This window comes from Danio rerio, chromosome 4, assembly GCF_052040795.2.
Source record: "Danio rerio strain M-AB ecotype USA chromosome 4, GRCz13ab, whole genome shotgun sequence".
Taxonomy (NCBI): domain Eukaryota; kingdom Metazoa; phylum Chordata; class Actinopteri; order Cypriniformes; family Danionidae; genus Danio; species Danio rerio.
In genome coordinates, this window is record NC_141024.2 from 2,060,503 (window position 1) to 2,132,591 (window position 72,089).

General features: G+C 34.5%; 6 protein-coding genes across 10 annotated transcripts in view; 2 read left to right on the top strand and 4 right to left on the bottom strand.

The window, feature by feature from the left end:
• tm7sf3 (transmembrane 7 superfamily member 3) overlaps positions 1 to 8,597 on the bottom strand; it is a 26,643-nt gene extending 18,046 nt beyond the window's left edge. The window contains exons 1-2 of the mRNA XM_088649926.1: positions 8,420 to 8,597; positions 1,821 to 1,975 (exon numbers count right to left, since the gene is read on the bottom strand). Of these exons, the coding sequence (XP_088506052.1) occupies positions 1,821 to 1,975; positions 8,420 to 8,492 (228 nt within the window). The 5' untranslated portion in view covers positions 8,493 to 8,597. The remainder of the gene's footprint in view (positions 1 to 1,820; positions 1,976 to 8,419) is intronic.
• Positions 8,598 to 8,674: 77 nt separating this feature from the next.
• On the top strand, positions 8,675 to 10,765 carry med21 (mediator complex subunit 21). The gene is given in 4 exon segments (NM_213423.1): positions 8,675 to 8,761; positions 9,397 to 9,511; positions 9,598 to 9,698; positions 10,271 to 10,765. Coding segments are annotated over 4 exon segments (438 nt in total). The 5' UTR covers positions 8,675 to 8,719; the 3' UTR covers positions 10,451 to 10,765.
• A 1,446-nt stretch (positions 10,766 to 12,211) lies between these two features.
• Positions 12,212 to 22,492, top strand: pmpcb (peptidase, mitochondrial processing subunit beta). 2 transcript variants are annotated; one of them, NM_001012496.2, is given in 13 exon segments: positions 12,212 to 12,317; positions 13,508 to 13,624; positions 15,321 to 15,407; positions 15,486 to 15,615; positions 15,950 to 16,148; positions 16,601 to 16,680; positions 16,783 to 16,889; positions 18,085 to 18,228; positions 19,464 to 19,624; positions 19,861 to 19,946; positions 20,061 to 20,149; positions 21,491 to 21,566; positions 22,343 to 22,492. In NM_001012496.2, coding segments are annotated over 13 exon segments (1,413 nt in total). In that variant the 5' UTR covers positions 12,212 to 12,236; the 3' UTR covers positions 22,399 to 22,492.
• On the bottom strand, positions 22,433 to 37,145 carry dnajc2 (DnaJ (Hsp40) homolog, subfamily C, member 2). The gene is given in 17 exon segments (NM_212811.1): positions 22,433 to 22,597; positions 24,448 to 24,608; positions 24,738 to 24,848; positions 24,926 to 25,026; positions 25,118 to 25,299; positions 27,418 to 27,487; positions 30,051 to 30,139; positions 30,416 to 30,565; positions 31,620 to 31,741; positions 32,401 to 32,492; positions 33,090 to 33,155; positions 33,267 to 33,347; positions 33,419 to 33,560; positions 34,251 to 34,349; positions 34,848 to 34,923; positions 35,248 to 35,438; positions 36,990 to 37,145. Coding segments are annotated over 17 exon segments (1,857 nt in total). The 5' UTR covers positions 37,045 to 37,145; the 3' UTR covers positions 22,433 to 22,528.
• Positions 37,146 to 40,774: 3,629 nt separating this feature from the next.
• Positions 40,775 to 53,594, bottom strand: nudt4b (nudix (nucleoside diphosphate linked moiety X)-type motif 4b). The gene is given in 5 exon segments (NM_001004648.1): positions 40,775 to 42,095; positions 43,552 to 43,639; positions 43,748 to 43,792; positions 44,771 to 44,881; positions 53,276 to 53,594. Coding segments are annotated over 5 exon segments (537 nt in total). The 5' UTR covers positions 53,372 to 53,594; the 3' UTR covers positions 40,775 to 41,898.
• An 8,162-nt stretch (positions 53,595 to 61,756) lies between these two features.
• On the bottom strand, positions 61,757 to 70,512 carry ube2nb (ubiquitin-conjugating enzyme E2Nb). 4 transcript variants are annotated; one of them, XR_015481859.2, is made up of 4 exons: positions 70,406 to 70,496; positions 68,928 to 69,174; positions 63,560 to 66,074; positions 61,757 to 63,484 (listed from the first exon to the last, which is right to left on the bottom strand). XR_015481859.2 is itself a non-coding variant. In NM_200342.1 (4 exon segments), coding segments are annotated over 4 exon segments (465 nt in total). In that variant the 5' UTR covers positions 70,436 to 70,512; the 3' UTR covers positions 61,757 to 62,478.
• Between the last annotated feature and the right edge of the window lie 1,577 nt (positions 70,513 to 72,089).

The following is a 72,089-nucleotide window of genomic DNA, read 5'->3' on the forward strand; positions in this document are numbered from 1 at the left end:
TGGTCTAATTTAAGACTCTTTGCAGACCTTGTGGAAAGACAAATTCATTAATTTTCTTTTATTTATTGTTATTATTTCCATCTCCAAAATATCCAAGTGATGGTTTAGTTTTTGTACTGCTTTCTTATTTTATACTTTTTCTTTTGTATTATTATTTTAAGTGTTTATTATCTTTTATTGTAGCACTTTGGGCTTAAGAAAAAGTACATTACAAATAAAAGCAATATTACTATTTATTTATTTATTTTTTTTTATATATAATATAATTGACAGGAAAGTGGAGATTAACAGAGAGGAGAGTATGTGGAGCAGAGAGAGGGAAAGGATCGGCAAAGGAACTCGAGCCAGGAATCAAACTCGGGTCGCCGCGAGCACGCTGGTGCTATATGTCGACACAATAACCACTAGGATATTAGCGCCGAGATTTCCATCTTATTTAAGCTTGTTTTTTAATTGAGGGTTTAGTTTTTGTACTTATTATTTTTTATTTTCTATTTTATGAGGTAATATATCAAACTCATAAAATAATAATAATATAATAATATTGTAGCACTTTTTTATTGAGGGTTTAGTTTTTGTACTAATTATTTTTTATTATTATTTTATGAGGTAAGATATCAAACTCATAAAATAATAATAATATAATAATATTGTAGCACTTTGGGTTTAAGAAAAGCACATTACCAATAAACCGCATTATTGTTATATGATTGAATTGGTTAATGGCATATAAATGCTCTAACAAAGGATTTTTTATTTAATTGTTGTTATTTCCACCTAATTTGATTGATTTGGTTAATGGTTTATAATGCTCTAACAAAGAGATTTCTTTTTAATCTTTATGGAAAAAGTGAATGGGGAATATTAACGCACACTATAAGAAGCGACTGCGATCTGAACAGTATTTCATGCTGACTTCAACTACGTTCTGAACAAGAGTTTGTGCGTAGGGCACTACAGCTGCATGACTGCTGACATTATGAATAGAATGCATGGAGGTGTGTGTGTGTGTGTGTGTGTGTGCGCGTGTGCATTGAGATCAGAGCTTGTGATTAAAGTCTCACATGATGTCTTGCTCAGTCGACCCGTGGAAATGGGTCAAGCTGGGAGTGTGTGTGTGTGTGTGTGTGTGTTAGGACTGAACAATATTTCGTTTGAGCATCAGTTCTGCAATATGTGTATCTGCAATAGTCATCTCGCAGGATTAGATTATTTATTAAAGATTAAAAAAGATTAAATATTAATTTTTTAATATTATTTACTTTTTATTATTTCTAATTTATTACGTTAATTATTTTTATTACTCTTTAATTATTTTATTCTATTAGTTCTTTTTATTATTATTATAAATATTTATTTAAAAAAATGTTTATTGTAAAAAAATTATTTACAAAATGTTGAGCATGTTATTTTACGATCGATTGTTCAATTTCTGTAACTAAATATTCTTAGACTGCCTAGAAAACCATGAAGCACTGTTTATTTCACTTTTATTTCTGCTCTGTCGTATGTATATATGCTTGTAATTTATTATATTTTATGCAGATGCAGTGCATTGAACAAGACTTAATCATCTCAGTCGATCTAAATAAATGAAATATTTCCAAATACAGCACTATTTAAAAGCATCTGATAAAACTACAACCACAATATATAAATCGCAGCAAAACAAAATAATCGCAATGTCAGATGTTTCCAGAATCGTGTAGCCTCAATGTGTGTGTGCGTATTGCGTATAGCAGTGCATTATAACATGACCACTGTATATGTATATATATATATATGTGTGTGTGTGTGTGTGTTTGTGTGTGATCTCGTACCTGTAAGTATGAGAGTGTCACATTGCGGTGTTGTGTGTGAAACTGCAGTGTTATGAAGGAAACATCCGCAGGAATCCGGGAAACGACAGCCTGAACCGTTCCGTTCACTGGGATGCTCACATTCTGGAAAGTTCCCAGGGAAAACACCACACGGTCTGCAAAACACACACAACAGCAAGACTCTAGCAATAGTTTTTTTTTTTTTTTGGGGGGGGCATGCCAACACAGGGAGAACATGCAAACTCCACACAGTAATGCCAACTAACCCATCCAGGACTTGAACCACCAACCTTCTTGCTGTGAGTTCTAACCACTGAGCCACCACACCACCTCTTAATATTATTAGTTTATTTTAAATAGTAATATTTTAATATGTATTGTTAGAAATAATAAGTGCAAATATTAATCACGATTAATCACACCCAAAATAAAAGATTACTTTGACATAACACAGGTGTGTGCATTATTTAGATTTATTGTGTATACATAACACGCACAAACATCGAAATAAAACAATTGTTACACAGATATTTAATTTTATTTATCACTTGTATCGTCAACATATCTAAATAGAAATAAACATTTCTCAAATATATGGATGCATGCATGTGTAAGGTCCAATGACGGTGTCTGCTGGTGGATGAAGATTCACAGCATGTTCGGTCTTTTCAATGCACAATGTTGATTTACTTTAAACTTAACTCGTATTTGACTTTACTATTAGTATGAGGTGGTTTAGAACAGGGGATCCCAAACTTTTCAGCCCGCGACCCCCAAAATGACAATGCCAGTGACTCGCGACCCCCAATATACTCTGAGGTGGTTATAATAACAGAAACCTTGCATGCAATAGCGCACACACACCAATAGACCCAAGTCTATACTTGGTTTAATTTTTTAAATGTATGTCAGTGCTGTAAATGTGCCAGAAAGTTTAAGCTGGTGTTATAAAATCAATCTGCTGCATCTGACGCTATTGCTGTGTATTTAATATAATGTAATTACCCCAGGGGGCGCAATCCTAAAGAACTAGTAACTACAGTATAAGCTACTATGGTAACTATATAGTATATAGTAACTATAACGACTATTTTTTTTCTCTTCAGTAGGTTATGGATAACATATGTTAATTCTTATGGCTTAATAAAAATAAATAGATTTTTGGTAATCACCAGGCGACCCCCCTCCTTTATTGTCCCGCTTGTTAATAACAAGATGCATTTGCATTAAGTGGAAGAGTTTCTGCCTATAGGAAAGGCACTCGCTTCACAGTGATTCAACAAATACCTGAAGTTATACATCTATTGTTTTGATTATGTCTATTTCTGAGGGAATGAGACCATTATACCAGTCGCACTGAGACATTTCAAACGATATCAAACATGATAGATAAAGTCACTTGGGTTGATTTACAACATTCAGGCTTTGAAATGACCATTCTGTATGAGTACAGTATGTAGAGAGGGTGGTTGAACAAAAGGGTTGCAGGGGTGCTTCAAATGTAAATGAAGGAAAGGAGCTGGTTTTTCCCGCATTCCCGCCTGCTGGGTTGTTGAACCGATTGTCTCGGTGTTTTCAGCTCATGTTTGAATTGTCAAAGACATCAAAGTATTTGTGGTATGTCAAGTCTTACACATGCGTATATTTATATACTGTAACACACAGAGCGCACACACATATATTGTCAAAGCAAACTTTTATTTTGTATGCGATTTACCATGATTAATCTTGCCCCAGCACTAGTAATAATATATTTAAATATAAATATTTCATCCTTTTACTGTTTTTGCAGCACTTTTGAATAATTAAATTAATGCAGACGTGAAGAGTGCATTGCGTCTTGACTACTGTAATGCACTTCTCTCTGGGCTTCCTTCTAAACTCCTCCATACACTTCAGAACCATGCAGCTTGTGTCATCTCTAAGACTCCATCTCACGAGCATGCACACCACTTCTCCATCAGCTTCACTGGCTTCCGGTAAAGTTTTGTATTGATTTTAAAATATTACTTCTCACTTTCAAGGCACTTCTAATCTTGCTCCTCAATATCTCACCGAACTTCTCCATGTTTACACCCCTTCTCGCACTCAGCCAACTCTTTCTCCCTGGTGTCACCTCACACTCGATTAAGCTCAATGGGAGACAGATCTTTTAGCTCTATGGCTCCTCGGCTGTAGAACTGGATCTAAGGAGCAGTGATAGTCTTGAAAGTTAACTCTCGTCTGAAGACATATCTTCTTAAACAGGCTTTCCTTTAACAATTTTTCATCGTGTTATTTTATATTCGCAATGTGTGTTTGTACTTGTTTGGTCAATGCTTGTTTGGTTATGTTTTATCATTTGTTTTAATTTGTTCTAATATGGCTGTTGTTGCTTATTGTAAGGTGACCTTGTTATCTAGAAGGGCGCCTTTTACAAATAAAATGTATTATTATTATTATTATTATTATTATTATTATCTTGATCATTATTATTATTATTATTATTATTATTATTATTAAGAGCAGAAAAATACCCACAAAAAAAATCTAACTCTTGTAAAACTTTTGACCAGTTGTGTATATAAAGACTCAGGTCAGGCATGTTTACAATGACAAACAGCTGAAAGCACATGCTGTGCATATAAAAAACTCTTTTCAGGCATAATTAAAACAACAAACACAATAAAAGACCCACAGTTTGCCCCCAAAACACTAAATAACGTTTACTTTAAACCTTAATTCTTCACCACAATCCTTTAAACCCCTAAGTTTACCCCTCTGCCATCAAGTTAAGCAAATAAAACATAAAAAACACAACTTCTGATTTGTCAGAGACGGGTAATTTGTGAATTTATACTTCTTCGCTCATATAGCCTGCAGCGAGTGAATGCTGCGCATGGGGAAGTGGCTTTGACAGTTGGTGTGATTTGATGTAAAATGTTGGTTGGGTCACGACTGTTCTTCCTGCTGTGAAATCTGACCTATAATCTACACTTCTGATTTCACAATGACTCAAACCTGCTGCACGTCGAAACCACAGCTTGCAGAAGACACTGACTGAACATGCACAGGTAGGAGGGCGTGCTTATGTAACACATTACTGTGATGTTATTGCATTAGTGTTTACCACAGTAGGGGAAACCATCAAATACTTGTGACCCTGGAGCATAAAACCAGTCTTATGTTGCATGGGTGCATTTTTGGCATATGGGTCAAAATTATAGATTTTTTTTAATGCCAAAAATCATTACAATATTATGTAAAATCATTCTTCAATTGACTTTTTAAAAAAATTCCTATAATAATAATAATAATATTTTTAATTTGTATTTGCACTATTCCTGCATGCAACTCAAAGCACTTCACAAACATAAACAAATATTAAGAAACAACATCAATATCAAGCAAAATGTAAAAAAACAAACAAACAAACAGATAAACAAATGCAAAAAAGTACAAGCAAACAGAACAAAATAAACAACAATATTTTTGGCATATGGGTCAAAATTATTGATTTCTTTTATGCCAAAAATCATTACAATATTATGTAAAATCACCCTTCAATGGACATTTTTAAAATTTCCTATAATAATAATAATAATAATGATATATTTAATTTGTATTTGCACTATTCCTGCATGCAACTCAAAGCACTTCACAAACATAAACAAATATTAAGAAACAACATCAATAAAGTAAAATGTAAAAAACAAACAGATAAACAAATGCAAAAAAGTACAAGCAAACAGAACAAAATAAACAACAATATCTCTGGCATATGGGTCAAAATTATTGATTTTTGTTATGCCAAAAATCATTACAATATTATGTAAAAACATTCTCCAATGGACATTTTTTTATTTCCTATGATAATAATTATATATTTCATTTGTATTTGCACTTTTTCTACATGCATGTAACACAAACATAAACAAATATTAAGAAACCACACAATATGAAGTAAAAATGTAAAGAAAAAAACAGATAAACAAATGCAAAAAAGTGCAAGCAAACAGAACAAAATAAACAACAAACATACTCGGATAGATGGATACATGTACACGTTAATACACACTGATCAAGAAAGATCAGGGTCCCATAATGCAATGCAAAAGCATAAATAAATGGGGGAAAATAAAAACATGAATCACAAAATACGGAAAACGGCTAATTTAAGGATTTGTTTTACAGTTCAGGGTCACGTTTATTTAAATTAAAAGTGTTACTAAAAACCTATACAATGTTTGTTTTGAGTCGAGAAAAAAATCTCTGGGTCTGTTCAGGAATGAGGAAATAGTTTCTAAATTGCATGTGATGGATTGTTGCTGCGCTTCATTGTTGTCTGTGCAGCGCAAGCAAGAACGAGGGGAATTAAATGAGAAAAACTGCATGAAAACGCACCACTGTTACAAAATAAAAGAGCATTATTAAGGAGGCACAAAATCATGACTGACAGACACTGAAAATGTGTTAAATCCACAACAGCTTCAGAAAGACGAGCAGGAAATCCAGACAGAGGTGTGAAGCATTACACTTATACTTAGTTTTCAAGTGTCTAAAAAATGACAATAGTAATAAACCTTTCCTGATGCACACAATCTACTACAGGCCACTGTGTCGCATGATTGATAGTTTATGCTTATATATATATATATATATATATATATATATATATATATATATATATATATATATATATATATATATATATATATATATATATATATATGTATTTTATTCAAATTGCACAAATGTTTCAGCTTGTGGTTCAGATCACTTATCAGAAGTAAATCTTATGTAATATTAAAATATATCTCTAGAAAATAAAAAATATATATATTTTAAAATATCAATATAATAATAAGATGAAAATAAAAACAGACTAAATTTTGTTTTCTTGATCATTAAAATGCCCATAAATGCTGAAATATGAGTATCAAATATGAATTAAGGAACAATAATTCTCAGAAATAATGTTTTTTTCCCCCAAATGAAGTAGAGATCAAAAAGTCGCTAAAACAAAAACATTTGAGAAATCATTAACATGATCAGTGTCTTTACATAGATGAATATCTTTAAATATTAATAAAAATAAATAATTAAAAGTAAATTGAGCAAATTTGATATTTGTTATTTTATATATTTTTGAGAATTGTTCTTTCATCATTACAATGCATCGCTTTAAAAAAAAAAAAAAGTATTGCATTTAGACATATTACTCTGCGATATGGTGACAGTAATATTTATATGCATTTTATGCAAGTACTCTGACAGACCTCTGAATGTTTTGGGTATAATAATGTTTATATCAGCACCAAATTGCATGTTTTTGCTCAGTTTATACATCTGATTACCGTAAACATATTATCTTCCCAAGTGTGAAATTAATATTCTTACTATATTAGTCGTAATGAATGCCTTTCTTGTGTATGAAAAATTAAACAAATAAATAAATCAGCCACTTATGTATTTAATTATTGTATGCATGGTCTAAGATTCACTAAAGTGTTAAATTATAATATATATATATATATATATATATATATATATATATATATATATATACACACACACACACACACACACACACACACACACACATATATATATATACATACATACATACACACACACACACACACACACACACACACATATATATACATACACATACACATATATATATATATATATATATATATGCATGCATGCATGTATGTATGTATGTATGTATGTATGTGTGTGTGTGTGTGTGTGTGTGTGTGTGTGTGTGTGTGTGTGTGTGTGTGTGTGTGTGTGTGTGTGTGTGTGTGTGTGTATTTACATTATCAGCAATCATCACATCATAAATATCAATGTAGTCCAGTTTATAAGCAGTCCAAGCAGTCATAAAACCCAAATACACTAGAACAATAATAGTTAGCTATATAGAGGTAAAGTCTGTTTTATATTCACATATTCAGACTTTCTCCTCAATAAGGTAATTTCAGAAAAGTAATGTTTACAAATTCTAAATAGGGAAATCATTGTTGATGTTGTTTTGAAGTCATCCTTGCCTGCTAATGTCTATCGAATATTCAAAGTAACATGGTAAACGATACAGAGACTGCTAAATGAACGAATGTGCGACTATAAAAGCAACGTTACTTCTATGTTAGCTATTATGTGGTAACAATAATAGGGTTATTTCAGATTGATATATTGACCTTAAATCAGTACACGTATCGATCACTAATTGATCAGCATTTCATTCTTAGGATTATTATTTCAGATTGATATGTGGGTAAATCAGCTGATTCACTCAACAAACACGTATTATTTGTGACATGTGTGCGTTTAAAAGGGATTATATAACTAATTAAGCGTGATAAGTGAAATATTTTGGGATGTTTGTGTTTATTTAGCGTAACGTTGAACTTTAGATCAGTTGCAACATCATATCAATCACTAATTGATTAGAAATACATAGCTGACATGATTGATTTCGATTCATATGTCGCTAAATAAGCTGAGTCACACTTTAAACAACTGTTATTTGCCACATATGTGCGTTATATAGGGATTATATATTTTATCAAGCGTAATAAAGAAGATATTAGGGGTTTAACGTTACTCACTCTCATCCTGAGCGCGCAGTGAACCGACCCACGACAAGACGAGCAGAACCAAACATTCTCTCTTCAGTGGCATTTTCCCGGATCAGTCCAGTCCATAAACACGCTTTAGCAGAAGCATTTACATTCGGCAGTCATGTTGAAGCTTCACATCCAGCCTCCGGAAGTGTCAAGCACTCCTGCTTTGCGCGAAAATGCAACAACTTTTCAGTAGACGAGCGCTTTCGCTGTACACTGCGCTGTATCACGTGATGTACCATTGAACGCGCTCGGCGGAAACGGAAACTGTGAAGAGGAGCCAACATGGCCGACAGGCTAACGCAGCTTCAGGATGCTGTGAACTCCGTAAGACTCATTTAACGTTTATTTTATACTTCAGAAACTGCAGAACACAGCAAATGTCTTCCGAACAGATTTACTTAATAGTCTGGTTCATTAAATTGGATTATTTGCTTAAGAAGTCTTGTTGATGTACTGTAGCGTGACGTCTGAAGTGTTAGCATAGCGTGCAATTTGTGAACAAATGAACAGGTGAAGTTTGTTGTCATATTTGTTTGGATACTGTAATAAATGTTTTACTTGTTATAAATAAAACGAAACTGAAAATAATAGATCTATTATAACCAAAGTAAGTAGAGATGAAATGCATTGTTATGTAGTTCTAATATAAAATTTAATAAATACATACAGTACATACATTTCTGTAAGATCTATTGTTACTTGTGTATTGGTGAAGTACACTTAAATATTTCCTTTGTTAGTGTGTTCTTCAAAGTGCAATATTAATTATTTTTAAACTGTTTTAAATTAATGTTGTTTAATCTAACTATTATAGTCATGTATTCTATGCAATTGTATTTATTTATATATTACATTATTCACAATGTTAGCACTGAGTACTAATACTTCTCATCATGTCAAAGAACATGTAAACTGAAAGTAACAGTGGATTGTCCTGCATGTTTGATTTACGGTTTTAGCTGGCGGATCAGTTCTGTAATGCGATTGGAGTTCTGCAGCAGTGCGCACCACCAGCCTCCTTCAGCAACATCCAGACGGCCATCAATAAAGACCAGCCCTCAAACCCCACAGAAGGTGCTCTCATCTGCACTGATTTGAATGTGATCCACTTTGAAAATAATGTGTTTTGTAGTTGACATACTTTGATGTGTTTTTTCTAGAATATGCTCAGCTGTTTGCAGCGCTGATAGCAAGAACAGCAAAAGATGTTGATGTGCTGATCGACTCTCTGCCCAGTGAAGAATCCACTGCAGCCCTGCAGGTACATTTATTATACACTCACACACACTGTATCATTGGCCAACACCACATTATTATTATTGAATTATTATATAATTATTAAGCCTTCTGCTGTTTAAAATATGGTTGTTCTGCACTTCTGGTTTTGAGTTCTGGCACTCAAAGAGAAGAAAATCAACTGTAAATTATATGGATGCATTAAAAATGAATCTCAGCTTAACCTGTGCATCTCATATGCATTTCTGGAGAGCCACTGCTTTGCACATTTTGAGTTATGCCTACATAATGGACCTGATTATAAATATCATCTTGCTAGAAGAAAGCTCCAGAAGCTGCACTGAATGTACAGAGCAGTGGGAGCCCAGAAATGGATTTGAGAAACACTGAAATAAACCATGACAATAATACACAAATGACCAATTAGCTAGATATTAATCATATTACAAACTTGATTACTGTTAATTGCTCATCCCATGCCATATATATTGCACATCTGGCTCTGTGCTACCCATGTTGTCCAAGTACAGAGTGAACAACAATACATTAGCATTATACCTCGTCTCTACTTGTTGTCATTTCTGATGTGTTTCTTAGGCCGCCAGTCTGCGACAGCTGGAAGAGGAGAACCAGGAAGCTGCAGCGCGTCTGGAGGAAGTGGTTTACAGAGGAGACGCCCTGCTGGAGAAGATCCAGACGGCACTAGCAGACATCGCCCAATCACAGCTCCGCACCCGCAGCGGAGCCCCGAGTCAGCAAACACCTCCAGAATCCTGACAGAAAAAAACCACAACATGAACTATAGTGTCGGGACACAGCAGGGATTTTATACGCATCCTACATCGACTGCAGGAGACTCACTGTTTCACATCGGTTTCTGGACTAAAGAAAGCTGATTTCCCATCGCATGTCTTTATTGTGCGACCTCTGTTTTTTACCTTGTGTAATGTTCATCAGCGTGTTACTACCATTAATAGTCAGCTTCTGGGTATGTTTTGTAAATTAAATGTTGTTTTTTTCCCTCACCAGCATTATGCTGATACTCTTGTTTTGAAAGAAGTTATGTTTAACAAATAAAAATATATTGTATGACATGCTTGTTTTTATTTTTAACTTTGACCTGTTCAGGGTTTAACGCTATGGATTTTTTCTACTGGTCTGATCGGGCCAGTGGTTCAGATTTTTACTTGCCCTTCCAAAATTTTCACTGACCCCACCAAAAAAAGAAGAAAAAAAGCTAAGATGATAGATATTTTTAGCCACATATTTTAAATAATGTGTCAAAAATAATGTCTGTGAATCTTGAATTTCAATACTTAGAGATGCTTTAATAAATAATGAGCAAAATTCAAAGTGTTATGCAAACAAAAAGAGCAGTATGGAAAATGCAGGTTTTTTGCAGTTCGAAATCTTTTAATAAAAGGTGGTTGACTTGTTAAACTGGCGGCAAATTGTGTTAAACATCACTTCATTTTTGTTGTTGTGTTGTTCCTACGTAAATATCTGCTTCCAATACATTAGAAACAGACATTCTCTTTAAGCCTTCTAACTTGCTGTTGCCGTGATGTTGCTGTTTCTTTGCTGTACTGGTTGTTGCTAGCGGTCCGTTATTCGCACATGGATGACTCAAGTTTAGCTGGGTTTGGTTATTGACGATTTCACATGATCCAGGATCGTTTTATTCTTCAAAACTGATCTGAAAATTGTTGTCATAGCAACAGTTCCGATAGCTCAAACCTGCTAGGGAGCAGGCTCATTTTATATAAACAACATACTGAAAGTATGAACCGAACTCTGACATCTTCTTACAGTAGTAGTTATATACACTTGGGAAAATAGTAAATATTTTTAAGCTACACATATATATATATATATATATATATATATATATATATATATATATATATATATATATATATATATGTGTGTGTGTGTATATGTGTGTGTGTGTATATATATATATATATATATATATATATATATATATATATATATATGTATGTATGTGTGTGTGAGTGTGTGTATGTATATATATATATATATATATATATATATATATATATATATGTATGTGTGTGTGTGTGTGTGTATATATATATATATATATATATATATATATATATATATATATATATATATATATATAAATGTATATATATATAAATGTATGTGTGTTATATATATTATTTTCTTTAATATATAACATCTAGATAAACAATAGAAATATAAAATAAATAGTAATAAAATATAAACTATTTTAACATCATACAATACTGCAAAAAACCCTAAATGTAAACACTGTGCTGTTCAAACGTGCAGCTTTCTCGGCATATTGTTATTTACGTTTCTGCTAAATTACATTAAATATAAAATTAAAAACTGTTAAATACCCATTATAGCCACAGTTGAACAGTTCTCCACAAGGAGGAGTAAACACTTGAGAATAAAAAATGCAAAAATACCTCAGTTGGTCTGCAGCCACGCTGAAAAACGCATGACGTAGCTGTCTTTTAGTCCAATCGGAGCTCGCTCTTCCTCCTGCGTCCTACAGTCAGTAAACAGCATGGCGGCCTCCATGCAGCGTTTCGGCACAGCCGGGAGACACTTTATAAAGAACTTATTCAACACAAAGGTCATCAACAGGGTAAGACATTACAATCACGTCACTTATATGATTGACAACTGCTAAAATATTAAGAACGATGTCCTGGCAGTTATTAAAACAAGTTAGGATATTGGGGTTAGCATAAGCTGGACCAGATGATGAAAGCGTTACATAACGACAGTAATAATGTGACATTGATTACTTTGCTAGGATATTTGTTAATACTATTATCTCAGAATGATTTCACTATTTATTGCTGATGTCCGGCTCAGTGCTTATGCCGTGTGGTTTACATTTATTGATTTAAAATGACAGAAACATACAGAAAAATACAAAAACAACAACATAAAACACAGTAAACATCATAGTGTGCCAATAAATCACTGATTATTTTACAGATTATCAGAGGAATAAAAAGTGTTTGTTAAAATATTTTTAACGCTTTTCAACATTTTCACAGAAGATATGTAGAAATCAATATCAATACAAAATAAAGTCAACACGTGAGATGACTTAGGATATTTTTGTGTTTGTATGTGAAATGATAACAATAGAACACAGAAGTGTTGATAAATCCGAGATCTTTAATGAATGTTTGATTATGTTAAAACACAAGGTTTACTGTGATATGTACAGTTTTTGAATCTGCTTAATTATTAGCCCTCTTGTATATTTTTCCCAGATTTTGTCAGCACATTTCTAATCATGATAGTTTTAATAAATTATTTCTAATAACTGATTAATTTCATCTTTGCCATGATGACAGTAAATAATAAAAAAAATTATAATAATGACTAGATATTTTTCTAGATACTAGTATTCAGCTTAAAGTGACATTTAAAGGCTTAACTAGGTTAATTAGGTTAAAGTTAGGGTTATTGGGCAAGTCATTGTATAACAGTGGTTTGTTCTGTACACAATGAAAACTATATATCGTGTAAGGGGGCTAATAATATTGACCTTGAAATGGTTTTAAAATTAAGAACAGCTTTTATTCTAGCCGAAATAAAGACTTTTAAGACGACACTCACTACTCTTGATAATTGATTATTTCCTATAATATTTTTTTGGGGAAGAAAAAATATTATAGGAAATACTGTAAAAAATTCCTTGCTCTGGTAAACAATATTTCAGCAATATTTAAAAAATAAAAAAAATATAAATAAAAAATTCACCGGGCGAACAATTCTGACTTCATCTGTGTGTGTGTGTGTATATGTGTGTTTCAGAGTGTGTCTGCTCCAGCTGTCAATCAGGTGGTTTTAAATGTACCAGAAACGAAGCTCACGACCCTTGATAATGGGCTAAGGGTGGCTTCTGAAGACTCTGGACTATCAACATGCACGGTAAACTCACCATCACAGCTCTGTATGTCAATCTCTGGTGTCTTATGAAGTGGATTATTTAAACCTAAAATGAGGGGACATGAGTTTTTTTTTATTGTAGTAAAGCTGGTTTTATATTCACACATTCGTTCATTTTAGGACAGTGACAAGATGTGACACTGTCTCTATATTGTTTACCACACTACTTTGAATATCGGGTTTGAAATCGCGTGCAAGTATGATTTAACAACAACATTAGCACTATCTAGAAGACTGTGAACAATGTTGTACATAGATAGCTATAATGTTATTTCCCTATTCAGAATTTGCAAACAATGCGTTTCTGAAATTATATTATTAAGGAGAAACTCTAAATGTGCAAATATAAAACCAACTTTACCTCTTTTTTTTAAGCGTGCTTTTTCTTGAAAAGCATAAGTGTCTGACTGGGACGCAAGTTTCTCATAGGGGCCACCAGAGTGGGGGTAGCCCATGTCAGAAATAACCATAGCAGAAGTAAGATATGTGAGCCAGCACCCCATCAGTGTTCAGAAATTGAGATTTATGCATCATCTGAAAGCTGAACTAATAAGCTTTCTATTGATGCATGGTTTGTTGGAATAGGACAATATTTGAATATCAATATCTGGAATCTGAGGGTTAAAAAAATTAAGAAAAACCACCTTAAAATGGTCAAAATTTGCTTCTTAGCAATGCATCTATTACTAATCAAATATTTAGAGTTTTAGGAAATGTACAAAATACCCTCATGGATATCTAATGATTATGGCATCATTCAGGTAAATTCAACATCGCAGCACTGTATTTTAATCTTTACTGTCTAATTTAAACCTAAAATTAAAGGGACTATTTTTTTAGGGGTGATTTTCTGAAAAGTGTCCGACCGGGACATGAGTGTCTCCGAGGGGCCGAGTTTGTGGAAGGAGCTTATGTCAGAAATAACCACATTTTAACATAAAGGAAAAATGTATAATTTTGAGCTATACACGTATAGCATTATAAAACATCTTACCATTTTTCAAATTAGCATTTATTGTAATGTTTTCAGTTTAATTAGAGTAGTTTTGGTCACACTTTACAATCACTTTACAATAAGGTTCATTAGTTATTGTCAATTAATGAATTTACTAACATGAACAAACAATGAACAATACATTTACTACAGTATTTGTTCATGCTAGTTAACGTTAGTTAATGAAAACACAGTAGTTCATTGTTAGTTCATGTTAACTAATGTTAACAAGCATGGACTTGGATGTTAATAATGCATTAGTAAATGTTCAATTATGATTAATAAATGCTGTACATGTGTTGTTCATGATTAGTTCATGTTAGTAAATGCATTAACGAATGAACCTTATTGTAAAGTGCTACCATATTTTTATGTGATTAATCTATTGGACATTTCTAAAACGTAAAGAATGTAAATGTCTTTCATTAAAGATTACAAAGCACAAATAAAACCAAAATATTTCACCCCGTTATATACAGAACTCACCTTGCAGTGATTAATAAACTGCATTACTTTAATAAATAATAGATATAAATTGCAAGCTCAGACCAATAAAAGTAAATAATAATAAGATTAAATAATATAAAGTAAAAGCGAATGCATAAAACAAAACATTCATTGAGTTTAATGCCTAGCGAGTCAATGCTGACTTATCAGAGTATTAATTGTGATCACATGATCCAGGTTGGTCTGTGGATTGATGCTGGGAGCCGCTATGAAAATGAGCATAATAATGGCACAGCGCACTTCCTGGAGCACATGGCATTTAAGGTATGAGAACAAATTATTTGTCTTAATACGAAAAGGTTTGGTTCAGACGTGAAACGGGGTTTGTAAATGCACGTTCAGGGCACCAGAAAGAGGTCTCAGCTGGACCTGGAGCTGGAGATCGAGAATATGGGAGCTCATCTGAACGCGTACACCTCCAGAGAGCAGACGGTGTATTACGCTAAAGCTTTCTCCAAAGATCTGCCTCGAGGTAAACAAACAATTATACTCATCATAGCATAACTTGCCAAAACATGTAGAGCAAGTAAAGTAAAAGCATCACTACTCAAGAGTATGAGTAAAGCAGCTCTTCTGAAAGCACTCATGATGCATTATGCTGTGGAAATGAGTCCACTATAGACCCTGCAGATTAAAATCAAGCTTACATCAGTCCTGCTTTCCTTTATGTGCGTTTCTAAGTGTAAGTTCAATCATTTGCTGTCCATTGACTATTATAATTAAATCAAACTACATTAAGGTGTTAGTTCATCCAAATTGTGAGTATTTAGATGTGGTTGATTTTGCATTATGTGTGTGCTATAAAGCGGTGGAGATCCTGGCGGACATCATCCAGAACAGCACTCTGGGAGAAGCCGAGATCGAGCGGGAGAGAGGAGTGATTCTCAGAGAGATGCAGGAAGTGGAAACCAACCTGCAGGAAGTGGTGTTCGATTACCTGCACGCATCAGCCTATCAGGAGACACCTCTTGGGAGAACCATCCTGGGCCCTACGGAGAACATCAAGTATGAACATCAAATACTTTAATTTCTAAGCGGATGAATATGACATGACATAATTTCAGTGTTCACTATTTTATTTATTGCACTATTGGTTTAAGGCGGCAGTTCTGATGTTCATTACTTTATATTTGACTTACATTTAGATATAAATACAAATATCTGGCTACCAGTTAAATATACAATTGCTTTCAAAATGCAATTGGTATTTGTATTTAAGTGTCTATTTAGTGCATCTTATATTATATCCGCCCATACGTTGTCAATATTTACATCTGCTTTGAAAACAAACCTTTTCTCTGTGGCTTTCAATGTTCTTTGACCTTTCACATCAATATCTTTTCCTGTGTTTACATGGTTTGCTTCTTCTGCCTGTGTGTTTTATTGTAAAGCACTTCAGTCAGCACCAGTCGTTTTTACTTGATGTGCTATGATCTGATGTTGTTGTTGTTTTGCAGAACTATAAATCGTGGGGATCTGGTTGAATACATTACAACACACTACAAAGGGCCCAGAATCGTATTAGCAGCAGCCGGAGGTGCAGCTACAGAAAAGCCTGTTCTGGTCCACACGACTGAATAAATCACTTGCTTTACTTGTGGATGAGATTTCAGCATTGTTTTTCTGTCCTGTCTTTCAGGAGTGTCACATAATCAGCTCATCGATTTGGCCAAATATCACTTTGGAAAGCTGCCGGCCAGATACAGCGGAGAAGCTTTACTGCCCTGCCATTTCACCGGGAGCGAGGTAAATATACTAATAAATAAAGACATATACACACACTGCTTCAAATAGGATTTACATCAAATCAAAAGATTATATATATATATATATATATATATATATATATATATATATATATATATATATATATATATATATATATATATATATATATATATATTTGTGCATATACATTAGATTAGATCTGGAGCCAATCTAGCAAAGTAACTTATGATAACGGTCTAAAAATTTGTACTCCCAAATGTAAATGTTAGGGAAAAATATTAAATAAAAATTAAAAAAAGAGAAAAAAATCAAGTTAAACAAAAAATGTCTGTCTGTCTGGCTTCAATTTAAATGCATTATCTTTCTATTTCTAAGGATGTTTGACTAAAATATTATTTTAATAAATATATTTGTTCATTAAATCTGTTTTGTTTAAATGCACCAAAATACATCGCCTATATTCTCTGAGAGATGGATAAAAATATGAATTTGACTCATTTATGCTGAGCAGTGCACTGTATGTATTTATTTATTTATATAGTCTTATCTTTTTGCCTTAGTAACTTTAAGCAGATTAGATCTGACAACACAGTTTACGATTAAAACAAATAGATCAATCAACCAGGTGTAATTTAGTGTGTACACATTTACCATTAGTGAAATTTACCAGACATTTCTGAGTAAAAAATTGTTTCTACACATTTTTTTAGTAGAGCTGGAAACTTACTTTGTTAGAATATAATATGATGAGAAATATGCATATATGCACATTGACGTTAGTGCTGATAAACCATTAATCAAATACAAAATAAAAGTCAGCTTACATAATTTTGTGTACTGTGTATATTTATCTTTTATCCATGATTACATGTATAGAATATATACACACACAATTTTTTTTATATAAAATTATTTATAAATATTAAAACATGTACATTTTTCATTTGTAATTTATATTTATTTTAATAAAAATATAATAAAAAGATATATAAATGTATGCATCTGCATTTATATACATATTAAGTTTACACAATACATGCACAATATGTAAATACAACTTTTATTTTGAAGGATGTAGTCATGATCATTAAACAGCACTAATGGACAAAAATCAAGCATTACAGTAATGCACTTCTAATCAACTTTTTTTTTATACAGTAAAACTATGAAGCAAGTTATGATTATTAAAAGTCTTACCGCGTGTTTTCTCCAGATTCGTGTGCGGGATGATAAGATGCCTCTGGCTCATATCGCAGTGGCGGTGGAGGCGGTCGGCTGGTCTCATCCAGACACCATTCCTCTGATGGTGGCAAACACACTGATCGGGAACTGGGACCGCTCGCTCGGCGGAGGAATGGTGAGATCTTCACTCAATGCTGAATAAAGACTCAATGTGCTGAAAATTATTCTGAAAAACTAAATTACGCCATTAAGGGTTTTTTAATTATTCAACCTACTGTGAAATTATTATTAAACCATTTCTCAAGTGTTGTTTAACAGAGAGAAAACACATTTTTGAACATAATAGTCGTCTCATGCCTATTATCAGGCATGTTAAAGAGTAAGGCCAGACTCACACTAGATACAGTTGCCTCAAACCGGGCCAAAGCACACTTGTCCCCCCTCCCATCTCCCCCGACGGCCCGCACTCACTCCACAATCGGGCCTCGGCACACTTACGTCATCGATGCTGCGCTGTTCAGTGAGAAGCACTGTCAATCAGCAGCACAGTGGAGATTTCTCTTGTCATATCGTTTCAGTCGTTTGATATGCAGCGGCATGCAGTCAGATATTTCGCCAAACAGTCCTTAGGGATGCTGTGACGCAGTCAGATAAACAGATCCGCCACTTTTGGCGCTCATAAACAATCATAAAGGCCTTGTGCTGCAGGAATGAGGAGGTCTGCTGAAGGTGCAGCTGTCGTGCAGTGAGGGGTTTGCGTCTTTAATAAACTATGGCAGTTTGCGTTCACTGAACAGTAAGAATGATTAATAAATCATATCAAACAGTCCCTTAAAATCACGTCTAGCTTTCAGTTTCGGGCCCAAGTGAACCACGCTCAGGCCCACCTCTTCCAACCGGGCCAGGGCCGGCCAGGTGAACCGTGTTTGAGCCCGATTCAGCGCACTCACACTTCCTGATCCGGGAAACGGGCCTGGGCACGGTACGGATGGCATAGTGTGAGTAGGCCCTAAGTAATTTGTGGTTAAGTGCTTACTGGAGATGCGAACTGTTTAAACCAGGGGTCACCAAACTTGTTCCTGGAGGGCCGGTGTCCTGCAGATTTTAGCTCCAACCCTAATCAAACACACCTGAACAAGCTAATCAAGGTCTTACTAGGTATACCTGAAACATCCAGGCAGGTGTGTTGAGGCAAGTTGGAGCTAAACCCTGCAGGGACACCGAACCTCCAGGACCGAGATTGGTGACTCCTGGTTTAAACAGTTCAGTTTGATTTGGTGAACTGACCAAACACTTTGAAGATCTGGTTAAAAACAATGATTCATTCGTGTATCGTCCATCACTGATTCACAAAGCTTCATAACGCAGTGTTCGCTCAGCTAACCAAAGCAAGTTTTTTTTTTCTTGCAGAACTTGTCCAGTAAACTGGCCCAGATGTCCTGCCAGGGGAACCTGTGCCACAGTTTCCAGTCCTTCAACACCTGCTACACAGACACAGGCCTGTGGGGGCTTTACATGGTGTGTGAGCCGGGAACCGTCCACGACATGATCCGATTCACTCAGCTGGAATGGTGAGAAGAGAACCTCAGAGTTCTGCGAGTTCAGGAATATTTTACAAGCTCTTAAATATCTAGTCAAATATTATTTACTGTCATCATGGCAAAGACAAAAGAAATTAGAAATGATTTAATAAAGCTACGGTTTAAAAATGTTGAAGAAAAAACTCTTCGTTGTTTGTAAAATAATAAAAAATTTGACGCAAACGAGGGCCGATCATTTCCGGTAATGAACACACGTTTGCCTTCAGGAAGTCTCTGTGCACGAGTGTGACTGAAAGTGAAGTGAACAGAGCCAAGAACCTGCTGAAGACCAACATGCTGCTTCACCTGGACGGTCAGTGCCTGATCAGTGTGTCTGTGTGCACCTGTCTGTGTAGAGATGTGTGAAGTGTGCGTGCTCACATATGATGTGTGTGTGTGACGCTGTGTGATGCATGTGTGTGTGCAGGATCCACACCCATCTGTGAGGACATCGGGCGTCAGATGCTGTGCTACAGTCGCAGGATTCCTCTGCACGAGCTCGAGGCCAGAATAGACGTGCGTAAACATTTGATTCTCTCTTTAGAAAAAGAAATGCACGATTGCACGTACGGACAGATGTTTCACAAATAAATCATGATTCATCAAAACAATCATACTAACATCTACAAAAAAAATAATCTATAACAACAAATACACAATAATCATCCATGCACGATTAAAAAAACCTTATATATAATGAGATTAAGCTAAGAGGTGCCTTTTAAATGGTTTTCTATTGGCATCAAGAGTTGTGGATTATAAAAAAAAAGCTCTTATCTAAAGTCAACAAAAATGCAGTGTTTCACCTCGCCTTTTCAGAACTGAAAGCAGCCGACATCAAAAATAAACTCTATTACTGTTTGTTTGGGTGCCATAATTGTCTCTTCCTAATTCATAATTTGACTTCTTATAATTATCTCTGTCGATTTCTGCCCTTATATGGAGCTAATGTGCAGACTGGACTATTGCAACTCTCTACTAGCCGGGCTTCCAGCTAACTCTATCAAACCTCTTCAGAACGCAGCAGCACGAGTGGTCTTTAATGAACCTAAAAGAGCACATGTCACTCCGCTGCTCATCCGTTTGCACTGGCTGCCAGTTGCCGCTCGCATCAGATTCAAAGCTCTGATGTTTGCTTACAAAGCGACTTCTGGCTTTGCTCCTTCTTATCTGCTCTCACTTCTGCAGATTTATGTGCCCTCCAGAAACTTGCGTTCTGTGAATGAACGTCGCCTCGTGGTTCCATCCCAAAGAGGGAAGAAATCACTTTCCCGAACTCTCGCATTCAATCTGCCCAGTTGGTGGAATGAACTCCCTAACTGCATCAGAACGGCAGAGTCACTCGCTGTCTTCAAGAAACCACTAAAAACTCAACTATTTAGTCTCCACTTCCCTTCCTAATCTGCAATTGCCTCTCTAACTCCTCCACTAACTACAAAAAAAATTACTAATGTTTTGCTTCTTACACTTTACACACCTGAAACTTGCCTACAGCACTTATTCATTGTTGCTCTTAGTTGTGTAAATTGCTTCCTTGTCCTCATTTGTAAGTCGCTTTGGATAAAAGTATCTGCTAAATGAATAAATGTAAATGTAATGTGGGCGTGTATTATGCAAATGAGTAATATAGTGCACAAGGACGCTTTCTGAAAACAATTCATGTTCACTATATTAACTCAAGCACATGTGCACGATTTGTGAATTAGGCAGAAAGTTTTCGTTAGAAGTTCAAATGGCGTATCAATATTAAAAATAGACTTATTATCAGTCAAAAATTAGTATTAGTTACTGATTACAAGTGAATGAGAGCCAGTGTGTGTCCAAATCCAGCTTAAATCTGCCCATTTCTTTCCTCAGGCCATTAACGCCACAACTATAAAGGACGTGTGTCTGAAATACATCTATAATAAAGCTCCTGCTATTGCAGCTGTGGGTGAGTGGACGTCTTCACTCTGTGCTCTTCAGTGTTGGGTTAACAAGACTTTTAAATATAATATATTACTTGTTTCTTGTTACTCAGACAGAGTAAATAGTTCAGATGTAAAAGGATGATATAGTAATTTGGGTAACACTTTGAAATAATGGTCCATTAGTTCACGCATTTACTAACTTGAACAATCTTGAACAGCATGCATTAATTATAGTTTAACATTTACTAATGCATTATTAACAGCGCTAGATAATGCACAACGAGTTAACATGAACTAACAATCAACAACTTAAATATTAACCTGCATGATTAAATTCTCTATTATCCGTTGTTTGTTGATGTTAGTAAATAAATAAACTAATGGACTCTTATTTTAGTGTTACATTGTTATTGGTGTACAAATAAATTGAATTTAACTCTGTTCTGTTCATGCTCCTTTAAAAACAATCGAGAATGTTAAAAAAAGGTCATATCATCACACGTTTTTAAATGGAAAAAGTGACTAAATGTGTTACTTTTTAAATAAAAGTAATGTGAAAGTATATTTTATAATATTTCTGCCAGTTTTTAAAGATTGAGATTGGTGTATGGTTGTAATATCAGTTACTTTTTTAAGGACAGTAATGTGAAAGTGTGTGTTATGTTACGTTTGCCTTCTTAAAAATATTAAGATAGGCTTAAGATTGTAATATATGACTTATCTGTTAACCCAACACTATTAGTAATGAAGTGTTTGATATTCTCCCTAATTAAACACACCAATTATTGACCGTCTGCAGGACCCATCGAGCGGCTGCTGGATTATAACAGCATCCGCAATGGCATGTGCTGGTAAACACTCAACACAGGCCACAGAGCTCCAGATCTGCTTTTTTCCATGTTTATTTTATTATAAAATAAAGAACAACACAAATAAAGTTAAAAGACCAGGTTGTGTGTGTGTGTGTGTGTGTGTGTGTGTTTTGTCATTTTTTGTTTTTAGCAGCGACCTGTTCCTGTGCCGCTTTCTTAGCCTTTATCATCTCCACCAGCTCCTGCAGGAACAGAGGAAAAAATATACATTTCTGATATTTTTATGTGTTGTTTATTATTTAATAGTGTTTTTAATTTAAATATGAATAACAATGAATTAAAGAAAACAATAATAATCTATCTGTAACACTCTTAGTATAGTACATGCAGGCTGACCAGGAAGAGGAAATGCATTTATATCAAATCATTTCATGTTTAGATCAATATGAAATATAAGTATTAATAAATATAAATAATTTAAACAAAATGCTACATAATACAAATAAAGTTATGGAATAACTGTGTGGCACAATATTGTAATATACATTTCATTTATAAATAATGATTATCAGTATTTACTATTTACTTGTCAGTATTTTAACGCTAACTTATTTGACAATTCCTATTGTCATTTTTCTGTCGTATGCTCTTGGTATCAGCTCGAATTATTGCGTGTTAGATATATTTATTACTACTACTAACTGGAATAATTTAATAATATATTTGCACCATTTTAATTCTACTTTTGTTACTGCATGTAAACACAATCATGCAGAAAATGGAGAATTTTGGAGGATTTAAAGTATGATCTTAGTGTGCAAGTGTCTAACCTAAATATCTACATTGTGTGCAAAAATCAACATTTCAGTGTGCAAAATCAACATTTCAGTGTGAAAAATATCTACCCTTGATAAATAGTGCAAAATCCACATTTTAGTGTGCAAAAGAAACTAACCTGAATATCGAATTTAGATGCAGAAATCTACATTTTAGTGTGCAAATGTCTACCCTAAATATCTACATTTTAGTGCGCAAGACATCAACATTTCAGTGTGAAAATCTAAATTTCAGTGTGAAAAAAATCTACCCTTGATATACAGAGTGCAAAATCTATATTTTAGTGTGCAAATAAACTAACCTGAGTATCTAATTTAGTGTGCAAATGTCTACTATAAATATCTACATTTTAGTGCGCAGCAAATATACATTACAGTGTGCAAAAAATATTTGGATCGCGCTGTACTGTGCTGCAGTGTCATGTACTGTAGAATTCATTACTATTAAATTCAATGATTAATATTTTTGTGGTTTTTACACCCTTAAAACTGGTTATCGTCCCATGCCTAGTATCAGGTATGTTAAAAAGTAAGTAATTTGTAAGTGCATACTAGAGATGCAAATAATTCAGTTTGATTTGGTGAACTGACCAAACACTAAGAAGATCCAGTTAAAAAGAGCGGTTCATTACCATGAATCTTCCATCACTGATTCACAAAGCTTCATAATGCAGTGTTTTACTCAACTAACCTCCATGCTGAGTTTTTTTCCAAGAACTTGTCCAGTAAAAAATACCCTGAATATAAAATATAATATAAAATAATATAAAAAGAATATAAAAAGAAAAAAATACACTGTAGTGTGCAAAAATCTACCCTGGATATCTGCATTTTAGTGTGAAAAAAAATATTTTGGTATGCTAAAATTTTTTTTTAACCTAAATATCTAATTTAGTGTGCAAAAATCTACATTTTAGCATGCAAATGTCTACTCTGAAAATCTGCATTTTAGCATGCAAATGTCTACTCTGAAAATCTGCATTTTAGTCAGCAAAAAGTATGCATCTTAGTACGCAAACAAAACTACCACTTAGTGTGCAAAAATCTACCCTGAATATTAAATTTAGTGCAAAAATGTACATTTTAGTACGTATAAGTCTTCCCTGTATATCTACATTTTGATGCAAAAAAAATCACTTCCTCCTTTTTATCGTGCAGACATCTATATTGAATATCTAATTTAGTGTGCAAACTTCTGCCCTGAATATTTGCAATGCAGTGTGCTGTAAATGATGCTGAAGGCTGGATCTGCTCACTTTATATCTCTTCATGCAGTCTTTCTTGGAGCGTCCGGGCACCGCCTCAGAGATCCTCTCCCAGCGCTCGGCCGTGCTCACCGGGTAGGTTTTCAGAGCCTGTTCCAGAAGCTTCTGCTCCTCTGTGGTCCAGGCGGCAGCGTTCGAGTCTGCACCTACAGCTGCACAAATGTGTGTGTGTTCACAATGACGGACGTGTGTGTGCTGGATGCATAATATATCTAAATAAATAGCCACTAAATATAGTGAATGTATACTATATATACACGATTAATAAAGTAACGTCTCACCATCGAATCGCTCTGACGGCATGGCGTTGTCTACAGTGGGAGGAACGGCTGAATGCTCCTTCTTAAACTTCTCAAAGGCCTTTCGGTTAATCTCATCTTTCTGGTGCGGATCTAAAATGAAAATAAAGCAAATGAAGAACACTCACACAAACACATACGCACACTAACACACACAGCTGATGACGTACCCAGTTTCTGCAGTGTTTTGGCTTTATTGATGACGTCTTTGGCGGTTCTCCTGACGCCGCTGCTGGAGTGCTGGTTCATGTAGTTAGCGATCACCTCCCACCTGTCAATCACAGAGAAGGTCACACAGGTGTTAGAGAAGGTCACACAGGGGTCATGATCAACATAGCGCAGTCACACACACGCGCACTCACCTGGCGTTTGTTCCAGCAGGAAACAGGTTGACGGCTTTGATGAGCAGCTGCAGGTCTTCTTCGCTCCAGCCTCTGTTGTTTTGTCCTCCTGCTGCACTGCTGTGTTCAGAGCCACGCGCTGCCTGCTGAGCCTGCAGCTCTGCATCCTTCTCCTTCTGCAGCTGCATGTTCACCTCCTGCACCTGCATCATGGACAAACACGCAGATAAATGCATGTACAAACACAAACATGCATAGATACACAAACACAAACATTTGCACAACAAACATAGATGCTCAAACACACACATGCACAAAAACACATACATTCATGCACAAACACACACATGCACAAAAACACATACATTCATGCACAAACACACACATGCACAAAAACACATACATTCATGCACAAACACACACACATGCACAAAAACACATACATTCATGCACAAACACACACATGCACAAAAACACATACATTCATGCACAAACACACACATGCACAAAAACACATACATTCATGCACAAACACACACACATGCACAAAAACACATACATTCATGCACAAACACACACACATGCACAAAAACACATACATTCATGCACAAACACACACACATGCACAAAAACACAAACATTCATGCACAAACACACACATGCACAAAAACACAAACATTCATGCACAAATACACACATGCACAAAAACACAAACATTCATGCACAAACACACATGCACAAAAACACATACATTTATGCACAAATACACACATGCACAAAAACACAAACATTCATGCACAAATACACACATGCACAAAAACACAAACATTCATGCACAAATACACACATGCACAAAAACACAAACATTCATGCACAAATACACACATGCACAAAAACACATACATTCATGCACAAACACACACATGCACAAAAACACAAACATTCATGCACAAATACACACATGCACAAAAACACATACATTCATGCACAAACACACACATGCACAAAAACACAAACATTCATGCACAAATACACACATGCACAAAAACACATACATTCATGCACAAACACACACATGCACAAAAACACAAACATTCATGCACAAATACACACATGCACAAAAACACATACATTCATGCACAAACACACACATGCACAAAAACACATACATTTATGCACAAATACACACATGCACAAAAACACATACATTCATGCACAAACACTCACATGCACAAAAACACATACATTCATGCACAAATACACACATGCACAAAAACACATACATTTATGCACAAATACACACATGCACAAAAACACATACATTCATGCACAAACACACACATGCACAAAAACACAAACATTCATGCACAAACACACACATGCACAAAAACACAAACATTCATGCACAAATACACACATGCACAAAAACACATACATTCATGCACAAATACACACATGCACAAAAACACATACATTCATGCACAAATACACACATGCACAAAAACACATACATTCATGCACAAATACACACATGCACAAAAACACATACATTCATGCACAAATACACACATGCACAAAAACACATACATTCATGCACAAATACACACATGCACAAAAACACATACATTCATGCACAAATACACACATGCACAAAAACACATAAATTCATGCACAAATACACACATGCACAAAAACACATTCATTCATGCACAAACACACACATGCACAAAAACACATACATGGACAAAAACGCATACATTCATGCACAAACACACACATGCACAAAAACATACACACAATTCATGCACAAATACACACATGCACAAAAACACACACACACATGCACAAATACACACATGCACAAATGCACACATGCACAAATACACACATACACAAAAACATACACACAATTCATGCACAAATACACACATGCACAAAAACACGTACAAACATGCACAAATACACACATACACAAATACACATACACACATGCACAAATACACACATGCACAAATACACACATGCACAAATCATGCACAAACACACACATGCACTAAAACACGCATATAAAAACAAATATTGATAAATTCAGTTGAATAAATGGCATTTTAAAAACTAAACACAAAAAACTGTTACTTTAAATGGTAATAATAATATTAAAAATTTTTGGTATTTTTGATAAGATAAATGCAGCTTCAGTAAGAGAAAGACGATCAAAAACAGAAATTACTGACCCCAAATATCTGAATAAATGCACAGATGAACTGCACACAGCAAATACAGGCTGCGTTCTGACTGGTTAGGTGTTTGCAGTGTCTCACCTGTTTCTCCAGAGCTGCTTTACTCTGCTCTTTATTGCCAGCAGACAAAGCTTCATTGAGCGTCTGCAAACTACAAACAAAAACAAAACAAAGAGTCAATATTCCCAATCTTTTCAGAAATGTCTTTACCAGCACAAGCAACGCTTTGATGTTTGTGTTTAGCGCTGTGCCAGCTTCTATGGCTATTTTTATTGCGAGCAAAAGTATACTGGCAAGGCAAACTTTATTTACAGAGCACAATTTTACACAACCGTAGTTGATCCAAAGAGCTTTACAAAAAAATAAACTAGACAATAAAACTAAAAATAACTGGCATTAAAAATACAATGAAATATATTTAAAATACTAAAATATAAATAATAAAAAATAACATGCATGCATCAGTCAAAGGCAAGAGAGTAAAAATGTGTCTTTAAGTTAGATTTAAAAGCATCCAAAGAAGGAGAGATTCTGATGTTCAGAGGGAGCCTTGGGGCCGCAACACTGAAAGCTCGATCACCCTTTGACTTGCAGCGAGACCGAGGGACAGACAAAAGAAACTGATCATGGGATCTTAAGAGTCTAAAAGCTGTATATGGCCTAATAAGCTCGCTGACATAGGCCGGGGCAGAATTGTGCAAAGCTTTATAAGTGAAAAGAAGAATTTTAAAATACTGCGACAGGTTTTACTATTTGTTTATGCTAAAAACTCTAAAAGTGTATTTGGACAGTCCTAAAAACTGTATTAGGTGTAGAAAATTGAATAAAAGCAATTCAGCAACACTTTATTTTTAGTCACAATCCACACCATTTTCAACTATCTTATTACCAGCCTATTATTAAGATATGAACTGTTTATTAACACTTAAAGTATGATCTTATTCAACATCCAACTACTACCTTAAAGGGCCATGAAACCCCCTCGTTTCAGCAGGGTGTTTTCACACCTCTACTTTGGAAAAAGTCAGAAAAGTGGGCGTGTCCAGCTCTATTTAGGGGGGAGTGTCGGAGGAAGAAAAGTGGGATGGTGTGGGAGTGTCTATTTGTGCACGCACGAGTTTCAGAGTCAAAATACTCACACACACAGACAGGAGAAAGTGATGATGTTTAACCTACATGGACATCTGCAGTCGAATTATTTGCCAAATTATTAAATGTTGGACTTTAACTGCAGTTTGGCTCTTTCATTCAGGGAATTCATTCATGCCCCTCGCGACAAACGCGATATTTGATTCGAGGAGCTGCTCTAAGTGTGTATTTTTCATGCAATGTTTGATACCGCACTGCGAATGAGAGAAAAAAAAACTCTGCATTTCCCGGAAACTTAGATGCACACGGCAGGTAGCGTCAGAAAGCCGCGTGTGTTATTCTGGTCACTAAATGCGGTGCTAACATTTCTGCACTCAGTGCAATAGTTAACTTAATTCGATACGAACAAACTGAATAAACAAAGAGCACTGGTCGCTCACTTACCAAATCTGTAGAGACAGGACAATCACCAGCAACTAGAGCCGCGTCTTTATGAAGAGGAGACTACAAGCGAATCCAGATTTCAGCATTTGCAGATGAGAACAGCTATCAGGTAAACAATAATCATCCTTAGACACGCAAGTTATTGTTGTCGAGCGTCGCGTACACTGTTAATCCACACGTGACTCCAGCTGCGCTCTCACAGAGAGAAAATGAAAACAAAACTTCACTGCAGCAAACTATAAAAGCAACACTTCACGCTTGTTTTGCCAACACAACGTGGCGTCTCTGTCGTCTAAACACTGTGACAGTAATGAATATTAATGAAGTTGCACAATAGAGCGCGCTGATTGGTTTGAACCAAGCTTTACTCATGCATTAATGCAGCACACTGTAAGACGTAATAAGACACACTCTGGCACAGACGCCCAGTCTGCACGCTGGAATACACACTATTATGTCATGACCGTGACGCAGCTTCAAAAATTTGTTTCAAACAGGAAGTACGAATTTGCTTGAAATAACGCAAAAACAACCAATTTACACTTTTTAGTGAAATGTAGGCGTCCTAATAGTGTTTTTAGCAGTGTGGGACACATATACGACTGTCAACAGCTCAAAACATGTGTTTTGGTGTTTCGTGACCCTTTAATAACTATTAATAAGCAGCTAATTAGTAGCTTATTGAGCTGAGAGTCGTAGTTCCCTGCAAGAATTGCCTTTTTGAGGATTTCTACCTATATTTGACGACCCTCAGAAACGTTTCTACTCGGAATATATGAGCATAATATACAACAAAACAAAGGACCAAGCCCCTGCTTTCAAACAAAACAAAACATTCTATCCTCATCTGTTCATGTTTTATACCCACTTGAAAGGGTATAAAATGTTTCAGCAAAAATCCTACATATTTGAAATGCATTGGAGAACATCTAAAAAATAGTTCAATATTAAATGTATATAGTATATTATGCACACACACACACACACACACACACACATCAATGGCTGGTAAGCATTTTCTCTTAATGGACGAGTTATTTCTTCAATGGCAGGGAAAGAGTTAATGGTTTGTTAATAGTGTGAATTGTACATTAAAATAAAGTGTGACCATGAATTCCTCGCAGAATTAAAGTTAGCATCACATGTTTGATGTTTGGGTGTTTTTGAGGCAGTGTATTGACCTGATGAGCTCCAAGCGGTCGCAGAGCTTCTCCACCTCCTCCATCATCCTCACGCTGTCCGCCTCATTGTCTGTGAAGTAGTTTTGGCTCTGTGGGAATAAGAGAGGAGCAATTCCAGCGTTACAGATCTGACATTTGCAGTAAAACTTAATGCATAAATTCACAAAGAATGTTTATGTTACAGGTATATTCAATAATAATCTTAATTTGTTTGCATTGTGAGAAAATGCAACACGTATGCTGTCAAACACCTTTTCTTCATTTGCTGGTGTTTATTGTAATTGCATGTGCTGTCTTAAATTGCAGGTCTGCCAGTTGTTCTGGTGAAAAATGTGTGTACAAGGTGGACACTAAACGCTTCTTGCCTTGCAGGTCATGCGGAGTTTCTGCCGCTCTTTCTTAATGGCTTTTTTCTGCGCCTCTTTCTCCTTCTTAGCCTGTTGAGCTGCCTGCCGCGCCGCCTCCTCCTGCTGCTCCTTCAGCAGCCGCGCCGCCTCCTCCTGCTGCTGACGTGCCTGCACACACACACACACACACACACACACACAGACAAATATGATCACATCACACACTGCAAAAAATGCTTTTCTTACTTAGATTTTTTGTCTTGTTTCTAGCCTATATATCTCACAATTCTTAAATCAAGAAGAATTTTCTAGACAAGCAAAACATATTGTCTTGTTTTCAGCAATAATATGCCAATATTAAGTGAGTTTTTTCTTAAAACAAGCAAAATAAACTGCCAATGGGGTCAGCAAAATAATCTCGTTTTTCCTTTTGACATAAGATTATTTTGCTGACCCCATTGGCAGTTTATTTTGCTTGTTTTAAGAAAAAACTCACTTAATTTTGGTATATTATTGCTGAAAACAAGACAATATGTTTTTCTTGTCTAGAAAATTCTTCTTGATTTAAGAATTGTGATATATTTAGACTAGAAACAAGACAAAAAAAATCTAAGTAAGAAAAGTATTTTTTGCAGTGCATATACATATATTTAGCATTGTTTTTAACTGTGCACCATAGAGAGAGTCTGCGTGTGTCGATTGGAGAGTCCAATAACATTGCGTGCATGCAAAAAAACGAATTTATTTATATTTAAACAAATTAATAATGTCTTTTATATATATATATATATATATATATATATATATATAAATATAAATATATATATATATATATATATATATATATAAGTCATAAAAGTTCAAAAGTCTTTTAATAGCCACTTTTTACAATGAGTAGTGAAAACAGGACATTAATTTTTATTTTTGTTTTTGTGAGTGTGCGCGCATGTGAATTGTCTTGTCTGTTTGTAAAGTGTGTGTGTGTGTGAAATATATATATATATATATATATATATATATATATATGTATATATATATATATATATATATATATATATATATATATATATATATATATATATATATGTGTGTGTGCAATTTCAAAAACAGAGAGAAATACACATAATTCTGAGATTATTACCCTTGACATCGATTATTAGTTTGAAGAAATATTACAAAAACGATAATAACAAAAAAACAGCAAGTGTTTGTCAGCACTGACCCGCTCTTTCTCCTCCTGCTCTCGTTTCTTGGCCTCCACTTTGGCCTTCTTCTCAGACTCTTTCCTGGCTTTCTCCTCCTCTTTAAACTTCTTTATCCGCGGGTCAGCATTGTAGGCCGTGTCTGCAAACACACACGCACAGGCGATCACAGTAAGAGCTAGGGTTGCACAATATCGGAAAAATCTGACACTGCAATGTTTTTCAGAAATATATACATCATGCAATATGAATGCAATTTCGCCAGATGGGTTAAATATCTCTATTTGGTAAGAATTCAGGTACAGAAATTAAATAACCAAATGTAAAATAGTCTTTAATGCATAAATAATTACATAAAATATTTTTCAAGCTACAAATGATGCTGTTTCTTGTGCCTGAATGCTTTAGATCAGGGCTGCTCAAGCCGGTTCCTGGAGATCTCCCTTGATAATTACAGGCAGGTGTGTTTGATATGAGTTGCAACTGAAATCTAGAGGAAGGTCGATCTCCAGGAGATCTTTAAAGTGTGGACATGCTCATAGAGTCACAGGACTTAAAGCACATGCAAATGACACAGTTATGCTCCATTATGTCAGATTCTTCTCTCATTATGTCAGTAAAAAAATCATCAATGACTCCACAAATCTCATGTTATGAACTGTGGCTCCATAAATGTAAAACTCCACATTGCAGATCCTGAGTTGTGACTGCTGCAGATGCACACATTGTCATATCAGTGCTGACTCTATATAATGTCTAGCCCTAAAAGAGCGGATTTTGATCCTATAATCTTCTGCTCACCAACAAGGGTCCGTATCCGGTTCATCTCCTCCTTCTTCCTCTGTGCTCGAGATGCTCGGTTCTGCTTCTCAATCCAGCGCCGCTCATCTCGACTGAAGGACAGATTTGAGTTTGTTTACTTATTGCCAGATCAGCATAGATAAAAGCATTACAAAGAGTTAATATTACTCAGTTTAATAAATAATAGTATGTAAATATCATAAATAAAACTCTAAAAAAGTAAAAAATGTCATCTATATATAGTCTCACTGCAGTATAATTTTTTTTAAGCTGTTTGTTTAGGGCAGTGGTTCTCAAACTGTGGTACGTGTACCACTAGTGGTACGCAGGCTTCCCTTAGTGGTACGCGGAGGAATGAAATATGTCATGTACATGCTACACACATTTAAATATTTATCAAAAATGATGGATATAATATGCTACATATGACATATAGCCTATATTTCTGAGGTAATCTGCCAGGTTATTTGAACTGTGCAGAGTTGTAGCTGCTTTATTAAGCCCACTGCGCTACTGTATTTCAATACTGCTCATTTTAGTGGTACTTGAAGAGACAATTGTTTTTCTGAGGTGGTACTTGATAAAAAAGGGTTTGAGAACCACTGGTTTAGGGTATTAAGGTGTGAACTATAATAACAATGTACAGTAAATATTCAACCAATAACACATGAAAGCAGAAACTTCCTCACCATTCAGCCTTCTCCTTTTCCTCTTCGTCTAAATAGGAAAATTCTCTCCAGGAGTCAAAGTTGTACCTTTAGAAAGGCAAAGAAAATAAGTATATGATTAGTTTTTTGGGGGAGTGCATGAACTTCACATCATTTTGGCTCAAAAAAATCAATGCATACTATTAATATTCAACTCACCAAAATGAATAGAAATTATCCACATCTTCAAACGACGACTCCATAGTTCCCAGACTGGGGAAGTGCTTTTTAACAGACCACCTGAAGGGAAGAAACGCATCAGTAAATGTGCCATATCAATGCTATTAATCCCTCATCTCTGATTATTTTACCTGGCGTTCCTCTCAAACACCGGTGCAAACACCTCGAAGAAGTTTTCTTTGCCTTCTGCTTTTGTAGGAACTGCATTGTCAAACGTTGGATCGACGCTGTCAAACGCTCTCCGCTTCACTGGATCTGACAGGATCTCTATTGCTGCAATCATATATATTCATATATTTTTATTATTGAATGCCATATTACATATATAACAAAGGCTATTTTCACAGCAAAACCATTTCATTAATAAATATACAATTAAAAACACAAGCAAATGACAACATAAATTAGATAAGACATATGATAAAATAAATCCTGGTGACACTTTTGCTGTTGTTGTTTGTTTGTTTAAACTTTGTTAATCCCAAAGGGAAATTCACATGTCACATCAGAGCTCACCATACAATATAACAAAATAAAAAATGTATATATATGAAAAGCAATTACAATAATACATATCTATATATATCTATATATATATATATATATATATATATATATATATATATATATATATATATATATATATATATATATATATATATAAATAACATCCATAATGCAACCCCTTGCAATACAAAATTCTACAATATTATACATGCATATTCTAATATAATATATTGTAATATAATTACAATATATATTCTACATAATTCATCCAATATGACATGGGTTATACAATCTGATCACAGTTGGTAAAAATGACTTCCTGATTAATTGCAGCAATAGTGTGTCTGTAGAAATTGCAGATTAGTTTTAAATTATATATTAGCATTAAATATTCCTCAATGATAATGGAGAAAGCATATAAAAAGTCATGCATTTCATTTGTTATAGAGCTCAAACCTTTAGTTATGCATGTGAAATAATCATTATCGCCTTCCACAATCTGCTCTCCTGCTGCTTTCCGCTTGTCTGGGTGATGCTTAAGGACCATCGCTTTGTCTGTGCACAAAAACAGGAAATATTTGCTTTATTTATGCACAAAAACAAGAAAAAGTTGCTTTATCTGTGCACAAAAAAAACCCAAAAAAGATTTGCTTGATGCACAAAAAATATTTGCATTATTTACAAACAAAAAGAAGAAATATTTGCTTTGCACACCAAAACAAGAAATATTTACATCATTTGTGCATAAAAACAAGAAAATAAATAGTCTTAATAGACAGGAGAGAGCGATAATTATGTAAAAATATAAATCAGAATATATAACAACATTTATTTGTTATTTTCAGCATCATTACTTCAGTCTTCAGTGTCATTATATTAATAAGATCAAGAAATATAACTATCAATGGTAAATACAGTACATAATTTTGCACATCATTAAAACATAAATCATCATATTATATTAACAAATACATCACGCCACTGTTTTAAATGAATAAATATATAACAAAATATCAAAGATTTGATTTGAGGAAATATAAAAGTCAAACTTACGAGCAGCTTTGATCTGTTTCTGCGTTGCTTTATACCTGACGTGTGCCAGACCTAAAACAGCATAGTGATCTTGGTTCTGTAATGCAAGAGGAGTGTGTCAGTGATTTCAGCTCACACAGTCTCTGACACACACACTTTATCACAAATACACTTAATTAAAAATGTATTATCACATAGATATCACCTTTTTGAAAAAAAAACAAACACTATTTATATAATTATATTTATATTGCAATAACTGCATGATAACTTTGTGTGTGTGTGTGTGTGTGTGTATATATATATATATATATATATATATATATATATATATATATATATATATACTGTCCACAATATCCATTTGACTGAACAAAAATTAAAGTGAAAACATTATACAAATAAACTAGACAACAAACACCTTCCAGTCTTTGGGGTCCAGTGTCTTCAGCATGGGATACTCCTCCAGCTGAAGCTCTTCATCCTCCTCTTCCTCTGACAGCTCCTCCTCTTCCTCCAGCTCTTGAAACGAAGCCGACACATTTCTGTTCCTGCGCTTCAGAAAAGCCTCGAACCAGCGGCCGACCGGCTCCACCTGAACCTGCACTGAGGCTGACACACACACACACACAACAAACACACATTTACAACACTGTAAAAACGGAAAATATATTCGTGTTTTGTTAATTTCCCCCCTTCATTTTGCATTATAAGATCCAAAGGAACAACACAAAATTTAAAACAATAGCTTCTTCAATCTGAAATTGTATTATATTTAATACATTTATTATGATGTAATTACAAGTAATAATTCAATTTATAATTATAATATTAATATTATTCATTAATATTAATATATATATTTATACAAGATTAAACACCTAAACCCTAACGTGTACTTTATTACTATTATACATTTATATCAGTTTTATTAGTATTATAATTTTGTAGCATTATATAATTCATTTATAAAGGGTGAGTGTTTAAATGTCAATTGTTATCAAGTATAATAAAAAAAAAAATTACAATTCAGAGAAATTATGGCATTTCATTTTTACATACATGTATTTACACTGAACAATAACTGAGCATTTGATTCATATGTTGATGATTTTTATATAGAATAATATTTTATAATTATTATAATTAATTATATAATTATAATTAGAAAGTAAAAAATTATAAAGTAATACAAAGTTGAGCCGAAACATTTTACAGTATATGTTCTTTGTTATTATTTACTTAAAGTAAATATCATCAGGGATTTGTATGATATCATTATTAATATTTACACTTTAACATTAATTAATAACAATAATATTTCTACATTTGTAAACTTCTCACAGAGCAAGATTATCATTACATTAACTGCTATTATTTATATACAAATCCCTGATGTTTACAGATAGTGTCTAGCACTTCAAATTATCAACATGAACTGTATAATGGCGTTAATAACTAATTAGGTACTTGACTGGCCTGCCTGCAGTCCTGACCTGTCTCCAATAAAGAATGTGTGGTGCAATTTGTAGTGCAAAATATGACAACAAACAGTACTGTTGCCCACCTTAAGACCTGTTTACAGGAAGAATGGCACAAAATTACACCTGAAACACTTCATCACTTGGTGTCTTCAGTCCCTAAACGTCTTTTAATTGTTGTGCGACATGACAAAGTGGTAAATGCTTTACTGTTACAACTTTTTATGTGTGTTGTAAGAGCCAAAATTGAAATATGTGTTTATATGGAAAAACAAAACAATAGAAATCATGAGGAACACATTAAATAATGTGCTGTAGTATAGCCTGCTATGAAATACAAGTCAAAGTAAATCACTAATTACACAAATCCACTATTAAATCATACATGCCAGCTGTATTCAAAGCAAGATATGCTTTTAATATGATTACTGTGGCATATTTAGACAGTCTGAACCCAATGCTAAGTAACACTACTGATCTTTATATAAATAAAATTAAAGTTAGCTGATTATCCTCATATCAGAATTAGCACTAACGCATAATAGTCTAATCACAGCTAATGAATCAGAAAAAGCACATTATTAATAATAATAATCTGTGAGTGTGTGTCAGCGGGATGCTGCAGATCTCACACACACACACACACACACTCTCAATATCTTATTATATCTGTCACACTTACCGGCGACGGTGTTATAAACCACCGTAAGCTGCCCCTCTAACGCCTCCGTCAACATTTTCGCTAATTCAGACACACGGACGACTTAAAGTGCTCGCATTCGCGTTAAATATCCGCTTATTTTGGGATGAATTAAAGCTGCTGTTCTGCTCAATTCTGCCTGATCCACATGGGCCCACACAGCTGTATGCTGGAGCACTCGGTGTCACACTCGGAACATTCCGAAGAGTTGGGCGCTGCGACATTTGGTTCCGCTACCCGATAGTTTTATTTATTTATTTACTTATTATAATGTATTTATTTATATATGTTTATTTTTAATGCGTTTATTTTGTATAGATTTATTTTAAATGTATGTACTTTTTTATTCATATTTTTATAGCAAATTGTACACACTATCTCAGAGTTGTTATGCAAATTCACCATGGTAATCACAGTTCGTCACCAGAATATTAATGTTATTACTTTTAAAAAGATAAACTATTTTTATTTATTACGGTTTCAATGTAAGAATAAACATGGAATAAGCTTATTTAGTAGCAACAGGTCCCGGCTAACACAGCAGTACTGTAAAAACCTGCAAAATACAGCATTCTGCTGAGAATGGACAGTAAAACATATGGAAAGAATTAATAAAACCACTCGATTATTCTGTTTCTCTCAACGTACAGCATTTATTAAGCTATAGGTTTGTTTAAAATATTATATTGGTGTTATTTTATCTCTATTTCAGATGTTACTGGTACATTTATTTTCTGAAGGACACTTGTGTGAATAACAAATGCTTATTTATAGTGATTGAAAATCAAAGTTATTTCACCACACATGGGTATCCTAAGTTAAAACATGAGTATTGTGTTGTCTACAAACAAATATAGACATCTGAAAACATGCTTTTACTTTTGAGAAGAGTTTAGTGATGAGGAGTGGCTGGCTGCCTGCTCAAATATCTTTCCCACAAGTACTTCAATTTCAGTTCATGAGCAACATTATAAATGTATTCACAGGATTTATCTAACCCCAGTTCGCCTCCATAGAATATTTCCCAGTTGTTTCCAGCTATGTTTCAAATGTAAGTTAGACATTGGCACGGTAATGTATGTATTTTGGGATTGCGACAAAATCTAAATGTACTGGAGATTCACAAAATTATTAAAAAATAATTGGAAAGACTTTTGCTTTGTCTCCAAAGGTATACCTTCTGAATTGAACCTTGACACTGTGTTTTGATCATGAGAAAGAATGTGCATTGAACTTTAGTATACTTGACCAAAAATGTATATTATTATTATGGTCAATTGCTCAGATACCTTCAGTCAATATGTGACTGGGTCAGGCAATCAGACTTCTACCACTGGAAAAATTAACCTATGGCACATTTGAGGGTGATTCAGATTTTTCTTGAGGGTGCTCAGTGACTGTGTCTTTCTAAATTTGTTTTATAATCTCTTTTTATTTTTGGCTTTGCTTTGAAGCATTTGTTAGAATCTAACAAAAACTGCTGCTGTTGTTACAAGAGACCAGTACCACTGTTGTTCTGCTGAAAAATAAATAAATAAATAAATAATAATAAAAAATTTAAAACAAAGGTAGTATTTTAGGCCTAGGCCTGGTTATTCATCAACAAGCAAAGCAACTGCATTCTGACAGCGAACTGCATCTGTACGACAGGGTATGTGAACTTACATGTTTACATTTCATTCTGCGCATTCAGTGTCCGCAGTTTAATTCACCATATTTAACTGTTTTTGCTGAAATCATTGCTGCAATCAAAAAACAACGTGTATTATTCAGCATAGCGTGAACTTACCTGATATAAAAGTGAGAAATGAGAGTCGAGCATTTTTAATGAGATCCTCACTCCATTCAGCTCTTCTGATGGCTTTTAGCCAAAGATGTCTGCGGTTGCCATTCAAAGCAGTGTGGGGTACAGTAAAATTTAAGTTTTCTATTTTTGGACTTTCGATTTTGGCATCCTACCACACAACATGACATGTTTGCTATTGCAACCGGTATGCGCGGTTGAACCTGTGTGACGTAGGTTGCTAATTCCCCTGTACAAAAACACAGACAATATAGCACTTTAAACTATTAGAAATGTCACTTTTTAAGATTTAAAAGTTGTCAAGATCCTATAATGCAACTCAAATGCATAAATAAATGGGGGAAAAATAAAAAATAAAATCACAAAATACGGAAAACTGCCAATTTACAGATTTGTTTACAGTGTAAAGTATAAACTAAAGTGTAAAACTAGTTACAGGAATTTATCTTCATTATTCAAAGTCCCTGTTTACATCAAACAAACAAATCAATTCGCATGTCATCCTTGTGATACAATCTTTATTGACAAATAAAAATATCCATTATGAACATCTGTACACATTACAGTAAACATACAGAAACTGTGGACCCGTTGGCATCTTTAAACAGGTAAGAGACTCACAAACCTGTAAATCCACCAAAACACTCCTCAGGTCTTGCGCAGTTACGCTTTACGGCTCACAAAGCATCAGAATTCATTGTGAAAACCCAAAATATTAGACTGTACAATTTTGTGTGGGGAATAACTCCACCATAACACTTTTTTTGTTGTTGTGTTTTGTTTTACTAAAGGACATGGTCCAAAAGTTTTAGGAAATGTACAGTTAGTTGTTTATAGTTAGTGTTTCCTTTGACACTTCACATCTCACGTGTACTCTAAAGAAAAGTGTCATTTGTACAACGGCTCGCTTTAAATGAAAGACTGGCACTGACCTGTTCGTTAGCCCATATCACACACACATATACACACACATACACACACACACGCTTTCAGAGCAGCATCTAGAAACAAATGTTCATCAGTGGTTCAAACAATAAAAAACAAACAATGACAGTACAATGTGTTGTTACGTTTTAAAGAAGGAAAAAGGCACCCAAACCTCTGATCCGACAGATATTCAAGGCTTTGCTGGTGCCAGAAATTCAGCTGGGTGAATCTCACATTTACAGGTCATATAGAACCACAAATATTATATGTATAAATATATATATGAAGAGTTCAGATGCACAAGCCTTTAAGGGACGTCTGACATTTTCTTCCAAAAGGATTATTCTTCTCAGCCTCCTCCTCATGTTTATGTTGAGTTATTTCACTTTAAAGGCAATGAAAAGATCATATTTATTGCCATAAGAGTTAAATTACTAAACCAACAGGAAGGAGCATGAAAATAATAATAATAATAATTTTAGAAGAATATTTCAGATGACACTTTAGAGGTTTTTGCATCTGAACTCTTCATATTTACACATACATACGTGTTAATATTATGCATACATATAAGTAATAATAATTATATTGTAAAATTACATTCAAATGAGTTCATTATAAGCAATTATGATGTTTTATATTTTATAAAATATGAATATTTTAATTTCAGATTTATACCAAATAGTAATTTTGCAATGCTATTATTTTAATAATTATATATATATATATATTGTACATAAACAGATACATTTACACACACACACACACACACACACACACACACACACACACACACACACACACACACACACACACATATATATATATATATATATATAAATAAATGTAAATTTATCTGTTTATATATATATATATATATATATATATATATATATATATATATAAATGTATATATACATATATATGTATATATGTATATATGTATATATATATATATATATATATATATATATATATATATATATATATATATATATATATATTTTATAAAACATAAACATTAAATAATTGCCTATTTTTTGTTCAGTGTAGTGAGAAATGTCCTGTGCGTGTCGACTGGTCCAGTGGGATTCACCCATTAACATCTCATGCTTCTCTCAGACTAAATTCACAGTTCTGTTCTCTTCAAAAATCCTAATAGAAATAGTTAAGAGCAGAAAAGATTAATACACTTGCATTGAGGTTAAAAACCAAGAAACATCATCTGTTATCTTCAGTCTTTTAGTACATATATATATATATTTACAAACCTTTTATTATTATTATTTTTTAATCAAAGCATAAAATGAGAGACCGTGTTCAGATTACGACCCTCCGGCTCACAAATAATTCCCACAAATCTCATCAAGCCGAATCTCTGATGCTTTCAGAAATCCAGTTATCTGGTCCGGAGCAGCAGCGAAGGGAGTTTTAAAGGGTTTGTTAGGAGATTTAGGAGTCTTAAAGGGACGTCCGGGCTCGTGACAGCGCTAGCTGAGTCACTTCATAGAGGCAAAACGCTGAGTTAAATCAAACGAACCAGACATTCCCTACATCACAATCCCAAAATGCCCAGTTCTGCAGGTGAAATTGGGAAACAGCTCTTCCACATGACTAGCTTGTGATTGATGCTGGTCAATAATTATTATTCATATACACAATAACTAAAAACTGCTGTGCGTAAATGAATCACATCCAAAATAAAAGTTAGTTTTGACATGATTTAAGTGTGTGTATGGTGTATATTTATTATGCTTATATATATAAATAAACACACACACGCATGCATATATTTGAGACTATGCTTATTTCTATTTAGATATAAAATATATGATGCAAATTTTATATATCTATGTACCAAATTAGTTTTGCATAGTTTTGTGTGTGTTTATCACAAATGCATGTTAAATATATATAACACACACTCATATATTATATCCAAACAAGCTTTTATTTTGGATGCAACTAATGGTGATTACTAATCTTTGCCCAGCACTACTAAAAACCAATCAGTGGACATTTAAAAAAATCGTTAAGGCATTCTTCACTCAAAATCCCACACAGATTTTGATGTGTCCCTCTACAGAACATCCCAAAGGTGTTATATATGCAGGGAAATGGTGTGTGATGTAGACAGTGATGAGTGTGTGTGCGCATGTCCTATCTGCGAGTAGCTGAGGCTGGTGTGCTGAAGAGTGGTGTGAGGTTGCTGGGGTTTGTCTGCGGCAGGAGCAGGTTCCCGTTGGTGGAGGATGAGCGATTGATCCGGAGGCGTCTCAGATATTCAGCATGAACCGGTTTGTGGCCCTGCAGGACTCTGATGGCCTCGTCCACGGAAAACCACTCTCGCTTACGGCCTACAAGGCAAACACAGTAGCAAAAGCGGCATTAGTGTTGTTAAATAAATGCACTGCAGGGTGTGCAGTGGAAAAAACTGAACCAGACTAAAGCAAAATATGTATTGTGTTCACTGTAAGAAATGCTGGGTTCACACAATTCCTTCTTGATGTCCGAACACAAATCGATGAAGTTAATTGTTTTGACAAATTTATGTGGACTGAATGAAAACAGTTAAATTGTCCTAAAAAAAAGGACATGATTAAAATAAAATGGATAAAGAAATGTATGAAGTAAAAATAAAATAAAACACATCAAGTGCAAATAATGGATACATAAAAAATAAGGTTGAAACCAAAGTAAACTAACGCACGCACGCACAAATAAAATAAATAAATAAATGCAAATAATAGATACATAAAGATATGGTTAAAATATAATATTAACAAAAATAAATAATAATGGCAAACAATGATAAAAAAAACACACAAAAACTAATAAATAAATAAATAAATAAATGCAAATAATGGATGTATAAAAATAATAATTGCAAATAACAGTTATATAAAAAATAAATATGCTCAAAAAAATAAACAATTAAAAACACACACAAAACAAACCAACAAAATAAATAAATAAATGCAAATAATGGATTCAGCAATATATACCTAAATAAAAATAAATAAATAAATAAATAAATAAATATAATAATTGCAAATAATGAATAAATTAAAAAATGCTTAAAACAAACCTAAACAAAAAACTAAACACACGCACAAAAAAATAAACAAACACAAATAATGGATACGTTTAAAAACAAACCTAACAAAAAAACTAAAATAATAAAAATAAATAAATATATAAATAAATTAATTAATTAATTAATGCAAATAATAGATACATAAACATAAGGTTCAAATAAAAATAAAATAAATATAATAATTGGAAATAATAAAGGACACATTAAAAAAGATATGCTTAAAAACAAACAATAATAAAAAACACACACAAAAAAGCAAAAAACAAAAATCACAAATATTAAAACAAATAAATAAATGAATGCATATAATGGATACATAAATATATGGTTAAAATAAAAATAAAATAAATATAACATAATAATTGTAAATAATCAAAACATTAAAAAAGATATGCTTAAAAACAAACATAATAAAACACAAATAAACTAGCTAAGTAACTAAATAAATACAAATAAATACAAATAAATAAATAAATAAATAAATGCAAGTATTGGATACATAAAAAATGGTTAAAATAAAAATAAAATAAATATAATAATTGCATATAATGGATACATAAAAACATGCAAACAGAAGTCTTGGACATAGACTTTTATACCAACAGCATATGGACCAGTGTCAGTAATAAACACAGTCAGGAAATAGCAGGAAATTCAGTAGAGCCGAGAGCTGAACAAACAGCTGGCAGATCCAGCTCAAAAATCTGCAAACTCACCAATATTGACTGAATCCTCCCAGGCATCCAGCGTCTCTGTGACTGTCAGCACATACACGTATGTCCGGTGTTTCCGGTCCTGGTTCTGCTGTTGTTGAAAAATAAACCATTTCAGTGTGAGGGTCTATGATCACGTAACATCCATCCATTCATTCATCTGAACCGTCCAATGAGGAGAGAGAGAGAGGAGCTTTACCTCAAACACACCCAGTAAACGTCCTAATTTACCCTTCACTCCAGCCTGAGGGAGAGAATGAGACAGACACTGGTCAAATATACACATATCATTACAGAAATTAGCTATACGGTCAAGAACATCACACTCTATATTGTAAAAATGATCAGTTAATTAAAAGTGCTTTACGTTTATTTACGGTTGTGAATTGCATTATGGGATGTTGATCTCTGCTCTGTCCCTTTTCGATGTTGAAAATTCAACTCTACAGTTTAACAAAGGGACTTTTAGTGACATTTGAGTAGTTTGAAATAATATAATGTATAAAAAATAACAATATGTAAAGAAATAAGTCTGTATAATAACAGAAAACCTGCTCCAGTTAATTAGAAGGTGTTTGTAGTGTAATTTACAACCCCAACCCAGACAAAAATATCACTTTAAACTATTAGAAATGTTAAAAAAAGTCACTTTTTTTCTATTGCTTTATAGCATATTCATGCTTGAATAAATAAATGCCTAAATTAAATTGTAAAAGAGTTATTAAGTACTATAGTAAGTAAACACTTCACAATAAATATCATTAGTAAACTTAGTGCATTAAAATCAACAATATAAAAACAGATTTATCAGTCACAAAGGTCATTTAAATAAAACACTATTATTAATAAAATCATTACCACTTCTGATCAGATTCTAACTATGATTTTAAAACATTATTAGGCATTAAATAAGAAAGCATTTCATTATTTCAGCATGTAGTTGGCCAGATATACTATAAGCTAATGAACCAATTAAGTCTCCAATCATTTCTGAACACCACTGCAAATACAATCTGAATATTTTTTAAAAATGTTAAAACAATAAATATTTATTCATTGTATTATCAAAATGCCCATGATGATATCAATATTATTATTATGATATATTGAATGATTGAATATGGGCATGTCTATCACACTGTTTATCAAATGAGGACACCACTGACTGACGTGTTGCTTTGACTCTTGGAAATGATGTGAAATGATAATAATAATGTTGCACCTCCTCATAGACCTCCCGCACTGCGGCTCCACACGGCTCCTCCTCCGGCTCCATTCCACCACCAGGAACAATCCACTGATCCGGGTTTCTGCTGCTGCTGACCAACAAAACCTGCCGAAACAAAGTGTGAAACAGATTGAGACCTTTTTTTTTAGACCAGTTTATGATTAAGAAGAATCTCACAGAACAAAGAAAATGTATAGAAATGTGGATTTAAAAAAAATGTAACTGGAGTATTTCCTTTTTTTATTTTGAATGTGCTTTAAAAAGAAATCCAGGTTTACACTAGCCAATATTTAGTGATTTCATATAAATATATGTAATAAATATCAAAATATTACATTAAATTAAAACTTAAATTGAATTAAGGCAGAGGGAGGATCTGAAAGCAGGTAAATAAATGTCACTTTTTTATATGTTGTAATGTTCTGAGATTTATTTTTACACTATATGTGATGGATATAGTTTTATTTGAAATAAAAATACATTAAATAATGTGATTTTACACTAGTTGTATACTTCAGTTGATTTATTAGCTGCTTTGTTGTTTTTTATTATTAATATTTAGGTTATGATCTTATATTTATTCAAAGAAATAAGGGACAGAAATTCAATACAATACAATACAATACAATACAACACAACATAACTACACTTTAAAAAAATAAATTCTGTCCGGGTTATCATTACCCACAGTGGAGTCAAACACAGAAAAACCCAGTCATTGGGTTAAAAAAAGTGCAATTTCAATTTAATTAAACAAAATTAACCCAATGTTTGGTTTGTCCACAATGGACCCAACATTAGGCTAACACAACCCAGCATTTCTTTTTTAAATGTGCATAGATAATTACTTTGTCTTTTAACATAATTTTTAAAAGATATTACTCTTTATAATTATTCAAATTTTAGGATGAATTCATTTATCTTTATTTATACATTTATGTTTAAATAAACTTCATTTGGGCTAGCTTTTAATGTATTTTTAAAAAATATATTTCTTTGTTTTTATTATAATTGCTTTGTCTTTTATGCCTCTATCCATCTTTTACTTTTTAAATGTATGTAAAACACTTTTATAAAATTAAAATATATATTATTACTATTATTACTATTATTATTATTATTACTATTACTATTATTATTATAAAAATTAATCTGGTTTTATTTCAATTACCAAACGTCTTTTTGCAAGTTTTAATTGTAGTACAGTATTCCTGTACAAGCCTATTGTGAATGACTTTTAACAGATGGACGCAGCAGAACTGCATCTTGCTCTCTGATTGGCTAATCCCCCAGCTGCTGACTGGCTCTCAGGTGTCTCCTGCACTAAGAGGATTGTGGGATTGATGCGATGTCAGTGTGACATCACGTGCGTCTGTCAAGTTCATGATACTTGCTGTCACCTGGCATGTCCTGGGCCAGACGGAGGTTATTTTTACAATGTGCCACATAGCTGACGGTGAGGAACAGGTCACCTCTTCCAAGAGTGAGTGTGTGTTTCGCAAATCACAAAGGAAAGCTTATATGTGGCATCAGAACACACTCTCAGTTACACCGCTGTTTCCTTTAAACACGTTTGTCCAGTTCTGCTCTCCCACAGACAACCAGGATACTATAGTTTAGCACTTTAAACTCGTTTTTGTATATTATACATTATATATTTAGTGCTGGGAAAAGATTAATCGTGATTAATCACATCCAAATTAAGTCTGTATTGACAGATTGTAATATATGTGTGAGTGTGCCGTGTATATTTATTATAAATACACGAATGCAAGCAAATATTTGAGAAGTGTTTATTTAGATATGAAATATGTGAATGACGGAAAATATATACATTTAAATATCTATATAACAATTGTTTTGTATAGTTTTTTTATGCATGTGTGTATTACATATGCGCAATTAATTTATGTAACACACACATACACACACACACACACACACACACACACACACACACACACACACACACACACACACACACACACACACACACACACACACACACACACACACACACACACACACACACACACACACACACACACACACACACACGTCAAAACAAACTCTTATTTTGGATGTGATTAATATTTGCCCAGCATTTATTTTATTCACCCTATACTATTTTAAAGTTTCAGTAAATTTCAGTTTAGTTTCAGTTTGTTTATTAGTTTTTATTTTGCAAACACATTTCTATTTAGTTTTTATACATCTAGTTTGAACTGTTGTGCAAACCTCTTAGTCATAAATTTAAATAACTGTTAGAATAAACATTGAATCCAAAATGCAAATGAATAAATAAAACTATAAATAATAATGAAGATTTAAGACAAACTTCTTGATATTAAAGATCATGTACAGTACTAACTAAACATAGCTTTTTGTGGCAAATTAAGAAAACATATCAGGGTTCAGGGGTTTTTTTTCTACTGGCCCGATCGGACCAGTGGTTCAGATTTTTACTTGCCCTGCCAATATTGTCACTGGCCCCACCAAAAAAAATGAATAGCTATTTCTTAGCCACAAATAATAAAAAAATGTCAAAATGTTTGTAAATCTAGAATTTAAATATTTAAAAAAATGTTAAAGTGTTTTGCAAATAAAAGTAGCAAAATGTGCAGGTATTTTATAGCAAAACAAAGGATGACTGACCTGCCAAACTAACGGCAAACTGTACAAAACATCACTTCATTTTTTGTAGTCGTGGTGTACCCTTGTAAATGTCTGCTTCCAAGAGGTTAGAGACAAATGTTTTCCTTTAGCATCATCACTTGATGTTGCTGTCTCTTAGCTGAACTGGTTGTTACGGGAAAAAAATAACATGCTCACAACATCCAATCAGATAAGAGGAACCGAGAAGGTAGCATTTGAAAAACACAAACGGTTTCTCTATTCTGACTGTATTTGCAAGCAATTGACAAATAGTCACAGGTAAATTAAACTTTAGTGACAGGGCATCAGTGGCCCGGCCAGTAACGATCCTGTCTACTGTCCCGAGCATCTCACACGCTGGCCCCGGGCCGTCGGGCAGTCCTTATTGTTGAGCCCTGGATATGTTTTGTGTTTATATAGAAAATATATTTTTGTATATAATCATGCGCCTGACTGTAAAGCTCTGTCTGGTACTTTTTCCACCACAGAATCTATCTGGATTTTCCACCACAGAATGAGAGCTTATTACTTCTGAAAACGGTGATTATTTTTGACAATTGCTTCTTTAATTAATTGACTTTTTTATTTCAGTTAGTTTTTTAGTAACTGTTTTGTTTAGTTTTTCATCTATTGTTAATTGTTAATTTTATTTCAATAAACAAAAAACAATTGACCAATAATTAGTCTTAGTTTTACTTGTCATTTACTAAAATAACCTTAACAGTCACACATGAGCATATGGTGAGCTGAAGGTGGAAAAAAAGAGCTTATTCTCTACCACTAAAACAACAAAACATCTATGAACAAAACAAAACAGCGGTGTATTCTTGTACACTACTGTACAGTTTAGCAAAAGCGGACGACAATGAAAGCTCTTGTACAAACAGGCTTGAGAAACATTTGACCACAACCAGTAATTTACAGCTCCATAATTCCACCCTGATGAATCCCATCATAACAAGTCCATACAGCATCACTTCTGACCTCAAAACAACAAGAGAATAAGGACAATGCAGTCTGTCAAGTTTACTGCAAAATTAACGCTGAAAAGGTCATCAGGAATCAAAAATGGAGGGGTTTTGTATTATATTCCAATACTGATTCCAACAAAAATACATTTTATAAGGTGTTAAATAAATAAATAAATAAATGAATGTATTAATTGCAAAACAAAAACAGCATAAAGTTGCAAATATATTCACATGATATACTTTACGATGTACTAAATTAAGAAGTACCTCATGACTTAAGACAAAATATATTTTCAGATTCTCATTAATGCAAGGTTTTTATTTAATCTTAAATAATTACTAACAGTAATTTTAATTACTTCTCCCACTTCTTACCTTTACAAATCAGTTTAGTTGCAGCAAAACAAATACATCGCGCAAAAACAATTGACAAACTAAACAGTATATCATGCATTGTGCTTATTCGATTAAATGTATATTTAAAAGTATAATAAATTACAATATTATTTTCTTACTATACATTTTACGCTCAATTAATATTAAGCGATCAAATGTTGCTCTTTAGAAATGCAGCATCACATTCATTATTGTATTAAAATATTGTGATTTTATGCTGACATGAAAAGGTTCTCAATGACACATCAAGGATGTCAATAATCAAAACAAAGTGGGCGCAAAACATGAATCATCAAGTGTTTAAATGACATGACGAAATCACAGCTGCTTACTGCCAACTGGGTGCAGAATGATCAGATAAAGCAGAGATTCATCCTGATTTAAAGTTTAATGCATTCATATTTCCTTTTTGATGTAATAATCACTGCAGCAAAATATATACAGTATTTTCACATAAAAAAGGTTTAAAGCTGGTTTGCTCTATATTTTTCTGTAGCATGTCAGTTTGAAATATCAATTTACATGTTCAAATATTATTGTCAATAATTATACGGTGAGATTACTGTCTGAAAACAGCCAGTGCTCTACACAGAGATCTGATGTGATCATCATCCTGTCTGGAATGGCACAAAGACATGAAAAAACTAAATCCAGAAGAACTTTGGCAACATCTCAAAGATCCTTCAAAAAGTCTACCTGCAAAGCTATAGTACTGTTCAAAGCTTTAGGCACTAGTAAAAATGCTGTAAAATGAGGATACTTTCAAAAATAAGGCATAAATACATTTTAATTTCTATTAACTAAATCAAATCAACATTTGCTATGACCACTCTTTGCATTTAAAACACTTTAAGATGATTTTAAACACCACAGATGCCCAGAGCAGGTGAAAACAAACTTTTCCTGCAACTTTCACCCAGCAGAGCACCATGAACTTATAATAAGGACAGTCAGCCTGGAGCAACACGGGGTCAAGCGTCACATTTAAGGACACAATGGTGCGAATCTGATTTTGTCTGTGGATTTGAATCTAAGCAGTTCCTGATATCAGTCGATACTAAACACGCATTAAAAAAATTGCTCAGTATCATCACTTAATAAACAGTCAGACGACTGGCGTAGTAAAAAAAGATCACTTTAAACTATTAAAAGTGTGCATTTAAGTTTTCAAACTTTTCAATATCCTTCAAGATCCCGTAATGCAACTTAAAAGCAAAATTATTTGAAAAACGAATTACAAAAAAAAGGTAAAACTGTTTATTTGCAGATTTGTTTTTACAGTATTTATGAATAACAAACAAACAAAAAGATTTAAGACTTATCAGCTTTAAAAAAAGGGAAAACCTAACAATGCATGAAGAATTACAAATGACACAATCAAATTAAGCAATAGAAAACTTCATGGGATGAATTAAAGAAAAACTGGATTATTGTAATGAGTGATGATAAAGTGATGAGTTCAGCAAAAGAAAAACACATGTTTAATTAACAGCCTGTGAGCTCACAGCAAATATTTAACTTTAATCAGTTGTTATTATTAAATATCAGTTTCTCTGTGCAGCAAATCAATGCTGATTTAGGCCCCAGAATTCACTTGTTGCACACTGTAATTTGATTGAAATAGTTCTTGAGCGTGAATGCGTGTCATGAGACTGTTTTAGCAGTGTAGCATGTCCACCTATTCTAAAGCTGCTGTATGTTTACATTAACTGCTTCTAGGAAAACGGGTCTGTATTTATAATACACACATGATGCTAAATGGAGAAACACAGAGGCATTTGTCCCATTTTAGACACCTATGTGGACCCATTTAACAGACTGTATGAAATAAATCCAGTATTCATTGAAATTATTGAAGTTAATTTAGTATACTATAAATGTTTAATTTGTAATTCTCTATATATTGACCACTGTAATCACCCACTAGGGTTTTGTGGTTAACAGTCTAATAGACATCCGAATATAGACGGCTTGACTAAAACGAGACTAAATTTGGGCTGAAAAACAGACCTCTAAGAATTGCCCAAAATTACACTAGCAATCAAATAAACAGTTTAGACTGAGTTCACATGTGTAGTCAAACATTCCTGCACTTAGAAAAATTACTTTTGCAGCTTGTTTAAGTTGAAACAACACAATTCAGACGCTTTCTTCAGGACTACTTTGATGTTTTATGCTCAATCCACTAAAATTTGGACAAATTATTAAGTTAACATGATCCATTTGTGTTGGGGCAATAATAATTGTGTGGAACTCTGCAGTTTTTAGTGTGATGACTGGTCTAGTTTTGGGCAACTATTGGATTTTGACAGCACAAATTTAGCCTTGTTTTGGTCAATCCGTCTATGTTTAGATGTCTAGATGTCTATTGTGTGTAGAAAACAAAACAAAGACAGCTTGGCTTAAACAAAGCTAAATTTGGGCAGTTAGTGAAAGTCTAGACGTCTAAGAATTGCCCAAAACTAGACCAGTCAATCTCTGGTTAAAGTCATTTTTACCAATCGGAGTAAATGCACAAGCAAAACATACATGTGTTAAATTTTCTGTTCACCATTAAAAGTTCGTAGGACGCCAAAAACATGAAAATGCTCTTTTGAACAAATGCATTGAGAGAAATCTAGCAGAATATCTCTAGGATGATGTTTGGGTTTTACTAACACTCTCTCTGTCTCAGTGAGTGTGTATTAGGTGCTCTGAATGGGAGGGATTTTGACTCATGTGTTCGCTTATCCTCACCCTCTTTCACTCCAACACAAAGAGCAGCCATTTCAAATGAGTTCCCCTCATTTACACAGACATGCACTGACTGTGGATCAGTCTGGAGTTGGCATGCAGGGCCGTTTATGGAGCTCGTCTGAGATCAGTGAGCGTGATTGAACAGCCACTCTTATGGGTAAATCCACAACGGAGATAAGCAGCAACCCCAGATTTACACCAGCAATACCACACTGCAGCTCAAACAACTGAGATTCCTCTGTTCAGTTACTTGGAAACAGTGAAACATCATTAAAAAAAAGTGCAAACTTCTGGTAGCAGCACTTCTGTACTTAAATAAAAGTTGATATTGAATGTAATTAAACTTTGAATAACTGCTTTCTCTTCAAAATGTCATTGTTTTGTGCACTCATGGTGCATTTTATTAGGGGATTAATTATTTAAAATATGCACTTGAGACTTTACTAGTCACACAAAAGATCATTTAAACGTTTTATAGTTATAAGAAAAGCTATTTCAACTAGTAATTAATTGACTGTATTCATACTTTACTTCATGAACTATGTTAAACACCAAAACCTCAATTAATACACTTTAGAGTGACTTCAGTCATAAAATGCAATGCGTTACTTTAATTTATCAGTAAAAACAGTTAATAAAGGTGATCATTCCAATCATGAAAACAGCAAAAGATAGATCTATAGCCGATAAGGCAAACAATCGTAAGGTTTGAGTTGATATAGAAACATTATGCTATACATTCTGCAAAGTAATGGTTCAGAGGGTGCCCCAGGGAATTTAAATTTTAATGTCTATTCGGGACGGTCTTTTCTCAGAAGTACACTAACCTGGTGCGGCTGTATACATGCAGAAATGGGGAGTTTCGGAGAGCTGCAGTCTGACGTGCTTTTATTGCATAACTGCACTAAAGAGGCCCAGTGACCGACAGTCTAAAGTGCCTATAATTCATCATGGGGAACAGGACAAATCACACAGACAGTCAGGACCAAGTGGACTTGTGTGCAATGACATGAGAGACAGACAGATAGACAAAAAGATAATAGATAGATAGATAGATAGATAGATAGATAGATAGATAGATAGATAGATAGATAGATAGATAGATAGATAGATAGATAGATAGATAGTCAAATAAAAGGATTCCTTCAGTTTTCTAATGTTTTTTTATGCAGTTGAAACAGGTTAACTCGACTAATGAGGATCAATGGGATTTTGGCCTGCACAGCGTTGTGTGACAGAGATTAGATGAGAATTAAATGAACAGATGTGCTCCAGATTACACTGTGCAGTGATCTGAACACTCTCACACACACACACACACACACACACACACAAACACAATGCAAAAAAAAAAAACTTCAGTTTGTCATCATCAGGTGTTTTTGAAAAAGTGATCTCAGATCATTTCCAGGAAGCCAGATGTAAACACTTCTGGATAGCCTCTATAGTGTAGTATAGTATTAATTTGTCTGCAGGCTTGCACATTTACAAAAGTAGGAACACTAATGTCAACATTTATGAATATATTAATTAATGCGTTATTTATTTACATACGTAAGCATATCATAATCAATGATGACATCATATGAGAGCATAACAGAACCTGATTGACAGTTATGCAAACAGGTATCCACGTATAAACGTCAGTTATCCTGATACGTGTAAAAGTGTATGTGCGTTTTAATACACTGATTTATGATCTGAGCGGTTTAGACTATCGTTAACGTTAATTTCTCCGTACCTCATCCTCCCGGTCGTTTTTGAAGCACAGACACGCCGCTCGCCGCTTGAATCCCTCCCGGTCGTACGTCCGCGTCTGGTTCGGTTTAAACTTCATGCTGAAATCCGTAGATATATATCGGACCGGTCAGCAATGCTCCGTTAACGGCCCTATCTCCGTGAGTCACCACCGACGGTCAGATGTGGACCAGCACCGCGCTGGACCGAGCCTACGGGTATGCGTTGGGTTTTTAATCCAATTTAAATCATTCCTTCGCGTTTAATCCAGCGAATTCGACTCTTTAACGCTTTCTCTCGATTCCGCTATCCATAGCCCGGTCAAAATCTGCCGTTTTCCCCCGGTATATATACGTGCGTGGTGGGCCGGGTGCGAAATTACTAAGGATAGTATGTTGACGGCTTGCTACTTAATATTCATATATTAAACCGTCGGTATTGGATGGTTACCTAGCAACGTCAGCTTATATTAATCAACAGCGATTGCTATTGGAAGAGATCGCCGTAGCGTCACCATAAACTAATTAATATTCATGAATACAACCCTTGCCGTAGTAAGATTTGTATTTCACGGTAGCAGCTCTTGAAACCACCGTTAGGCGGATCCGTGAACTGCTCTCCAGACTCCGTTAAAAAGCCTCCGTTACCGCATTACTGCGTGGCCTCCTGTCACATAAACCGCAGAGAGAGGGTTTATCAGCTCTTTTTATTGCTGTTCCTGATATTGATTGGAAAAAATATGTCTAGCCTCATTCCAACGGACATAAATACATCCATCGTACATGAAGTGAATACTTTCTTAGTAAGATGCAGAATATATATATATATATATATATATATATATATATATATATGAGCAATATCACACTCGTAGCAGTGCGATTTGGCTGTATATCGGCACTGGTGGGAGGTGTGCGGCTTAATGCCCCACCAGTGCCGATTTACAGCCATATCGCACTGCTACGAGTGTGATATTGCGTTTATACAACAGTTTGACAGCATAATTGTGTATATAAAAACAAAATCAAACATGATTTGAGACTCATGATTTTGAGAGTCTCAAAAACCCTTTTGTATGAGGAACTACTTTCTTCCGCGTTGGATTCAAATCATAAGCTGACAGTTAAACAGCTGAGCGTGCATCTTTTACACTTTAGATCTGTAGTGTCTGCTTTTTGCTGACTGTTTGAGGGCGGAGTAATACACAAAGGGTAAAGAGGCTGTACGGGTGCTGATATTACTTAAATATATCACGGCTATCAGCCAATCAGATTCGAGAACCACACAGAACTGTAGACAGAACTGAATATATATAAACTGTTCCTTTTGTAATCAACACCCAGAGTCTGCAATTCATTTAATCTGGCAATGCAATTAATCTATTAAGCATTTGAAGGACTTTTCTCTTTTTGTAATTGAGAACATGCATTAATAAAGACTTTTCCTTACTGTTTTAACTGCAAAAAAGAGAGCCTTTACGTGAAAAGAAAATATATTTTCTTAATTTAACAATACAATTTTATAAACATACATGTAAATTTACAAACTTTAAAAAAAATATTTTGCTTACTTAAACGCACTATTACGTTAAAACTATTTATTTAAAACTCTATTACAAAACAGACTTTAACAACAACTAACAATGTGTAAATGATATAATCTTTTTCTTTAACGTGTGATAATGTACATATACTCTTTCTGTCTATATTTTTTATTATTATTTTGGGTTATTTATTTATTGTACTTTTTCAATTTTTGTTCTTTACTGTGATTGTATATTTTAGTATTATTCATAATAATAAATAAAAGAAAATAATAAAAATCTAAATAACAATAGTAATTATAAATCTGCTCTTTTACTATTGCATTGCGGATAACTGTTTAAATAAGAGGTCATTACAGCATCGAGTATATATTTCATGTAGTAGTTATCTGTCCTGTTTTTGTGTTTTTCTGTTATAGCGATTAGCAAGCAGCTGGACTTTGGCTTACAGGTACCGATCTGATTGAATTATGAATGATGACACTGTTTAACTTTGACAAGAAAAGAATCTGACAGCATGTTTGTGTTATCAGTGAGATAAATGAGATACGAGGCAGCAGATTGAGAGCGAAAATAAGCACTTATAATGACTTGTTTTACATTTACAGATAATATTTGTAGAGCTGGGTCACTTGCCTAGGCTAATTGTAATGAAAAAACACAAAAAAAACTTTAAAATGTCTTGTCAGGACACTAAAAGTCCAAATTTTGACAATTTATTATAACTTTTTCTCATAATTATGACTTGGAATCCTTTAATTTCCTTTAGTTTCAACTTTTATTTTAATGTCAATTCATAGATACAGCCTAATATTATGATTATGATAACAATATTATGACAATTCTGACTATAATTTTAACCTTATATATCTCAATTTTGACTCAAAGTAATTACCTTGAATATAATATTAATAATTAATGTTGTTATTTTTATTATTAATATTATTATTATTAGTAAAAATTTCCCCAGAGATGGGTTGCAGCTTGAAGGGCATCCGCTGTGTAAAACATGTGCTGAATAAGTTGGTGGTTCATTCCGCTGTGGCGACCCTGGATTAATAAAGGAACTAAGCCGAAAAGAAAATGAATGAATTAACAATAATAATATTAATAAGGGGCGATGCAGTGGCGCAGTAGGTAGTTCTGTCACCTCACAGCAAGAAGGTCTCTGGTTCGAACCTCAGCTGGTTCAGTTGGCGTTTCTATGTGGAGTTTGCATGTTCTCCCTGCATTAACATGGGTTTCCTCCGGGTGCACCGGTTTCCCCTCACAGTCCAAACACATGCGGTGCAGGTGAATTAGGTAAGCTAAATTGTCCGTAGTGTATGAGTGTGATTGAGGATGTTTCCCAGAGATGGGTTGCAGCTGGAAGATCATCTGCTCCGTAAAAGATATGCTGGATAAGTTGGCGGTTATTCCGCTGAGGCGACCCCAGATTAATAAAGGGACTAAGCAAAAAAGAAAATGAATGAATGAATAATATTAATAATAATTGTCTAGTCATGATTATAAGATAAAACCAAGGCAGAAAAGTCAAATATATGACAGTACATCATCATTTTAACATCCTAATTTTCATTTTCTATCATTATGTCATAATCTGACAACTGATTATTATTATTATTTTTACATACTTAAGAGATTTGTTTCTCCCAATTATGATGTTTTATTAGTCTAACATATTTTATATCTCTAAGCCATTAGAGATAATGATGTTTACATGGTGACAGGCTGAAAATATAAGATAAACAATGACTTAATGACAATTGTAATGAGAAATAAAGTCATAGTTATCCTATGTCATGACAAAGTAAAAACGTATGACATTAAATAGGCATTATAAACAATAATAATAATTAAAAAAAAGTTCAGTTAAAGCTATTTTTTATTATTTTTGTGATGTATGATGTGCATTTCTATGGCACATTTATTGTAGTCCCTTGATAAATAGTGCTAGTTGACATGAATAACATTTACAGTACTAAGTGAACACATTGTTCTTGCCCAGGAAGATTTAATAACTAACCAAAGACCGAAAGCCTGCAGCCGTCATGCCTTTAATGAGTGAATTACTGATTTACCGACATCTGCTTGGTGAGGAGTCCATTAAAATCTGTTCCTCTGGCTTAGTAAAGGATGACGTAGAGCAGTACTTCACACTAAACACGCATTAGGCTCATTAATCAGACAGCAGCATAATGGAAATAAAGGTTTGCCTGGACGTTCAGCTCTACAGATTCAGAAACAGAAGAGAGACGCGTGAATCTGTTCACGGCCTTAATGAGATTACATGGATCTGATCAGAGCAACAGCTGCTACACACTCACTGAACTTGACTTTTTAATTCACAATTACTGAAGATGAAGCTTCACAAGAACCACTGTCCATCGTTTACTCTATTAATAATCAGAAATATCTGTATATTAATGATTACTGTGCCTGCTGCAGATTTTTGACTCCATTTAATCTGATTATTAGCTTATGTAAATGTTTGTAAATATATATATATATATATATATATATATATATATATATATATATATATATATATATATATATATATAAATAATATTATATATAAAAATATATTTATATTAAAAAAAAAAAAAAATATATATATATATATATATATATATATATATATATATATTATATTATAGTTTGATTATTATTATATTATTTATATTTTGATTATTATTACATTATAATTATATTATTATATTTTTTATTTTATTCAATATTATTATAAGTAACAATATTTTACAATGCAATCTGTAAACTATTTTCTGTGTTTTATGGAATTACTATCTGAATTTTCAAGTTTTAGATTTACTAATTCAAGTTGGATTTTCATAATAAAAATTAAATATGAGTTAGGAATTAAAAATAAATACAAATAAAATAAAACTTTTTATACTAAACATTTTAAAAGTTGAAATAAAAAATTATACTTTTTAAATATATATATATATATATATATATATATATATATATATATATATATATATATATATATATATATATATATATAAACACACACACACATATATATATATATATATATACATATATATATATATATATATACACATATATATATACATACATATATATATATATATATATATATACATATATATACATATACATATATATACATATATATACATATATATACACACACATATATATATATATATACATATACCTATATATATATATATATATATATATATATATATATATATATATATATATATATATATATATATATATATATATATACATATATATATATATATATACATATATACAAACACACACACACACAACCTTGAACTTGTCGGGGAAACCGGAGCACCCGGAGGAAAATCACGCCAACACGGGGAGAACAACTCCACACAGAAATGCCAACTGAACTGACCCAGAAGAGGTTCAAACCAGCGACCTCCTTGCTGCGAGGCGATCGTCCTACCCACTGCACCACCGTGATGCCCCTATAATTTGTATTATATATATTTATTTATACATATATATTAATAGAAACATATTTTAAACACTAGTCATGCGCTAAAAATATTCACAGAATATAAAAATATTTACAAATATGATTTATCTGCACAGAAATAGCAAAATAATACAAAACTATCTGCAGGTTTTGTCTGGCCCTAAGGATTATGGTTCAGAAATGCTCACCTGTTAATGTGCTACACTTTTCAATGTAAATATTCTGCAATCGATGGTTCAGTTTTAACATCAAAGGAATCTGTTCATTCCACAAACGCTTCTTTAGAATTTTAGAATGCCTTTCTCTTTTAAAAACTGTCACATGGAATGTTCAAACGCAGTTCTTCTGTGGAACTTTTATTTTGATGAGTGTAACAGACTATAATAGTAAATAGTAATCAGTTCCATTTGCGACCGTATACAAACACAGTTAACACACCAACATCATGACAAGTTGCACTGCCAAAGTCTTCAGAAATGCCGTAATAGTAGCCATTCAGACTCTGCAGACACAACAAACGGCTCATTAGATATGAGAAAGCAGCAACAAGACACTGTTTTGATTGCACTGGATGTCCCAGTCCTATAAACGTCCTGCAGACAGACACAAACACAGCGGATGGAGAAATGTGTCCTCGCTGCAGAAAAGTTCAACTGCAGCCACTGCAGCGCTGCTACAGAGACAGTTACATAATCCAGAAGCAAGTCATGTGGAACAGGAGAGAGATAAGAGATGAGAGACACGCCGTCCTGCAGTTCTCAGAGAGCTCCATTCACAAATCCAGCAGTGAAGTTCTGGCAGAGGTCACTGCGGCTCAAATGAATACAAAAAATGAGAAAATCTGGGATTTAATGTTCGAGTTTAGCATGTCAAAAAGCCATTACTGGAAATGGTAAAAGCCCCTCACTTTACTCTACTGAAGAGCAGACATTAAATGTATGTAGTCAAAAGTAATTTATTTTAAATTTGATTTAATAAAGATTATTTTCGCAAACATTTCAAATTATCTTTTGTGCACGAGTCAATTTTTTGCACAATGTAAATAATCGCAATATTAGCATGTCAAAAACAGAGCTCTCTTTGGATACTGTGTTGAAGAGCAGACTTTTAAATGTAGCGTAACGTTAAAAATGATTTATTTTAAACTTATTTTACATTTGCAAACATAATAAAATATTTTTATTTCACAATTCTGAATTTTTTGTGTAATTCTTTTTTTTATAATTGTTTTTCGGGGTTTTTACCTTCATTTGATAGGAAAGTAGAGAGAATTGAGAGGAAAGCATGGGGAGCAGAGATGGGAAGGATCGGCATAGGACCACGAGGCAGAATCGAACTCGGGTCACCACTGTGAGCACCGGAGTACATGTCTCCACCCTAACCACTACAACACTGGCGCCAACCTTTTTTTCTTTGTAATTCTGAGTTATATCCAATATTTCCAATTAAGAAATAAATACTGCTATGAATATTGTAAATAAATGTAATATTAGCATGACAAAAGCCATTACTGTAAATGGCTAAAACACAGAGCTCTCTTTAGATACTGTATTGAAGAGCAGATATTAAATTAATTAATTTTATGTGGTTACCAAAAAGCTTCCATCACACATCATTCACAACTGAATAAAATAATCATGATGTGAAAATTCTGAGCTTTTTTCCTTTTTATATCTGATATAAAAAAGTTTATATCTCATGTTCACAATCAACTTTTACCTTTTTTACAAATGTAAATGATTGCGTCATTAGCATGTCCAAAGACAAATGGCTAAAATACTGACCTCTCTACTGAGGAGCAGAGGTTTAATGTAAAGATTCAAAGCATTTATTTACAGTTGGAAAATGTCAGAAAACATATCTGCATGGGAATAAAAGAAATAACAATCTTGCTAATAAATAAATAACAATAAATAAAAAAATATTGCTGCCTTAAATTGTTTTATTGAATCAAAAGAACTTTTCTAGTAATCTCAAATTAATAAGTCAAACTAAAAATATTAAGTTAAACATTGTACAACTTAAACTTAGTTTAAACCAGACTAACTTATTAAAATAAGTTAAATTCGGTGCAACATAAATATTATTTGTTGTCTTTGTCATTAATTTTAAAAGGCACAATTATCTTGAACAATTACTTTCTGCATGTAAAGGATTGCAAGATAAACTCAACATTTGGAAAAAAAAAAAAAAAAGCCAAAATTGCAACATATGCCTGCCGGATAAAAACCTTTATCTGATCAATATTTCTGTTCTGTTGGCATTTCTGTGTGAAGTTTGCATGTTCTCCCCGTGTTGGCGTGGATTTCCTCAAGGTGCTCCGGGTTCCCCCACAGCCCAAACTAGGGATGTGACGATTAACCGGTTTCATTATTAATCACGATTTAATCCGTCACGGTTAATTAATCGTGAATGCTTCTCAACACCGTGTTTTTGCACGGAACAAAACTGCAGCAACTTAAAGTAGAGACTAATAACCACTGGACTGACTATGACTGAGGCTATTAAGGCAAGCTTCTTCAAGTTTGTTATTTCCAATGGAGGGACGCGCACGCAACGCAACACGTTTGCGCTTTTTAGGCACACCTAGTTGAGATGACGGGGCTTTTGTGAGCGCGGGAACTGCATACGGCTGAAGTTTGAGGAAGAAGCAATGGAGTTTGGGGTTTGCAAACCCACTTACAAATAATGGCACCAATGAGAGCGATCATGCGGCTAGTGTTGATCCACCAGCCGGGATTAATAAAGTGTTTTCGGAGAGTGCTGAAAGACTTAAGCCTGTTTCACATGGCAAGCGTGAGCAGAGCGTGTTTTTTTTGGCATTCATGTTAACAGATTAGAGCTTTCATACTGCACGCAGAACCAGCGTGTCAGCGCAAGGCATGAGCGTGACTGAAGACAATAACGATGCATTGATAATGACCAAAAACACATTAAATGACAGTAAAAAGTTGCAATTTCACCCAAAAAATGCATTAATAGTATTCACTGATTTTTATATAGTCAATCAAATGAACTTTTAAAATGAACTATGAAAACAAATTTAGAATAATTTTTGTTTTAAACAACCGGGGTTTTGAAATCAATGAATGCAAATAATCATGATAACCGTGAAACCGAGATTATTTCTTAGACTATAATCGTACAACCAAATTTCAGAATCGTTGCATCCCTAGTCCAAACACATGTGCAATAGGGGAATTGATGAACTAAATCAGCTGTAGTGTAAGAAAGTGTGTGAATGTGAGTGTGTATGGGTGTTGCAACTGGAAGGGCATCTGCTGTGTAAAAACATAAGCTGGAATAGTTGTGGAGACACTTGATGAATAAAGGGACTAAGCCGAAGGAAAATTAATTAATTAAATTAAAACGATCTTCCTTAACAATCAAACCTCTTCAAATAAACCCTCAGAAATAACCAGAACAAACCAAAATAACATAACAAAAAATATTTTTACTAAAACTGAACATTTACAGATTCAATTTTCCCAGACGATTCGTACAGATTCCACGCCAGCCGAAACACAAACCACACACACACACACTCACACAAGTTTTGTTTGCAATACAATGACGTCAGAGCAGGTTCTGTCAGATAGGACATAATTTAGACATGCTTTTAATCAACTGAAGAGTTTCACAGGAAAGAAAAAGTAAAAAAAAAAGGTAATAATAATAATAATAATAATAATAATTCACATCATTTTGTCCCTGACCAAGAAGCAGCATAAATGCAACCCGCGTTTAACCTGCCCTCCCTCTACGCCCAATAACATAAAAAACAAACAAACAAACCATTACACCTGGAGCCTACAACCTGTTTCCAGTGAAATTCACTGCGTTAATGACTGTAATAGGGACTGTACTACACATTCTGACAGGGTCCAGTGTAGTGACCACGCAAGGGATGCTGGGAAATCCCCCAGGCCATCACCACACGTCATTATCCTGATTAAAGCATATAGTGGAGCAAACATCAGCTCTGAACCAGGAGCACACCAACACTCACCCGATAGGCTGCAGTAGATGCTTTTGAATCATGTATTATTTTATCGTTTACGTTTTTTATTTTGTCTGAGAAAGTGTCCTTTAAATGCAAAAGAAGACAGGAGGAGATTGTTCCACTTCTCTCACTTGGCGCCACCTTTTCTTCTTTCTAAACTTCAATGTTGTTGCCGGCATAAAGCCTGGTCCATGTTCGGGCTGCAAGAGAGAGAGACAGAGAGAGAGAGAGAGAGAGAGAGAGAGAGAGAAAATCTCAAATATGCAATAAGATGAAGTCAAAATTATTCAACCTCCTGTTATCTTTTTATCGTATATTTCCCAAATGGTGTTCGTTTCGACTAGAATAAAAGCAGTTTTTTGTTTTTTTAAACCCATTTTAAGGTCAATATTATTAGCCCCCTTAAGCAATATTTGTTTCGATTGTCTCCAGAACAAAGCACTGTTATACAATAGCCCCTTTCACACAGTGATACCGGTAAATATCTGGAAAATTTCCGGAACGACTTTACCGGTATATTCAAAAAAGCGCTGTTCACACATGCGAGGACGTTACGGAAATTTTCCGGAAAAGAGCATTCACACATCCATTCCAAAATACCGGTAAATTCTGACATCATTCACCACAAATGAGCTTTAAACGGCTGCGCTTGTATTTGTAAACATTTGACTAAATTACAAACTCTGTGGATGATCAATATTGTGAACAACTTTCGCAGGATCACTTTCGCATGTCGAGATGTTCATAATATGTGCGTGTGCAGGCGCTCACAGGTTGTTTCACAGGCACACGCAAAGCTTGAAGGTAAACAAACAACGGCTTATCATAAGCATCTCATCGATGATTATTTACACAGTTGGCATTAAGAAGAACATATAAACGTGATCTGACTAACTTTTAGCAGCTAAATGTGTCTGGGAAAATATTCAAAGGCTTTTATTCTCACAAACCGCGCGGACGTAAATGCGTCTGACTGTTGTGATTGGCTAAAGCAGACGTCTCACATCAGCATGTTCTAGACGTGCACGCGCTTATTACGCCAATCTTCCTTCTGCATTCACACAGCGCAGCATTCCGGCAAATTGCCGGTAATGTTACAACTTCTCTTTCCGGAAAATAGCCAGAACGAATTTTCCGGTATTTTCAAAAAGGACCTGTTCTGTATGTGTGAAAGGGGCTAATGACTTGCCTAATTACTTTAACCTAATTAAGGTTTTTCTCTTGGCTCTCCCACCACTCCCCTTTCCCTGCCCACATGTAAACGCACACTCTTAGGCCCTGTTTACACTAATACATTTTCATTTTGAAACGGCACTTTAGAATGAAAACGAACCGCGTACACACTGACGTTTCTGAACAGCTCTCCATCTACACCACACCACTAAAAACGCACATCACGTGACCGCACACACACTCTGGCATGCACTGCAGCATATCTAGGCAGATGAGAGCTGTGCTCGTCTGACTGTTCATCAAGGATCCACCGCTGGATCTAATCTCACTATATTTGTTAAGCGTGATATTTAAATCATCCTGTTGTCTATATCTGACGACATATTCCCCATACTTTGAATCTATTACTTGTGCTCAGGTGTTTTGGCTGAGCGCAAAGATAAGCTAATAACTAATGTAACCATGTACATTCTGTATATTGACTGGTTGCTTGCCTTTATGTCCTATAATGTATAAACTTATTGTACGTTATACTTTTATAAAGGGTATTATTGATTATTAAAACTGACATTCAGCAAAAGAGAGGGTGTGCTTCATATTTTCAACGAAAATGAAAGGCAGTGATGTTATATAGGCACTGTTTTGTTATAAATATGCACACAGTGAAGATGACGCTCATATATGCAGCACAACGCCTCAACTTCTCTGCTGTCTGTTAAGTTGCTAATATCAAAATAGCAGTTCCTTTAATCATGTTTTCATTATATTGTTAAGAAAGTGAAACAACGTAGCCAGGATGATGTGAATAAAGTTATGAAGTGCATTTTTCTCTTTGAAGATTTACCCGATGTGTCCTCTGGAGTTTGTTTTCCATATTAAACTTGCGAAGTCTGAACTTACAAGGAGAGGATGCAGTACTGAACTGTGTGTGGGCTTCTTAATATTGAGGGAAATGCTCCAATCAGAGAGGCGAATGTCTGCAGCCACACCTCTGTTTACAGATGTCTCCAATTTCCCCCATCCACACTGACACGGAGCTGCAGCGTTTTAAAATGAAAACGGCCTCTTCAGTGTAACCAAAACACTCCGTATTCGAAGCTTGAAAACTCGGTAGTGTGGACAGATGGCTTAACCGTAGCAAAACTTAAGCGTTTTAAAACTAAACCGTATTAATGTAAACGGGGCCTTACACATCTACATTGGTCACTTTGTTCAACATTGGACTGCTAGTTACCTCATACTACCTCCCTGTATATTATTAAGACACTGTCACTTTATCATACAAGCTTTTTGCACTATATACTGCTTGCATCTCTGGTTTGCACTTCTTGCCATGTGTCATTAATTGTAATTGTCCTGTATACAATTTTTATTTTTACCTATATTATTTTTGATTGTGTGTGTGTAATTGTATTTGTTTTCTTTAAAATTCTACCTTTTGTATTGACATTAGCTGTTGTGCACCTAGGGTCTGAGAATAAAGCAGTTTCGATTCTCTGTATGTCCTGTACATGTGGTTGAATTGACAATAAAGCTCACTTTGACTTAACCTGGTTAAGCCTTTAAATGTCACTTTAAGCTGAATACTAGTGTCTTGAAGAATATCTAGTCAAATATTATGTGCTGTCATCATGGCAAAGATAAAAGAAAGCAGTTATTAGAAATGAGTTATTAAAACTATTATGATTAGAAATGTGTTGAAAAACTTCTCTCTGTTAAACAAAATTTGAAGGGAAATTGTGTGGTAAAGAATTAAACAGGATGGATAATAATTCTGTGCATATAAATATACTGTGATATAGAAAGAAAATACTGTATATGTAAATATATTTAAGTTGCAATCTGCATTCTTTGAGCTGTCACGTTTTCATTCTCCAAATTGGATAGTATTCTGTTTAAAGATTAGGAAGCAAGACACGAAGTGCAGCGATTCTACATTTATTTTACAATCTAATATTTTGTTATTTGCATGAATATTTAACTAAACATCCATTTTTATAATGTTTTGTACAAGACACTGTGTTACAATCTCTTCATATCTTAAAAAAAAATCTAAAACCCCAAAACAAACCATGAAGTGTGCTTCACACAGGTGAGTGGGCTTGACAAACCACCTGTAGAAGAAACCACTCTTCTCTCTATAAAAAATAAAGAATTATAAGCACTCTCCCCTTAATCAAGCACTTAATTTTCTGAGCAGTAACAGTTCCTTTGTATAATTATCCCTTGTTGTTGAGATCTAGTCACCATCTCTTCACTCCACCTATAGCTGTTGTGTGGTGAGCGCACTGGTGCTGTTGTTCTTTAGCTGCCATCGCATCATCCAAGCGGAGCTGCACGCTAGTGGTGGTGTTGAGAGACCCCCCTTGTGATTGTGAAGCACTTTGGGTGCACGATAAACGTGCTATAAAAATACACATGACTGTACATCTCACCTGTCTCGATGGCCTGAGCCTCGTTGCTCTTCCACTGTTCGGCTACATCATTGGCCAGTGGATCGTCAGGGTTTGGAGCGCTTAATAGAGCCTGGATAGACAGCAGCACCGTACGAATCTGGAGTGCAGGAGACCATTTATCTACAAGAGAAACAAGAGCTCAATGAGGATAATAAAATTACAGGATTGAGCAAAACTATTTTTAACAAACACTGCACAAACTTCCACCTACAGCTCAAGGTACATGTCTTTTTGCTATGAAGTCCTAAATAAATAAGAGAATACCCTTGAAGTTGTTAATAACATTTCAAAATAAACACTGGATAAAATAGCTTTATTTGTCATACCTCGTTAAATAAACGAGAATCAATAACGATCATCAGGCTTTCAAATAATGTTTATTTCCAGAACCTTTACTTTCTCTGTTCCTCAGGGGTGGACTGATTTTCCAGAGCCTCTAATACATCCTAAATCTTAAGAAAAAGATATATGTAATGATATATGTTAAGTGTTCATCAGCCTGATAGTCTGAGGGAAGAAACTTTCCTTCTGCAGCATCCGTTCACGCACCGGCCGGCTGAAGGAAAGTTTCTTCCCTCAGACTATCAGGCTGATGAACACTTGACACACCCCACACAGACTCTTCCATACCCCTCACTGCACACCATCTATATGTAGCATGCACTGCACTTTAACCAATCCATACTTGAAACAATACTGCCTACAACTATGTGGACGCCCATTCATTGTACACATCGCTGTCAATTTCACACTGTCGTTGTATTTGCACTGTATTTTGTACTGTCTGGAGCCAGCACATAAGCTTCTCTTCATAGCACACGTGCTGCTGCTGATGTGAAAATAAAAGTGATTTGTTTTGCTTTGATTTGATGTTGTTTTTTGATCATAAAACCAAGCATTTAAATTTTCCCAATACGTTATTGTAGATACAGAGTGATACTCATGCAATTTATATGATCAAATAAATGTCAGAAACTATAAATATATTACATAAATCTATTTAGAGGTCCAAACTGAGCAAACTAATCAGTCTTTCCTTCTAATTCTGACAATATCATATTACATACGCACTAATAGTCAACAAATGTGAAAACTTCTTACATATTCTATCTGTCGAAAGGTAAAAAAAAAAAAAAAAAAAAATATATATATATATATATATATATATATATATATATATATATATATATATATATATATATACTATTTATCTGATATTGTTTAATTTATCTGTCTTATAAATGTAAAGATAAGACATTTTTAAAATATATTTTAAGATAAATCACTGGACTGAATAATTTATTTCCACATAGAAACAACGAGCGCTTCCCTCGTCCTCATTAGTCCTACTTCATTTAAAAGAAAATAAGATCAATTATGATGTTCAGGCTTTTGAATAATGTTTTTCCAGAACCTTTACTTTCTCTGTTTCTCAGTGGTGGACTGATTTTCCAGAGCCTCTTATGCTGCGTTCACACCAGATGCGTCACACGCGTCAAGCGCGAGTGATTTACATGTTAAGTCAATGCAAAGCGTGAATAGACATCCTGTGGCGCGGAGCGAATGATGCAAATTGCGCAAAACAAATAGCACGATTTGCGTTTTGCGTGTTTGACGTGCTTAACGAGCGTTTTGCACGAATCTCTCGAGTTCGAAAATCTGAACTTCAGCGGACATTCGCGCCGCGTTAACCAATCAGAAGCTTGCTCTTGTGGGGGCGTGATTGTGACGTAGAACCTGTTGATGGTGTCCCAGGGGAAATCCTCCAGGCGACACCGACAACAAGTCATCAAACTGGGCTTGGCTCAGTCAGAAGCACCGTTGAAAGCCTCCGTGATCCAGGTTCAGTTTCTGGAGGAGTTTATGAGCTCACAGAGCTGGATGCACCTCTGAAAGCGTGTAGTGGATTCAGACACGACCCTAAACGTATCAACGCTGTTTTCAGCCTTCATAAAGTACATAAACACTGTTATTTTCTTCATAAAATCCATGTTAGCCATTTAGCTATGAAGCTACAGTCACCGGGCAGACAGAAGCCCTGCCCATCACGCGAATCCGCGTCTGTTCTGAAGTTAATTTGACACGCGAATGTAGCAGATTTGACGCGCGAATGAAGCGAGTAACCTCAAATGTTCACACGGCAATTTACGCACGAATAGCGCGATTTATCCGCGCGTTCCGCATCTGGTGTGAACACAGCATAACACATCTCAAATGTTAAGAGAAAGATATATGTTGTTTATTTAATCATAAAAGCAAGCATTTAACTTTTCCCAATACATTAGTGTAGATACAGAGTGATACTCGTGCAATTATTGCAAGAACTCGCTGATTTACATGAATCAGAATATTTTTGATCAAATGAATGTCAGAAACTATAAATACATTACATAGTTTTATTCAGTGGTCCAAACTGAGCAAACTAAACAGACTTTCCTTCTTATTCTGACAATATCATACTACATAAGCACTAATAGTAAACATATGTGCAAACACCTTACATGTTCTGTGTCGAAAGGTAATATTAACATATACTATATATTTTATATTAATTTATCTGCAGTATAAATGTAAAGATAACGGTGACATTTTTCAGATATATTTTGAGTTAAATCACTGGACTGAATAATTTATTTCCACATGAAAACAACGAGCGATTTCCTCGTCCTCATTAGTCAATTTAAAACAAATTAGGATCAATTATCAATCAGGCTTTTGAATAATGCTTTTTCCAGAACCTTTACTTTCAGTGTTCCTCAGAGGTGGAATGATTTTCCAGAGCCTCTAAAACATCTTGCGTCTTAAGAAAAAGATTTATTAGTTCATTTGTTGTATTAATTTTGACCATATAATATTACACAAGCACTAAAAGCCAACTTATGTGCAAACTCTTTATACTATCTATCTGAAGGTCCCATATTTTATTTTTCTTTTATCTGGCTTTACAGAGTTAGCTGAACACACTATAATCACCTTTCAGGATGTCCAGACAGATCCTGCCCAGTTTGTCCACATTGGGATGGTAGATTTTGGTCATAAATCGGACCTTTGGAGCCGCCATGGGATACTCCTCTGGGAGGAACAGCTCCAGTTTGAAAGTCCCGCCCTCAAATGGTGAATCCTGCGGACCAGCGATGACCACATGGAAATAACGAGCGTTCCCCTCATCTGGCTCCGCTTTGATTCCTGGCACAGGCTCGGCTAACAAGCGCTGCGTCTCCTGTACAAACACATGCAAGTGAGAAAACAATGCATGAAGATAAGTTTGTTTCACAGAAATCAGCTGAATTCAAGTGTGTGCCATCTTTTTTTTTTTATATATATATTAAAATCACTTGATTTACAGTCCACTATATATGCTAACGGGTTTGTTTTTGGTGAGCTGATGAACACACTTGATAAAAACCATCTGCAGAAACACTTTGATTGACATTCTCTCTTTGTACATGTCATAAATGGGGAAAGCCCCGCCCACTGGTGATCATCTTTCCCTCATTAGCATAGGACATTAGTCTTGTTTACCACTATAGGTACCACTATGCTGACTCATAGGCATCTGTAGCCCCACCCTCTTTTGAAAAGAGCACGATCTCATTTGAATTTAAAGCGACAGTCACCACAACAGCACAATTAGCATCAAAGCCTAAAATGGTCCGTTTCAGAGAGCTATAAAACAATTTTAGTGTGGTATTTTGAAATTTCCCATACTCTGGGTGACATTATACAGTTATTTTACAACTTGCAAAAGGGGACATAATAGGACCCCTTTAATTAATGAACAACCATTTATTGAAAAAAGGGGTACATTTAATTTCATGACTAGTGTAATATAAAATAGACCAACCAAATAGCACGTCAAAACAAAATGAATTGTAGATGGTCAAATTAAGTCAATCATACTGTCACTTCCGGGCAGTTTTTAGCTGCAGTGTGAATCAGATATGACCATAATAATAATATACGCTATGAAATATTAGGAAAACAAACAAAACACAATCTAAGCACTGATTGAATAACCATATGTTGACTCTCAATGCAGTTGAAGGCACGCCCTGTTGGCATGTACACTCTGATTACTGCATAGCTCTCAGTATCTCATCATCAAGTCTGTTTGTCCGGCGTTTAATGTAATTTCTGCATCTGTAAACACGTTCATGTGTCCTGCAGAGGCTCAAACACACCCAGACCATCATCAGCTGACAGAAATGCACCTCTGCTGGCTTAGATTACAAGGCAAAGACATTTGCTGCAAAACACACATCTTTATAGTACGCTTATTTCCCAGTATGTTCTGAAATGTTGATGTTTTACAGAGTGAGCGCGGGGAGCCTCCCTGCAGGGCCAGCAGGAGCAGCAGCACGTGCCATTTTCCAGATTTTTAACGCATCATTTACGCATTAAAAAGTAATACTTTAACAGATCGGACAACAGAAACATTACAGGAAATATACCTTAATAATCCTGCGCGGCAATCCAGCCATCTCGTTTTATTAATGCGGTTTGCACCGTGGCCCGCTCCCTGCTCCTCGCGTTGAGGTTGACAGCGCATGCGCGTGAGTCTTCCGGTAAAAAACCGTCATCATCCGCTTCAGTGAGGGTTTCTGGGAAATGTAGTTTCCATGCGTTGAATGCAAGTTTATTTTGTGTGCGCTCTATAATCTTATTCATAAATTCGTTCATTCATTTTCTTTTCGGCTTAGTCCTACAATTATTCATAAATTCATCTGTACTATTTATAACGTGTGTTATTTTATTTTTTAATTTTTATATTTATATTTAAATACCATATGCACATTGTTCCCCTCTCTTTTTAATACTATTGTTATTTATTATATATATATTTCTATTTATGTCTACACTGTATTTTTGTTCTGGAAGCTCATTTTGTAGTGACAAATTACTTCCAATAAAGCTGTTCTGGTTTATGATCCCCATATGGGACCTTATATGCAACCCAACACTGGGAAACACCCCCACACAATCTTTCACACACATAGACTACGGTCAATTTAGCTTATTCAATTTCCTATAGCGCATGTTGTTTGTGGACTTTGGGGGAAACCGGAGCACCCGGAGGAAACCCCCGCCAACATGGAGAGAACATGCAAACTCCACACAGAAATGCCAACTGACCCAGCCCGGGCCACCTTCTTGCTGTGAGGTGATGAAATGTAGACATATATCTACATAAATAGACTTGCTTTGGTTAAGAGGGTATTAATAATTTTTAACTTAGATAAAACAGTATTCTGACTTCACATTTTATTTTAACTAGGCTGAGACAATTAAAATGTAAGTGACACAAGAAAATATGCATTTTCATCCGCTTTTCCGGGGCGGGGTCGCAGGGGCACCAGTTTTAAGAGAGAACCCCAGACTTCCCTCTCCCAAGACACTTCCTCCAGCTCCTCTGGGGGGATCCTGAGGCATTCCTGGTCAGCCGAGAGACATAGTCCCTCCAGCGTGTCCTGGGTCTTCTCAGAGGCCTCGTCCTGGTGGGACATGCCTGGAAAACCTCCCTAGGTAGGCGTCCAGGTGGCATCAGAAACAGATGCCCGAGCGACCTCAGCTGACTTCTCTCAATGTGGAGGAGCAGCGACTCTACTCTGAGCTCCTCCCGAGTGTCAGAGCTCCTCACATAAGAGTGCCACCCTGCGAAGGAAACTCATTTCGGCCGCTTGTATCCGAGATCTTGTCCTTTCGGTCATGACCCAAAGCTCATGACCGTAAGTGATAGTAGGACAGTAGATTGACTGGTAAATCTAGAGCTTTGCCTGTCGGCTCAGATGCTTCTTTACCACAACAAAGCAGCACATCGACCACATTACTGCTGCACCGATACACCTCTCACCTCCATCCTTTCCTTCCTCATAAACAAAACCCCAAGATCCTTGAACACCTCCACCTGGTGGGACCATCCTCCTGCAGGCCCACCACCTTAAATATTGTTTATATTACGTTTATATTTTAAAATAGCAAATTCTTCTAAAAATGTTAAACTGTCCTAAAATCACATTATTATGACTAATATAAGATCATGATACTTTCTTTTCTCAATTTGGAGTTCCAGCAAATTTAATGCATTTTTAATCAGCTCTTAAATGTACTTTATTTATTATTTTTCCATCAGTTTAA

What these genes read in the sequence shown, in the direction of transcription:
- pmpcb (XM_088649798.1), top strand. An exon ending in GCTCGCTCGGCGGAGGAATG is followed by an intron (nt 18,229 to 19,463) that starts GTGAGATCTTCA and finishes TTTTTCTTGCAG; the next exon opens with AACTTGTCCAGTAAACTGGC. An exon ending in CATGCTGCTTCACCTGGACG is followed by an intron (nt 19,947 to 20,060) that starts GTCAGTGCCTGA and finishes GTGTGTGTGCAG; the next exon opens with GATCCACACCCATCTGTGAG.